At 39.7% G+C, this 72,089-nt stretch overlaps 1 protein-coding gene across 7 annotated transcripts; it reads right to left on the bottom strand.

Annotated features, from left to right (window-relative positions):
* Positions 1 to 9,732: 9,732 nt before the first annotated feature.
* LOC114263973 (AP2-like ethylene-responsive transcription factor CRL5) lies at positions 9,733 to 17,019 on the bottom strand. Of its 7 annotated transcripts, XM_082877648.1 has the most exons (10): positions 13,478 to 14,372; positions 13,183 to 13,377; positions 13,006 to 13,081; positions 11,803 to 12,151; positions 11,425 to 11,513; positions 11,267 to 11,340; positions 11,129 to 11,179; positions 10,898 to 10,974; positions 10,617 to 10,673; positions 9,733 to 10,024 (listed from the first exon to the last, which is right to left on the bottom strand). In XM_082877648.1, exons 5-10 carry the CDS (start codon positions 11,500 to 11,502, stop codon positions 9,999 to 10,001), a joined length of 363 nt encoding a protein of 120 aa, XP_082733774.1. In that variant the 5' UTR covers positions 11,503 to 11,513; positions 11,803 to 12,151; positions 13,006 to 13,081; positions 13,183 to 13,377; positions 13,478 to 14,372; the 3' UTR covers positions 9,733 to 9,998. The 7 variants fall into 7 exon arrangements, with proteins under 7 accessions (XP_082733774.1, XP_082733780.1, XP_082733779.1 ...); XM_082877654.1 differs by lacking the exons at positions 9,733 to 10,024; positions 10,617 to 10,673; positions 10,898 to 10,974; ... (1 more) ...; positions 11,267 to 11,340; positions 11,425 to 11,513 and adding exons at positions 14,389 to 14,515; positions 15,941 to 16,220; positions 16,559 to 17,014 and having other exon boundaries at positions 11,808 to 12,151; positions 13,183 to 13,336; positions 13,478 to 13,628; XM_082877653.1 differs by lacking the exons at positions 9,733 to 10,024; positions 10,617 to 10,673; positions 10,898 to 10,974; ... (2 more) ...; positions 11,425 to 11,513; positions 11,803 to 12,151 and adding exons at positions 15,941 to 15,987; positions 16,093 to 16,220; positions 16,559 to 17,019 and having other exon boundaries at positions 13,002 to 13,081; positions 13,183 to 13,336; positions 13,478 to 13,628.
* Positions 17,020 to 72,089: the final 55,070 nt, after the last annotated feature.

The following is a 72,089-nucleotide window of genomic DNA, read 5'->3' on the forward strand; positions in this document are numbered from 1 at the left end:
ACTCTATGATCGTTGACTATTAAGACATAAAACCAAAAAACATGAACAAAAGAATAGATGAAGGTGAATCTACTTCTTCTACAGAAACAGTTTGTGAAAGTTCAATTGTTCGAAATGAATTTCTAAATTCGTGAATTTATCAATGTCAAGTAAAATTTCATCCCTAATTTTTAGTTTTTTTTTGGTAATTATTTTGCTCCAAAAGTTGTATGAAGGCCTTGCACGATGCTTCCACTTCATGCCACTCAATTATTAATACAACCATCTCATCTGTGGTGTAATAATTCAACATTAACGTTATCTAAAATAATGTCAACTCACACATTGCTAATAATATCTTCGCATTAGCATCAATGATATATCATGAAATATAGCCATCTCTTACATAATACATAACGATGCACAAGTCTCGGACAACTTCACTCATAGATGCTAAGAGAATATGCAAAGCGAGTCTAATGTTTTTTCAAAAATAATCTACATAATGCAAAGAAAATCACCATACTATACTACCCAATGGTATTTCTTCAATTCCTTGCCCTGTTTTTGCCCACCAAAATAAATAAAAAAAATTCCTTGCCCTGTAAAAGGCTTTCCACATCTAGTGAACTAACAAAATTGATCAAAATGACCAAAAAACATTGGCCATCATCATCTTCTATACTTTCTCTTCCTGCTACTTGCGACAAAGTAATTCCAGTTTTAAGCATTTTTGAGAAAGAACAAGATGATAAACAACAATCAAGACAGGGATCCACTACTCAGGACTCAATTCGCAGCATGAAACAAGGGCACCACCCTTGCACGTGTAAGAATTCCAAAGGTACATTAGTGAGAGATTGCAATTGTGAGACCTGGTTAATATCATGAGAGTACAATCCTAGGGTGGTGCAGTTCGGTGTTTTACCATTTTAATAGTATGTGGAGATGAGATAATGTACTTCTAGCAAATAAAAAAAAAGAGAGAAAACTTAATTTCTATGGGATCTCAGATATGCATTTAACGCTAAAAGAAATACACCAAATATCTAACTTCAGAATTCTCAGACATAAAATATAAGGTAGATGTCGATCAAATTAGTCAAATTTAGGAGATCACTCTTTTGAAAAGAAATGTAAACTTGAAATAGAGATGAGCAAAGAGACTTATTATTATAAGTTTTTGAAGTGCTACCGAGTTCGTTGAACACACAAGTATTTTTGTGAGTAGTAATTGAACAGGTTGGTTTGGCAACATCCTTGTAGATGGATTTAATGATTTTAAAATTTTCTTGATGCATGTGCTTGGAAAATGAAGCAATAGGGATGATGATGACAAGTCAACTGAAATTTATTTAAGATGTGATAAAAAATTAGAAAACTTTGAGACAGTGTAAGCAAACTTTGAGAGAATAATTATACCTCCAGTCGAACTACTGAGAAAGGCTTTCGGCCTGTTCTATGATGTAATGTCTTCTTTTTCCGGATTTTTCTATTCTTCTTGCTTGATTTCTGTCAAATATGAAATTTATTTAAGATGTTATAAAAAATTATCATATATAAACATTTTTTCACATAAATAAAATTTTACCGATGCACTCTGAGTGCCCCAATAGTAGACCAAAGCCTGCCACTAATCCTCATGTACTCTATCTGGTCGATGAGCCAACCTTTCTGCATCATTCTTGAAGGGTTTGTATCCCATTGTTTTCACTCGACTTTTCCAATCTCTCCATTTCTTTCCAAATGAAGCCTTTATTGTTCTCTTTATGGATTCATCTGCATCCGTATGAGCCTGCATTATAATTATAGGCACTTGTAATATGCAATGTCAACTACACTTGTAATATGCATTTCATATGGAATACAATTGTAACTTATTTCATATTAAATATCCATATACACCTTTATCTCCCTTCATATGTTATCTTTGTTTTGTTTTGGAACATAATGCCAAGTCGTAAAAGTGAGTGGTGCAAGACTCCCATCTCATGCCAAAACGCCCAAATGTGAAGCAAGGGATCTGTGTCCTTCAACTACTTGATTCAACTTATTTGCAACAACTTTTAAAATGCCATCTTCACTAGTACCCCATTGACCATGCACATATGTGGGACCCCTTGTCTGCTTTTGTGTGGCTTGACTTGAGCTAGGACCTACAAAACAATAGTAGTAAGCTTCATATCAGTTTCTTTATGATGCAGTCAATTGGTCACTGAAAATGCAGTCAAGTGTAACAGTGAGCTATAGCATACCTTTTATACTAAACAAAAATCAAATAATATGCATTTCAAGCCCAATTTAACTGTGTTCTGAATTGCTGTTTTAATGCCTAACATAAGTAGCCAACATTGTTTCAAGTTTTTCAATTATTATGCCAAATTTCAACAAATTTCAATTGAATATCTGAAGTATGCTTTTAATTTCAACAAATTTCAACATATCATACCATGGGGTGTTAAACTTCTGTTATCCTTGCTTCTATACCACACATTATGCTTTTAATTATCCAAACTCAATTTTTTTAAAAATAACCATGCATTATGTATGATAGATAGGACTACAAATCTAACTCAAAAACACCATAAGAAAATATCAAGCAAAGTTGATACATATCAGCTGAAACAGAGCCATGTGATGTACTACCGCTACGTGATGTGGTAGGAAGACTGCCTGGTGGATGCCATGATGCCGGTGGATCTGGTATGACTTTCATCTTGAGTGTGGTCTGAGTCTCATCTGAACTAGAACTACTAGAGCTTGATTGCTCACTTTCACTAGAAGAATTGTTGAAGCTAGAACTCATGGATAATATCTATAAAAAAAACTACAAACATAAAGAGTAAGGACATGATAATAGCTACAATTTTAATCTCTTCTGACAACGCTACATTTTCAATAGCTAATAGCTCAGCAACCTATTTTTCAAAGAAAGTTATCAATATTAAACATCAATTAACAACTTCAAAAATATAGAAGCACATGGATTGCAAAAATATAGAAGACTTGTGCTTAACATGCACTTACAAGAGAATTGAACCATTTGGGAAACTCATCATTGTGACGACGATCCACATCATAATCTCTAAGACGACGATGTGACCGCTTAATAAATTCACGATGTTCCCTACACAATTAAACTACTTGTAAAATGCACGATGATTATAGTTGGTATAAATACATTCACAATGAGACAAAGGTTGCATCTATCTTACTCTCGATATGGGACAACTGTAGCAATGTTAAATAACATATACCGATGAGCCTGTACCCATGTTGTGTTATCAAGAACAAACCCTTTTCCTTTTCCTAAAGCCCGCCCTATTAATATCTCAGGATTGTCACTAACATCGCAATTCCTTAACGGTCGATGCAATTTCGACTCAACATCATGCAAGTACCTTGAGCAAAATGTCATACATTCTTCGACCAAGTATCCCTGTGCAATTGAACCTTCAGGATGACTTCGATTACGCATGTATGATTTAAGTGTCATAAGGTACCTATAAACAAAAAGATACATACATGACTTCCAAGTATAAACAATCAAATATATACAAAATGGACATTGGAGTAGAATTACACACCTTTCTATAAAGTGCATCCATCGATATTGCACTGGACCGGCAATTTTCGCTTCCTCTGCTAGGTGAATGGGTGAGTGCTCCATTATATCGAAAAATGATGGAGGAAAAATTCTCTCAAGATGGCAAAGTGTAAGAGCGATTTGGGACTGAAGACGATTTAAACCATCCACCTCTAGGGTTTTGAAACACAACTGCCTGAAGAAATTGCTTAACTCAATTAATGGTTCAACCACTTTCTTCGGTAACAAATTTCTCACTGCTATTGGAAGTATTTGTTGCATGAGTATATGGTTATCATGACTTTTCAGTCCAGATATGCTACGCTGTTTGAGGTTAACCCGATGAGAAATATTGGATACGTAACCATCTAGAACTTTGATATTCTTTAGAAGTGTGCAGAATAGACTTTTCTCTCTATTGTTCATGGTAAAACATGCAGGAGACAAATAATACTTGTTCCCAACCTTTTTTTGAGGATGTAGTGCCTTCCGAATTCCCATATCTTGCAAATCTCGACGAGTATTTAAATTGTCCTTTCCTTTCCCATCAACATTTAATATCGTCCACAATACATTATCACACATGTTCTTTTCAATGTGTATCACATCAAGATTGTGGCGAATCAAATTATGCTCCCAATATGATAGCTCAAAGAAAATACTCTTCTTCTTCCAATTATGACCCGAGTCCTCATTTTCCTCATTTTCTTTTCCCTTTCTATTCCGTTTGCTAGATTGTTGACGCTTAGAATTCAATTTGAACTTAGGGCCTAGTTGTTGTAGCACATTAGCCCCTGATAACCAAGTCGGACATGGATCGAATTCACGAGTGCCATCAAAAGACGCACTAGCTTTTCGAAATTTGTGACCCCCATTCAACCAGCAACGATGCCCCATGTAACATAATTTCCTTCCGTTCTTCAAATATCGAGAACGAGTATGTGTGTTACAACAAGGACAAGCTAAAGCGCCTTTCGTGCTCTATCCAGACAAAATTGCATAGGTAGGAAAATCATTTATAGTCCATAATAACATAGCATGCATTCGGAACATCTGATTAGTTTCTGCATCATACGTGTCAACACTGTTTTCCCACAGTTCTTTCAATTCATCCACTACAAGGTGTAAGTAGACGTCAATATTATTTCCAGGTGAAGAAGGACCATTGATGAGCAATGTCATCATCATATGAGGCTGCTTCATGCACAACCATAGTGGCAAATTGTATGGCATTATAATAACTAGCCAACTGCTATGAGAGACATTCATTGCCTTGAATGGATTGAATCCATCCACTGCTAAACCCAGTCTGACATTGCGAGGCTCACTCGCGAACTTGGGATACAAATTATCAAAAATTTTCCAAACTGGAGAGTTAGCAGGATGTCTCATTTTGCTGTCATCAATTCGGCCCTCTGCATGCCATCTCATTAAAGAAGATGTTTTGGATGACATAAACAATCTTTGAAGCCTTGGAATCAATGGAAAGTATCTAACAATCTTATACGGAATTCTTTGTTGCTTCTTCTTAACATCATTCTCCTCTCCCTCAAACTGTTTGTATCTAGGCATATGACACACTACGCAATCATCCATACCAGCTGTTTCCTTCCAATATAGTGAACAATCCCTTGGGCATGCATGTACCTTATGATAATCGAGGCCCAAGTTCCTAAGAAGTTTCCTAGTTGCATAAAATGACTTTGGCAAAGTTTCACCCTTTGGGAACGAATCCTTCAAAAGCTTGAGCAACATCGTGAAAGACTTGTCACTCTATCCACTAAGGCACTTGATGTGCAATAACTGAACAATAAATGAGAGCGTTGAAAACTTCTGACACTCAAGATACAACTCTCTTTCGGCCTCTTTCAATAAATTGAAGAATTTTTCGATTTTCTCATCTGGACCTTGTTTAATACCAGAACTTGCTGCCTCGTGAATAAAGCTTGGTGGAGGAAGTTCAAATCCTTCGTATAACATTTCATAAGTTTCATCACCATCGTTCGAATCAGTTTGCTCGACATTCACATTGTGCGGCACAGGCGATGACAAATTCTCCCCATGAAAAATCCAACTGGTGTAACTTGGAAGAAACCCGTTGATCATTAAATGTTCCCCTAACAGGCCTTTCTCCACCAATTTGACATTACGACACCGTTTACATGGGCATGTGACTTCATTCAACAACGGCTTATTTTCACATGCAAATTTAATAAATTCCTTAACCCCTTGTATGTATTCCAGGTGCAACCTATTCTGATTTATCCAACTTTTATCCATCTGACTTTGTCTTACACTACAAATGTCACTGCCAAATCAACAAAGTTTAAAATTACCATTCCATTTTAATTAATCTCAACCTCAATTAAGTACCTTATAATGCATGCGACATGACATCATTCACCTCTAACTGGTCTCTAATATGTTGGTTCATCCTACTTTCCCATTCAGGAATGCACGGTCTATATTGTAAAAAGCAATTCATACCGCTCTGTTCATCTCTAACGAAATTTCGGCAGCATCTTCCCATGGTTCTCCAAATACATGACATAGACTAGGTGTACTGCTACACCTTGTCTAGTATGCACTCGAAGAACACAAGGAGTTACTACACGAAATCTCTACGAGATGGACTATAAGCAATAGAACTACTAATTACAATACAGACTTGTGCTCCTGAACTGTCCAAACTGGACAATCCAAGAAGAGCTTCATCAAAGATGACTAGGTATCTCTAATGAAGATTCTTGGACGGGTCTAAGGCTATTTATGCATGCATGCACCATTAATGATTGCATCCCGATGGTGCAATCTAAATTAGTACTATCAAGCATACTAGAAGCATATCTAGTATGAAGCATATTAATGAAGAAACCAAACGTTTCTACAATGCTCTTGATAGATTATTATAGATTCAAGAAATACATTGCTCTCTTAAATCCATCAATAATAGAATAATTTTTGCAGGAACTCATGGATGTGGGAAGTTCAAACCCACTACCCAAACCAATAACTGTACCAAAGCTCGAATACTTCTGATGATGATTCAAAAAATACCAAAGAGTAGCCACCAAATGAGGAATCACATTCACAATCACAACCACAACCACAATCACAATCATATGATAGAACAAAATTATTTTTATCAACTAAAAGCACAGCATAAGATATGATAAGAAATTGCTTTGCTTCTAAATTAATGCTCATAAAAGGATACATAAACTGCCAAAGTCAGACTCTTTGGAACTCAAGAGAAAGTGAAAAATCTATAAACTCAGTCATAGTTTTGATGAACATCCAATGAGAAAGACAATCATAGTTTCTTGAAAAATTCAAAACCCAACATAAACATAAACGAACTACTAAAAAATAAAGCACAAAAAATAAATGAATTCTTTTCTGAGAGTAATTGAGACCAACTAAATCAACAATTCACAGACAAAATCACCCTATTATCATATTCAAGGGGGGCAATCCATGGCTAATATCACAATAATTGATCATTACAGAAAAAAGATTCATCAAGCACTATATATATACACATATATTTCACAAAAACAAAGATTATAGGAGAGTAAGAAAAAGGAATTAAGATCAAATAAATTAGTAACAATTAACAAAATCAAATACCCTGTGAAGAGACTGGCACACCTTTGTTGGCAACACATTGACAAAGAGAGGATTAAAAAGAAAAGAGGACAATAATGAAAGTGTTTTTTTATTGAACAAAATAAACCTATAATTTCTAACATCATAATGAAAAGTCTCATTTTAGTTCAAAAATCATAATGAAGAGTGAAGAAGGGCATTGTTACCTCACTTACTTATGACTTCAAACAAACAGGGCATCAATGAAAATGATAATGGGTACTCATTAAAGAATGAGCAACTGTTGTATTCAATGAGCACAGAGAGTCAGTTTGTTTTCTACTCCTAATCCTAGGAAGAGCCCAGAAGTCAAGCCTCCATACTGAACTAATAAATGAACAGTGCCTAACTTAATATTAATGAGTTTGAGAATTGGAGAGAATAATTATTAACAGACAGGACGCCAAATTTGGCCTAGATCAACTAGCCCAGAAACCCCCTCAACTGATGGAGCAAAAGAACAAACACTCAAAGTTTAATCATAATGTTGATAGCAAAACAACATTCCCACTGGTACACTCATGTGAGAAGATTGTCTAGCTCTCTGATTGTCTAGCTCTCTGTATTGTGCTATTTTACCTACTCTCTTTAGAATAGTGCTATGCTATCAAGATTTGTGATGGAACAATCAGGACAGGTTAGCCAACTGGCATGGCTAGACGGTGTTCGGGATTGGCAAATATTACTGACTCAACTGAGTAAACTATCCGAGGTTTATGCTTATTTTGGGGCGTTTGGTATCTTCAATGAGAATTCCTCAACCCATTGCACGTGTTTGCAGGGTTTTAAACCACTTTCAACCGAAGCAACGCTACTAGATGACTGGTCAGGTGGTTCCGTAAGGAAAATCCCTTTGCAGTTGGAAAGTAATGTTAGTAGGAAAAATGATGTGTTCGTAAAAATTTCAGATGTGAAATTTCCAGCAAGCTCAAAAGAATATATTGGTCCGAGCTCTCAATGGTGTGAATCAGCTCAAACAAAATGGTATGCATGTTTCATCCACTTATTTCAATGCAGATTCAAAGAAGTTACCAAACTGAATACTTATGCTCTGTTTGAGTAAGTGAAAAATATTAATCAGAGAGCTAGACAATCTTAAATGTTAATCCCGAATACAAAAGGAAAGCAAGTATTACCTCTCACAGTTCAGAAACAGAGAGGTATGCAATCTTCATTTTTCCCAAAGACCACAAATAGAGCAAGAGCGAGAGAGAGAGAGAGAGAGAGAGAGAGTACCGATTACAGTTCAGAAACAAAGTAGACTATTCAATGGAGGTTGAAATGTGAGTAATCGAGGGGTCAGAGTTCAGATTTGAATCTTCGAAATCGCTTCAATGGAGCTTCGAAATCGCAGGCGATGGTACTTCGAAATCGTAGGCGATGGAGCTTCGATTTGAATCTTCGATGAAGCTTAGATCTGAAACTTTGATGGAGCTTCGAAATCACTTCAATGGAGCTTCGATCTGAATCGATGTGAATCTTCGATGGATTAAGGGTTGAGAGAGAGAGAGAGAGATGTCCGTATGTATTAAGGGTTGAAAGAGAGAGAGATCTGTCCATATGTATTAAGGATTCAAAAAAATAAGGTTTCGGAGTCGCGTGTTCTTGTTCAAAAAAAAAAAAAGTGGCGCGTGTGGCCACCACATTCAGAGGCGTTTTTAAACGCCTCCCATTATAAAACGGTGTCATTTTGTTTAATAGAATACGCGACGTTTTATAAAACGCCGTTAAATACTAATAACAGTGACGTTTAAATAAACGTCGTTACAAAAACGCCACCAAATCCCCTTTTTCCTGTAGTGAATCTAACTATAAATTCATATTTATGTTTATAAAATTTCTCAGTTATCACTTCAATTCTTCAGTCGAGTATGTATTCATATATTGCTTAGTTGTATTTTGGATACAGATCAATTTACATATACAAGTCTTCATACTTTGTATACATATCATATACTAATATAAAAGATACATATAATTACAGTACTAATAGGTAATAAAAAATTATATATCACATATAACGGACGTGCCCAACAACTACTATGTTATAAAAATATGATAATTTATAGGGACAATTTTTACCATCTTATAAAAGAGTAGAACTAGGAGAGCAAGTTGGGGATAACATAAATCAACCACAGTTATCGGGAGGCAACACTGCTGGAAATTAGAGTTTTAGAGGCGTTTAAAAAACGCCGCTATAGCTCTTAAAAACGCCGTTAAATCCTTGTGCGGCGTTTTTCACCAAACGTCGAAGATGCGGCCGTCGCTATAACTCTATGGAGCTTTAGAAACGTCGCTATATTGCTATAACGCCGCTAAAAGTTCTTCTAACGGTTACATGACGTCACCATTCTATTTAGCGACGTTTTTAAAAACGCCGCCATATCTGTTTTTCAAAACTCCAACTGTTGGTATGCTATTTAGCGACGTTTTTAAAAACGCCGTGATAGCCCCTTTCTTTGTTTTTTAAATTGTGCTAATTTTACGTTATTGAACTAAAAAAATGCCTATAAAAAAACTAAAAAATAGCGTTAAATTTTTCGTAGTCAGCCATATTCAATATAAGCACAGGCCCATAAGAACCAAATTGTAGATGGAAACAACCAAAGTGTCCATTTGCCACTGGCTGACAATACCAAACCAGTGGCTCAAAACCCATCTTTAAGCAAGCATTAGTGTCTACAGGTCTATCTATGGTTCTATCCACTTCCACTACAAAAACATTAGAGACTGTATGCTCTTCTTGAACTCATAAAGAGTTGTAGTTCACAACTGAGACGAGTCAACTGCTCAAGATACATACTATTCCTGCAAAAACAGATCAAACCAATTTCAATTATAGAGATCATATGTAACATATCTAAAGCTGTTATAGAAAATAGATTTAACAAAAGTCAACCCTTCTTGATTCAACACAGTTCTTCATCCAACAAATTAAATTTAGTTGGTGAATGAAGCAACTTGTGATTCTACTATATTTTAGGTAAGCATCAAGATTTTTCTTTTAATATTTCTCGTAAAAAAAAATCCATTAATATACAGCAGCCTCTGGGCCTTGAGTTGAGGACAAATCAATGGTGACCACAGTTCAATTTTCATGTGGGATGATTGAAATCCTGTATTGTGGTTTGGGTTCTTGACCAATTTAATGGGTATGTTTGATGAGGGAAAGAGCCATTAGGCTGAAATACCCGGAATTTACAACCAATTTTAGAAAAAAACATCACAATAGATAAAAGAAATTGATTTTACAAGTTTCTATACTCACATCTTTTGACAAGAGACTATCCATGTTAAATTCCAACCTTAGATTCACAGAAGCTAACTTCATTGACAGAAACTACAAAATACAAAATGAATACACAATACCCATTAAGTCAAAGTTAGTGACAGCACTAACCCCGTGAAATTTTTATTGCTGCTACGTCATAGGCCTCAGCAGCTTCCTCTTGGGTGCCTGAAAATTGCAGTTAAATCAGAACCAGATCGAAATGAAATCAAAACCAGTACAAGAACAGAAAGCCACAGATTGCATTTAAATAGTTGCAATTTTTTAGCAAATTATGTAGCAAAACCACTAATGTCTTGGCAGAATTTGAAATGAGAAGATTTTTTAGCAATTAGATGTCTACGGGAAAAAGTTTTTGCCCAAATAAATTGAGAAGATGCAAAGGAACTCACTAAATGTCCCTAGATAAAGGTCCTTGTTTCCTGCAACTCTGTCTATCCGAGCTTGCCAGCGTCCATGTTGATGATGTCTGTTGAAGATTACATCAGAATTAGAGACCCATAAAGAAGGGCAGGGTCTGGGAACGACGAGATGTACATCAAATATACTTCTACTTATAATTAAAGGAAGCGTGCCAATAAAAATTATAGATTAACAGATGTATGTGCAAAAAATAGTAAGACCTTGTGACTCCTCTGTACATTGAAGCACCCCTTGAGAAGCCACTGCTTTTTCTGCAAAGATCAATATATTAGAGATAAAAACACATCAAACAAAGAAAACAAACATTGTTGTCTAATATACAAGGGGAGAGACTATACCTTCTTAAGTGAGCAACATATTCTTGTCTGGTCATGTTCTTCATATGTTCAAGTTCTTGTTGATAGTTTTCCAGCTAAATCATCAATATACAGAGTCCCATGTCAGTTACAAAACAATTGTTAGATGAAATAAGCTGATGAGAGGGTCAGAGAACCACCGGAAAATTGATATGGGTCGAAGGGCCCCAATACTTGAGTGCAGCTAAATCATAAGCTCTTGCAGCCTTTGCTTCCATATCATAACCCCCTGAAAATTAGTATTTGGCAATCATGAATTTGTGGATCGTTTTTGGGTAATTTATATAAATCTTGTATTTTTGTATATGCATGTGATTTATAATTCTTATGCATTTATTCTTTTCTGTTTTTCTGTGAGCCAATCCTGGTTAGGTGTGACTAATTCCTAACAGGATAATGAGTGATGTAGGAAGAAGGGTATGCATTTTGTATAATAAAATAAAAAGACAGACAGATGCAATAACAAAGAACATCTAGCATATTACAGAAAAGAGATGGAAGGAGATTAAAGAACTAACCTTGTGACACCTCTATATTGTGAAGTCCTCTGTCCAAATGTATCAATGGACTTCCTATGGACAACCTGCTTCTGATCAAGCTTCTCAGACCCTCTTTTCTTTCCCTCCATGGCTACACACTCAATAACAGTGGGTGAGATCTGCTGTGAACCAGTAACACAGCTTGATTGGGAGCCAGGGCTCATGGACAAGCTCAGTGACTGCAAATCCCTATACCCCAATGCACTCACAGACCCAGATTCAACCCCATTGTCCAATGCATGACTTGTAGGGTAATAATTCCTTGAAACCCAGTTCTTCATCACAGAGAAATCATCTTCTGCCATGTTTGGGAGCTGGAGATTGCAATCTGAAACCTGGACCTCCTTAGTCCCCTCCTTGAACGGTGTTTGGTACACCTCAGGGTAATAATTTCATTGTTTTCCTCAAAAAACTTTAAATGTCATTATTTCAATAACAATATATTCTATCATTTTCCATAGAACTCAGAGATTCCCTCTAAAACAATTAAAAACAGAGTCATTAACAAAACTAGACAGTTAATTTGAATGTTATTTTGGGGTGTGGTTTTCATTTGCAACCACCATACCTATACCTTCACCATGTGCCAAATTTTGTGGGTTTGTTGTGAATATTGTTTTGCTGTTCTGGTGACTGCATCTCCTAACTCGTCTTCTGGTTTTTGATGATACAAAAAATGCACAAATATGATAATGGCATCCAAAACCTTATTTCACATTTTTTATTCTCCTTTTACAAGTCCGCAAAAAGTGTTACACGAAGTTCTTGGTAATTCCTAGTTTCCTATCCTCTACACTACATGATTACAGTAAAACATACAGACAGACCCAAACTTTCAGACTAACATTTTTCAACATACAAAACCCAAAATTCATGAGAAAAGAGGCTTTAAACGTGCAGAGACAATGAAAACATACCAATTGTGAGCACAACACTTAAACATACAACACAAATCTGACTAATTGTAAGGTATATAGAGTTGACCAATTCAGATGAATTGAGACTAGCATTTAAAAAGTTCAGGCCAGCCTGGCCCAATAAGCCTAATTATCAATTCAAAGCCATTAAAAATGTGGGCTAGATTAGGCAGGCCACCAAAACAGTGCCACCCCTATGCAGGATGTGTATTTCTCTAGTAAATGCTGGAAAAGTTCCTATAGAGAGGAGTACATAGTTAATTACCAGCTAGTTGTCACAGTAGTAATGAAGAATTGTGATCCGTTGGTGTCTGCTCCTCCATTTGCCATGGATATTACTCCTGTAATAAGAAAGGGAAAAAAAAAATTAAATCAAAATTCTTGTGGCAAACTTGATAGCCTAGAGTTTAGATAAGGTACTTGCGAGGGGTTTTGTGCTCACCAGGGCCGGTGTGCTTCAGTTCAAAATTCTCATCGGCAAAGTTGTCACCATAGATTGATTCTCCACCCCGCCCATCACCAAGAGTAAAATCACCTCCCTGGATCATAAAACTGGGAATGATCCTATGGAATTTGCTCCCTTTGTAATGGAGAGGCTTCCCACAATATAACAAAATAAGATTGAGGAACAACAAATCTGTATTGATGCAATTCAAATTCTAGCTGTCAATCCATAATTAGTACTTTTCTACATCTGAATTGACAAACTCAGAACTAGATAAATGATAAATACATACCATTTGGTATATCCTTAAGCTGTGTGCCTTGACCCTGTTGTTTACCAGGACTTCACCCTGGTAAACCGACGTAGTAAAATTCAACATCTGGCAACTCATTTTAACTTCAATTGACGAATCAAATTATGCTATTTAGCTATGTAAAAGTTCCCTGTCAATTGAAGTTTTACATGGCTAAATATGAGAAATGTAAACTTCAGCATCTGGCAACTAATTTTAACTTCAAATGATGCAATGCTACCAGTCAGTTGTATTACCAAATATGAGAAATGTTATATCCAACACCAACCGGAACTGATCCTGGTGTCTCTCTCATTGTTATTCAATGTACTAAATTTCTAACTTCACTCTTGATTAAGTAAACAATTTTTTACAAAAAAAAAAAAGAAAAAAAGAAAGAGTTATTGGATAAGAAGTCTAGAAGGAGAAAGCCACCAGTCCTGCAGACAAAGGGTTAATTACACTTTTATCTCCCCTCAACTATCAATGAATATTGCTTTACCACATCAACTTCAATACTGCACATTGAGAACCATTAACTATGAAAAATGGTACAAATACCCTTCTTTTGGAAGGGTGGAATGTGCTCCACAGGAACTACTAAATAATGCCTATCTAGACAACAATTCAATGGGACCGATTAAAATTATGACGACAATGATGACAACAAAGCTATGAGGGTATATGTGAATATCCAATTTGTAAGATGACGACAGAATCATTTCCTATGCCATCAACAAATTTCACCAAAGTCTTCACAATTAGCAATTCTAACTGGTAACCAGAAGTCTACATAATAATAATTAGAAAAAACACAATATAGAAGAACAGGCAATCATAGTTGTGCTATGTCTAGAAACATAAAAGCCCAAAGCAAAACCAATGAATAGGTTCCCAATTTGGGAACTTACCAAGGGACTGAATAGATGTTAAATCATACATTTTAACCAAACTAAGCCAGGTCCAGGGTGTTCAGGTGGGGTTCCACCAGAATAAAATCTCACTCATACTTTGCCTTGGAGTACAGTGTTTAAAATCCTGAATGATGAACCAAGAAGAAAACTAGCCAAATCTGAAATTTTCTACACAATAATTTTTTTTGGATAATAGCACATTTCAAAGAATAGATTCCTCTATGGTATTGTTTCTTTTCTACAGATAAAGCAGAATATAGAAGTTAATCCATGCAATATCACAAACTGTTCATCAGTGGTTGTGTAATATCAACAAGAATTGTTCATGTAATGGTTATTTATTTGGTGATCCAAAAACGTATCACAAGCAACAAATGACAGTAAATAATCACATCCAATGAGGACTTTTCCTCCTCCTTGCTGGAAAATGATTTCTGCACAAGCATCCTGGCCATAACATGGTTTATTCATATCCATGAGTTTAACATAAGAGTAAAAATTTATGAGTTTGACAACATTGAAAAGAAATGAGAGATTATGATGAACAAACTTCTTTCTACCTCATTTGATTGAGATCTATCTACAACTCAATTTCTGTTTTCTCGAAATATATAAGATATTATTACAGCTTACACAGAGAATTACAGCCAGATAACAAAGTATCCACCTACACTCCTAAATACAAGACTAGATATTTCTTTCCTTACGCAAATCCTGGGCAAAAAATGAATATACCCTCCCTGACAGGTGCAGAAAAAGAAGAGGAAGAATAAACCAAAAATGGCTTCTATAAAATATGTTCATTAGATCTATTGAACACACTAGCCTCTGCTATAGAGAGGTAATATTTTGCCCAACACTCTTGACTAGCCATCTGCCATGAAGCATTAGGGTGGCTATATCTCACCCACCCAGCTCAGAATTAATCAAGACAGATACAAAAATTGTACCAAGTTGAAGACAATTAATGAGATAGGATGCTAACAAAGGTGAACAAGTGGGGGGTTTAGTTGAACGGCGATGGTGTTAATGTTTTAAAGGGGGAAAAAAGTCAGTTGAGGCCAATATAATAGGTAAGGAGCTGGTGGTTCAAGAATAACAATCTCCTACTAGAAGACGAAGATACAGCAGTTGAAAGTGAACTTGACTAAGTGTAACTCAAATGCTTGTCCCTTAAAAAGTGGGTGAAGGGATTGAGGCACAGCACAAGAATGGGTAATGAAGAGGTTTAAAGGACTTGGCAAATTCCTCGGACTCCCTTTGTGAGGTTTGAGAATGACGACAGAAACAAAGGGGTGGGAGTGGATAGAGGCAAGAATAGGAGCTTGAAACCCCCAAAATTTTAAACATATTGTCATCATGTTTTAAAATCTTCATCAAATTGAAACCCCCAAAATCTCAGATACAATATACAACCCCAATTCTGAAATGGGTCTCCAAATCTTCCCAACTGTCTATGCAATGAATATATATACTCAAACAGAAAACAAAACATTCAACAGTAACCAAAAACAGCTCTATTATAATAAATAAATAAATAATTTGAAACCTGAGTGCTGAAGGATTGATGTCTTGAAAAGCAACAGCCTTCTCATCCTGCACAATCTCAACTTGTATAAATCAGTAAAAATAAGATATTTACACAAACTTTCATATGTATGTATATATGGAGAGAGAGAGAGAGAGAGAGAGTGATCAAACTGAGTGGAGAAGAGTGGTAGAGCTGGCGATTTGACAGAAGGTGCAAGACGGTGATGCTCCACCCGCCATTTCCCCTCCCTTCTTCACCTCACAGATCATTCAGCTTTCCGATTACTTGCCAACATCAACTACACAAAAATACGTTTTGTAGTGTATAATCTTGAAATTACTATGATATCCCTGGCAGAGTAGTAAACCCTCGTTTCTTTATTTTTAAAAAAAAATAAAAGAAAGAAAGAATGAAGGAAGGCAGGAACGAACGATATGGCAGATGCAAAAACGTGAGCTTGATCTTGAGACGATCTACAGCTTTATTTTTCCACGAACACATGATGGTGTTAATTTTCCAAAACGACATTGATTGATGGATATGGATGCCCAAATGAATCAATGATTAAGTTGGGATCTGGTGTTGATCTTTCCGATTCCATCGTCGAAGTTCTGAGAATAAGTAACGGAGTCGTACCTGAAGGTTTGAGGGAGGTTATGACGAGGGCGGACTAGAAGCTTTCTGAGCTTGTAGAAGACGTGTCTCCAGCTACCCTTGCTGTGGCAGCCCAGAACAGCAGTCTCTTGTTTGTTCATCTCCAGATCTCTGGCGAAGGTGGGCTTTCTGCAGAGGATCCAACCGCATCCCCAATCCTACCATTTCCTGATCCAACCGCATCCCCAAACCTAGCAAATCTATATCAGAAAACCCTAACCTTGAGCCCTAGATCGATTTAGACCATAGGGATTCGAACAATCACGGAGAGATACGCTCAAATCACGAGTAGAACAAGATTTTTCGGATCAAACAACTGAAGAATTGATGGAGATCGAAGATCCGACGCCTCGAAGATCCGATGCCTCGATTTCTCTCTCTTTCTGAAGTCACGCCTCTGTTCAATCTGAATAGAAGAATGTCATAGGCGTGAGTTGAGCCACTGTTTAAAAGAAATAACGGGGCACAAAACGAGTGATGGTTTAGTTTTATTTTTTTGGAATTTGAAAAATCTGGATAATTTTACGACGTTTTTGAAAAACGTCATAAAAAAAACGTCACTGTATGTCCTTTTTCTTGTAGTGCAAATAAATACGCGAATTTATTGTCCAACATGGGGAGTGACATGGTCATGGTTATTTTTATTTTTATTTTTATTTTTTCCTTTTAATATAGTGCCATCCGATTTTTTCTAATCATCTAGCATTTGACCCTAGAGGAACTACTTGTAATGCAGTATTTAAAAAATAAAAAATAAAAAATAAAATAAATTATATTAAATTATCAGAATAACAAAATAGCCGTGGTTTCTAGAGCTTAATATCCATTTGGCTTCTTATGTTACTTTCATGCTACCTTGGAAAGAGTCAACCAAAATACTATACCCACATTAGTGTAACTCAATAATAGCATATTTAGGCTTCGTTTGAGAACAGGCTAATTTAGTAATTTTTTGGTTATTTGGCTAAAAAAGTAAGTAAAAAAAACTTATATGTTTGGGATGACTTTTTGACTAATTACGAAAAGATGTGCAAAAAGTAGAGAGAAAAGAGAATCTTTGACTTTTTGGTATGAATTGTTGGCTTTTTGGCTAAAAATGTAACTTTTTGAATTTTTAGCTAAAAAGATAAGTTCCCAAACGGGGCCTTAGATTCAAATTAATTAATTCTGAACACGCTGCATGAGGTCATGGACATGGGTTTTGTAACCTAGGCTTGCTTAATTTTCTAGAACTTAGTATATAATTTAGTTTAAGGGTCAAATAAAACTTTCGAAATAGGACACTGTCAAGCTTAGTTGCGCTAATCTACTTTGCCGCAAAGTATACTTAATTAAGTTTATATATATAGTGTGCAAGTGAAATCTTTGAACTTGTCATTTTAAAAAATAATATTTAAGAACTCCATGAGGGAACTTTTAAAAAATAATATTCGTGTAAAAAAAAATTTTAAAAAAAAAGATCACATGAAAATTTAAAATTCCCAAGATATTAATTTGTAATTATATTTCAATTTTAAACAATGAATAACAATTCTAATCAAACAATCAAAAAAAATTGACACAATAATTTAACGTGAAAAAAATTACAATTGAATCACCTCCAATTATGATAAAAAAAATCACAGTTCAAAGTCACAAAACAATTTACTCAGAAGACAAAAATGAATTGCACATGTACCTTCAATTACCCAGCGAATCTACGCTCGAATTGAACTGACCCCAATGTGCCTCTTCCACCACCATCTTCACCTCAGAATTGTCCTGCCCAACATTGAATCCACAACGCCGATATCGAATCCACGACGATAAGCCACTCTGAAATCCACTAAAACTTTAGGTCCAAGTTTCCCGGAATCCACCGAAAAACACCATTTTCTTAAAATGTAATTTTAAGAGAATTTAAGTGTTTTTGCATGTTTCTTAAAATCTTCTATTTTCATCTATTCATGCTTCAAGATAATCATGTCATATGTCGATTGCTTTTATATGCTCTTGTGGCACTAATAGTTGTTTTGCAGATCATGAGCTAAAGAAAAAAGTTAGTTTTTGTTGGTTGTAATGGGTTAGGGTGATTAGGATTTTATTTGTTAAGTATGTTTTGTCACGAAATTGTCAAATGGGAAGATTGTTAAGTTTTTGTTGCTGACAATTCCGTTTGACAAAACCCCTTTCAGTTGTAATTTTATTTGATCTTTTGTTTCAGTGAGACTATGAGTATTTAGATGTAAATCCAACCCAAATTGTGCCTATATAGAGGAGTTTGTGATCTTAATCCTGCCATGTTTGCCACTTCGCTGACTAAAAATTGCCTTCGAAGTTGTTTGACCGCTTGAGCGACTATTTATGCGCTCGAGTGAAGAAAATGATCATCCAGTATTTTTGCAGAGCACCTGAACATATGGGAAGAAAGTTTTACCGCTTGAGCGGTGAAAGTTGCATTCGAGCAGTCAGCCTATATGTTTTGCATCGCCTTTACTCACACTACTTGAGCAGTGAAATGTGTGCTTAAGTGGTCTGCGCGATCATGTTTTCTATAAAGTGCGTCATTCGTTGTTTTTAAGGCTCGAGCCGTCCAGATTTTTAGAAAGGAAGAAAAAATAAAGTGCTTTATATTATAGGCTATTTTATATGAGTTTCTTTGATGTATAGAAAGTGATCGACGGATCAACGAACTTCAAATCGTTGAACATCAAGGGTTGGTATTATTATTTCGTTTACTAAAGAAAGAGTTGTTCTTCGGTGGATTCCGAAAAACTTAAGCCTAAAGCTTTGGTGGATTGCAGAGTGACTCATCGTCGTGGATTCAACATTAGCATTGTGGATTCAACATTAGACAAGACAATTCCGATGTGAAGACGGTGGTGGAAGAGGCACATTAGAGTCGGTTCAATTTAGGCATGGATTTGGTAGGTAATTGAGAGTACACTTATATAATTTTTTTTTGTCTTCTTAGTGGATTGTTTTGTGGCTTTGGTTCGTGATTTTTTTTATCACAATTGGAGTGCCTCCAATTATGTTTTTTTCACGCTAAATCGATGTGTTGATTTGTTTTTTATTATTTGATTAAGATTGTTATTTACTGTTTAAAATTGATACATAATCACAAATTAATATTTCGGAGATTTTTAGATTTTTCAAAAACACACCTAACAAATAAAATCTTAATCACTCCAACCAATTACAACTAACCAAGATAGCTTTCTCAAGGTCAAGGGGATGAATTCGTATCTAAATACTCATAACCTCACTAAAACAAAAGAGCAAATAAAATTATAATTAAAATGAGTTTTGTCAAACGGGATTGTTAATTACAAAAACCTGACAAACTATTTATCAAAGAGGATTGATTTGAAGAAATAAAAGATTGACATATAGTTTAGATACAAAATGGTTAAAAATGGAGTTATGTTTACATCCTTTGGGCAGCAATCTCAGTAAGCAAGGCCCATGGGTTTGGAACCGGACTAGACTCTGGCCCGTGGCTTTTTGCTGAGCTGGCCCAAGTTTGTTTACTGTAGTCTGTAATTATTAAAGTCTGATTACGGTTCCTAATGTTATTTTTGTTTTGGACCATGTTATGTTCTCCACAACTACAAATATATATATATTTTAAAAAAAAAAAGATCAAGTTTCTCAAGTTTGATTGAAATTAGTTGGAGATCTCATTAGCTAAGCGAGCTAAATTTAAACACATTATGAAGTTTGTTGATAAACAACCCTACCCACAGTACAAGAGCATTAAGGCCTACCAAGGCAGCACCTCCAAAAGGCCGACCCAACTTCAAAGAGGTCATTGACATGAAGCCAATCCTGTAGAGTGTCAAATGTGATAGTCCCACTTAAGATGGCACTCATATCTAAATTAATCCATGACCCAAAAAGAAAAAACACTTGCATAAATCTAGAAATAAGTATTCTTAATTAATTATTAATACTATGTTGGGCACTCAGCCAGAGATCCATTTTAGGTTAAAAGGATATGTATTTGTTTAAAATGATACTTATCTATTCAAAATTTATCAGTCCGTTTATCTGTTTAAATGTCACCTATTTATTCAAATATTGCATATCATATATATGTGTCATCCATCTGTGCAATTATCTATTCAAATCTCATTTATCTACACGTGTCATCTATCTATTCATCTATTTGTTTAATGTCACCTATTTGTCTACCGCATCGCCACTAATTGCCGCTGCTGGCCACCACTATTGCTTCTGCCGACTTTTCAATGACTTTTATTTTTTAACGCGTGTTCTTATCACCAAAATAGATTAAATATTGAACCAAATAATATATGACCTTATAGAAATGGACTTTTCACCAATTAATCATATTATCTTCAACTCTTACATGATTAACTTTATATATGGATGGATACAAAAAATTGCATAGAGGATTGGTACTATGAAGATGGACCAGCCCAGGATTAAAGAAATGATGGGCCAACCTGGAGATAAGTTTTAAAAAGTTGCTTGCTAATTGAAACACATAATATTTTTTTTTTCTTTTTAATTTGACAAAGAAATTAATTTTTTTTTTTAATTTCACAATTGTGGTATTGTATCACGACATTTATAGTTTACTTCTAGTTTTATTTATTTTTATATGATTTGTATGCAAACTTTTCTTACACAATTAGTAAATGGAGAACAAAAGATTACACATTTACATAACGCTCCGATTATGACACTGATTAATGATGATTAATGACAATATTTTAATGAATAATGTTTGAGAGCCACAATTTGTGTGGCTCAAATGGCTCAAAACTGTCAAAACGACGTCGTTTTGACATATTTTGTACTCAAAACGACGCCGTTTTGACAGTTTTGAGCCATTTGAGCCACAAAAATTGTGGCCCTCTACCATTGCCCAAATATGATATCTTTGTTAAATAATGAGAGAGAGAGAAAGAGAGAGAGAGTATGAATCTTGTTGTAAACTTTCCTTTCATTGAGAAAACTAGCTCATGTCCAATCCACTCCAAAATAATAATAATAATAATAATAATAATAATAATAAATAGCTCTTGGAGAGAGAGAGAGAGAGAGAGAGTATGAATCTTGTTGTAAAGTTTCCTTTCATTGAGAAAACTAGCTCATGGTCCAATCCACTCCAAAATAATAATAATAAATAGCTCTTGGCCATGTGAACATATATATAAACACAAAACATCCAAATTTGTTCTCAAATTTCATCAAAAGAGGCTACATTATTAGTATTAGAATAATTTTGATTAACTAATGATAACAGTTAACACAACACGACCATGACATCTCCTGAAAACATGCGATTAGTCAAATGAAACGAGGAAATCAATTATAATATGGCTCCAAACCAAAGTTCCAAAATCACAAATTATATCTAAAGTAAAGCCGGCAATTGTGGTCTAATCCATGTCTCTATATGCATTCTGACGAATGCAATTAGATGCCATTTAGTTATTTAGTTACTTAATTATATGTAGAATGATATAATACATGTATCTCACATATATTGTATTACAACTATTTCGATATGATAATGATCAATATGAAAATACTATACGAAGTCTATGATTAGACTTGGGACATCACTTCTTTTTTCTTCTTCTTTTTTCCTTTTTCTTAAAAAAAATCTTTTTTTATTAATCATGTTCGGTAGACTAATTATCTAGAAATTAAAAAATTAGTGTACTTTTGACAGGTAAAAGTACTTCATGAAGGAAAGTTTGAAGTGCTTAAAATAGTGAAGAGAATTATCCTATATTAATTGGTGCCAATTCTTTTGTCTAACATGTATATGGTGATACATTTATATAAAATTTCTAAATCAAGTAGCAACATGAATTTTTACACAACTAATTATGATTAGAGTTGTAAATGAATTGTATCAAGTTGCGCAGAGTAGTATTCAAGCTCGGCTCGAATATAAAATAGAATGAGCTCAAGCTTTGCTCAAAATTCAAAGCAAAAGTGAAATTCACATTATTACATGCAAAATTTAGCACACTTTTATTATTTATGTATATATAATAATCGAGCAATTTTAGCTAGAATTTGGCTCATTTGTTAATCGGACTCATTTTAAGAATATGATCGAATAAGTTGTACGCGAAAATTGTTCATAAACAACTTTATTTGTTATATCCCTAATTGTGATATCTATTGGAGCAACAAAGTGATTATTTAAAAAAAAAAAAAAAAAAAAAAAAAAAGGTGACGTTGCATGTTCCAAAATTTGGAAAATTACTACACATATTATAGTAATTAAATATATATAGTAAGTTGAGAACGTTGATGAAGAAGCGGTGGAATTCCCTGCCACAGTACAGACCCGGGAGCAAATCCTGGCTGGTGCAATATGTTTTAATTATTGGAGAAATGTACAAAAACATCTCCCTGCATGCCACGTGTCAGCATCTTAGAAGACGGCTAGTAAAATGTTTTTTTGGGTATCGATTTTGTCATGAGATGTGAAAAAAAATTAATATCATAATTTTTATATAAATAATTAGACTTTTGTATGTAAATTACGAAAATAAAAATGAAAAAGATTGAAACTCACAATTGAACTTGTTTGGGAATTGATTTTTTTAAATATATTTACGAAAAGTTACATAAAAAAGTAAAGATAATCAATTGATAACTTGTAATGACTTTTTGACAAAAAAATCACTCTACCCAAACATGGCTCACAATTTTACCATAATGGCATGCACTTTATATGTCAATTTTTAAGTTATCACTAACTCCACTATGTAATTTCTAACCCCTTTGCTAGAATAGTAAACTTTGGCGAGTTTAACCAGAGCAACATGAACCTAATTCGAAATTTTTTAAGAATTAAGTAACATATATATATATATATATATGTATATATTTTAATTTGGTGAGGGCTTGAGTAACATGTGATTTTTTTTTTTTTTTTATAAATTGGATAAATCAAAAAGTAACCTGTGATTGAAAACACCATTTTACTTAATATAGATATAAATTAATATAGATTACATGAATATTAAGATATGTTTATTTTTGAAAGATTATCCAAAGTCGGTCAGGTCTATCATGGTCTAACTCTAACCCTAGACCTGACCAAGAAAAAATTAATTGTTGAATTAGAAGAAATATCTTATAATAATCAATTTAAAGCGACTCATATCTATTATATAACTATTAAAGTGTGTTTATATCTTAAAAAAAATTATCAAATGTTAGATCGGGTTAACTCATGGACTATGTTTTAGCATAAAAATGCAATAGGCCATAAAAATTTATCCTAAAAGTGAGTGTCTAATATAGGTTTAAAATTAGTGAGATGTGCATCGCACTTACAATAGATGTAGACTTTTTTTTTTTTTTTTTTGAATAATTTGTTTTGTAGATTTTATGAATTTGTTTGTTTTACCATAGAACTTATTCAAGTGAAGTTTTATGTCAATTTTTAAAAATATTTGTAATTATTAATTTGAAGGTTCTACTTGAAATTTTAAACTTTTTCATTTTTTGAATAAGATTATGACACGTGTACTTGAAATTTTTGAGCATTTGATAAATTATGATTTACAGCTAAAAAATAATTTAAAATTATACATGATTCAAATTTTCTTTGGACTTTCTTTTTAAATTTAAATTAAATATAGCTTAGACATAACTAAAAAAAATTACCATTTAACCAAAAAGATATAGTTAAAATTATTTTTTGACATTTTATATACATTTTTTTTTTTTTGAATTTGAAAATTAGATATGGTTAGATGAGTCAATAATCTTAAATTATATTTATTTTTTGGTTTCAAATATTAAAAAAAAATGAGTAATATTTTGGAAAAATATGTTTTTATAATTTTAAATTATATATTACTAAAATTAAATTTAGAATTCCTTTTAAGGATTTTTAAATATCAAATTAGATGTGGCTTGGATATCGTTAAATTTATTTATATGACTTTCTATATATTTTTAAAATTTAAAATTATATATACAATTAAATCTGTCGATAATTTTATGTCACACTACAAGAATTAACACTTTTGCTAACCAAAAATTGGTCACTAAAAGCCAATTTTTGGTCGGCAAAAGTTATCCGCGATTAATTTTTTTGGTCGCTACTTTGGTCGCCAATTAAAGGTCGGCAAAAGTAATTCGCGACCAAAATTTTGGTTGGTCGGGAAAAGTTGGATTTGCTGACTAAATTTTTGATTGCTAAATATATCATTACCGCGACTAATTAATTTAGTCGCTAAAACACTTTGGTCGCGAAAAGTAATATTTTCCCGACTAAATATGTTTGTCGCCAAAAGCAAAAAATCGGAGACCAACTGTTTTCGTCGCCAAAAGTTGAGGAATTGCCAACTAATAATTTAGTTGCCAAAAGGTAAGGAATTGCCGACTAATGATTTTAGTCACAAAAGTGCAAAATTTGACGACCAATTATTTAGTCGCCAAATGACATTAAACAATCAATGACTAATTAGTTAGTCGCCAAATCTCTGTAGACATCCCATTTTTGACCGACCTTAAGACTCAGACGTCACCGATTGAGCGCTTGGTGATGTTACATATTGTGCTCGTTCAGAAGTTTCAGAGTCTCGGCTGCGAGCCTAGCCTCCGGACTTCCGGACTCTTTCATGCTTTGCCTCGGTTTGCAAACCAGGCTCTGTTTTCTCTGTTTTCTCTTCCTGAAGGGAGGGAGAGGTCTCGTAGATCATCTCTCAGTGGCCGTAGGCTACGTTTCGTGGTCGTAGGCCATTTTTCCCGTTTGGAGTCCGGTTTTCAGTTTTTCGGAGCCGTTGGCCGTGTGCCTCGATTCGGGACCGCATAACCACCTCCGTTTGCTCCGGTTTTTGGCATGCATCTTATTTGCTCCCTGTTGAGGGACACTGTGGCTCGAAAAACCAACTTCGTGGTCGAACACCACTTCCGGTGCCTAACAGTCAGTTTTTGGGGCCTCGGGCTGCGCGTTTCGGCCCCCGAACCTCCTTTTGCATCGGCTTGAGTTCATTTTTGGCAGGGACCTCTGTTTTATTGTTAGAAAGGTCGTAGAAGGGTGGGAGGCAGTAATTGTTCTGACAACCAGTTTTATTCCTCCATCACCCTCCGTCGCCCGTTTTTCCCACTTGAAGGCCAATGTTGACCACCCTAAGGCCACTTTGTCTTGCCCCAAACCACATATTTATGTTGTACACACCTGGGAGGCACCAATATCATATGGTCGGCCAGTAATTGTGTGTGACCCTTTTGAACCCCTCCTAAAAGTGGCCTTTTCTCTCTCCTGGTTCACTTTCTCCAGTTTTTGACCACATGGTTGTGTTGTGCACACATGGGAGGCCACCAATCTGGGGTGGCCGGCCACTAAAACTTCTTGAGCCTTTTGACCCTTGGCCGGCCGGCCACGGGGAGAGCCGGCCGGCCACCTGCAACTTAAATACTAGGCCGGCCATGATCCTCTCCTCTGGTACATTACAAATCTGTATTTTGTTTCTCCCATATTGTGTATCCGGGGGGCTGCACTTTTGGGGAGAAGTTTGAATTCCTTTCCCCCCCCCATTTTTCTCCCCTTTTCCTCCATTCCTCCCTCTATATAACAGCACCTCTAGCTGCATTTCAAAAGGTTAGAAGGTTTGGTTTAAGCCTCTTGCATTCAATCTCTCACTCTCTATATTCCAACCATCAAAACCCCTCAAGTCCTACACCATTTCTACACCATCTCCAAGCCAACCAATCCACACTCCATTCCAGCAGCTTCAAGGCCATTTCCAGAGGTCAAGGGCTCCCAAACTTGGTCCAAGAAATGTTGAAGCATTGGTCTTCAAGGCAAATCAAGAATCAGTAGCCTTTCAAAGGCCTTGCACAGCATTCCAGCATCAATCGCAAACAGAGGCTAATTGGAGCATCACAATGGATTTCCGTGCCAAGCAAACCGAGCATGCATCATCCATCATTCGGAACAGAGTCGAGGCAGTCCCTAGCTTGCATGCTAGTTTACCGCTTTCCTAGTTAAATTTGTTATTTAATTTGGATTCTGTACATATTTGGACTGTATTATTTATTTGGACTATACTATTTATTTGGGACTGTATATTATTTTATTCGGACCCTCTGCGCGATGGCAATGTTGTAATAAGTGTGCGTGCGTGTGTGTGATGTATGTCTTCCAACCCCACGTCTTTCTCCATTTTATTTACCCGCTTATGATGGTTAGATTAGGGCATGTTTCAATTAGCATACAGTATGATAGCATGTTTGCATTCATTTATCTGTTTGCATGCACCGGGCTCAGCGCATCATACTAACTGCATCGTATTTTCAATTCCAAGTTGAATACATGCTAGCTGTAGAATTTCATATGCCATGTTTAGAATAGCCGAGCCTGCTATAGTTGCACTTTTGCATGTGTTGCATTAGGCATTTCTGTATAATTAGGATCATGCATGGATTTCTAATTAGCTTCTGTTTTGGCTTGGAGTACTCGGTAAGTTTTATGCTTTAGCATCCTTGCATGCGTGTGAGTGACTGCCATGAATAGCATACTTACCATGAGGCTATGTGCTTATATGATATAACTGCCTGAATACCTGTGGGTGAAGGTTAGGTTATTTGAATTGGAACAATTCATCGAATGTGTGTTTTAAGCCCACTAGATAGTGGCAAAATCATATTTTCTAAGCCCACCCGAGGGTGGGAAATCCATGTCTTAGCCTACTTGCGAGTAGCACCATCAAACCATTTTCAAACAAACAAACATGAAATGTTTTGTTCCAATTCAAGCGATCCAGTCTATACTTGTATGCTGTGCGCATCACATAGTAAATCTAGGATAATAATCGGAATAAGAACGCATAATGTTTTCAAAAATAGATATCATGGTTAGTAGAGGCCGATCTTTGATCGGGCGAGCGGGGGTGCTCACGAAGTGACCTTCCCCAATCGTACCCAAGTTCCCGAGCCGAGGCAACTTTGGTGATGACGGACACGTGGCCTTAGGCAAACGAGTCAGGGTTTCCTAAATTTTTCCAAAATAAAATATTTAGGTGGCGACTCTGTATCTGGCAAAGCAGTCCATGTTTGGCACTTCTTTCAAAATCTATTTTCTCAAAACGATTTGCCGGATTTGGACTCTTTGGTTCAGATTAAGAACCGTGACAATTTGAGAGTCGTGAACTGTAGTAAGCCCAATATCGAATGGAACGGGGGACTCGTTCCTCCCCCGGGGCGTTCGGGGGACGTCTACAGTTTCTGGCGACTCTGCTGGGGAGTTAGAGAACTTGACTCGAACTCATGATATCTGTTTTTGACTACACTTATGTGTTTCTTTGCATTGCATTTGCATTGGTGCGCCTAGGACACCGTGTTTGCCATCTGCTATTCCTGAACGGTTTGCCAGAGGCTTGTCTTGTCAAGGCATGACCATAAGGCTGACCGGTTATGGGCTCTGCCAGTATGGGAACAGAAACCCCGGTTTTACCGAGGCACCCTTTTGACCATTCGACCTAGTGCATATTCGGAATCCATAATGACCATTCCAAGCGAGGACAGGTTGCTTACCCGATTTAGGTTGTTTGAAACCGCTGCATGCGTAGTGAAACCCTAGCTCCTGACAAAATAGGACAAGGAAACCCTACCCCAACATAGGTGTGTTTTGGCTCTCACTTGTTTCTTAAGTGCTTTTAGAGTGCGTCTCTATACGAATGCATGTGTCAGTCCACAAGTTTGGACATCAGGCTTGCGGGCACCAGTTCAGTATTTTGGGATTCAGTTTAACTGAGGGTATCAGATTTGAGGCTGAATTTTGGAGGCAGAATTCAGTAGAGGGCACAGTCATCCTGCTACACTCGTATCTGTTTTGGTGAAGTTGAGCTGAGATGCTGCATGTTTTCTATTTTGCTAGGTAGTCTGGGAACCATAGCTTCAGAAGGCTCCGATATCCCCCGAGGTTCATCGAACTTGTGCTGATAGACTTTGTCAGGTCAGAGATTCAGTTCGAGGGCAATCAGTGTTCCTTTGCCAGAGGCAGGGTAAAAGGGCCAATCAGGCACAAATCACTAGTTCAACAGTTACCAGATCAGTGGCCCTTATCCACCCCACTAGTGAACAGTCAGGCTGAGGTCACAGTTTCTACTGCAGGGATAGATACCAGTCAGTTAGATGGATCAGCAGAACACATTAAGGATGGAGGTAATGATGCGCCAGATGCAAGAAAGTATAAAACTCATGCAGTAAGATGCTGTCCGCCAAGTAGAGTTCTCTAAACAGCAGGCCATAGTCATGGCCCAGCAGGCTGAGCTAATCACCAGGCTGCAACAGCAAAATGGAGCATCTGCTTCGTACCAAGCCCCTCCCCCACCAGGAGTTCCAGCATCCGAGGAGGCACCAAATGTCCAGGGAGATACGAACATTCTGACAGGACCGGCTCCGCCCCCAATCTTACCCCAGTTGTCTAAAGCACCGATCAACCTACCGGATTCACCATTTGAGTTCAAGTTAGACCCTACAGCGCTGAAGGTGAGCAAGCTAGAAAAGATGTTCAAGAAATCTCAGGGAGTAAAATCCATTCCGGACATTGAGGACGGGTACATCGACGCAGCTGTGACACTGCCGGACAGGTTCAAGATGCCTCACATCAATCGTTTTGACGGGTCAGGAGATCCCATGGTCCACCTGAGTTTATTTTCAGATGTTCTGTGCCCGATGGGCTTGACAAGATTACAGAAGCTTTCCCTTTTTGGCAAGACCCTGTCGGGTATTGCGGCCATCTGGTACGCCAAATTGGAGGATTCAGTGAAACGAAGCTGAGAGGAGATGGCCAAGGCCTTCGTCGCACAATATTCATACAATACGCAAATCGAGATTACGACCCGTGATCTTGAGACGACGAGGCAGGAGCCTAAAGAGAGCTTCTCAGAATTCGTGGCCCGCTGGAGGGCCAAGGCCTCAATGATGACCATTAGGCCAATGGATAAGGATCAAATACGGATGGTTGTGCGCAACCTCCAGCCCAAACTAATGCAGAAAATGATTGTGCTCCCCTTCCTTACCTTTTCAGATTTGCATGAGATGGGAGTACAGATCGAGGATGCTATGAAGCAGGGCCTCATTGACCAGGAGAAGGAGTAGCCCAGGAGGGCGTTTACCCGCAGTTCGAATGCGACCACCAGCGATGACGCAGCTGCAAGATCTTCCGAAGTGGGCATGGTCACCACCACCACACCAAGAGCAGCCACCCCCTTTGTTGGTGCATCCACTTCAAACCCCCGAACTTCAGACTATCTACCCCGAGGCAAGAGGGTTTTCACCCCACTCTATATGTCTTTGTCTAAAGCCCTGGGGGTCCTACTCTGGAAAGGACATCTGAAACCGTTAGAGCAACGGCCTCTACCCGATCCTCTCCCTCTAAAACATGACCCGACTAAGTACTGTGCTTTCCATCAACAAACTGGTCATGACACCGACAGTTGCGTCCGTCTCCGCCACGAGAAACAAAATTTGATTGACAATGGGGTCATCCCCGCACCAGGTCCTGCAAAGTCTATCGGCACTTGATCAGTGAACTTGTAGGGGATAATGTGATGTGATCGAGGGATGAACCACCTACGGGCGGCGTTCAGTTTATTTCAGATATGGTGTATGGCACGCACCGTTTTGAGCATTTGGCGAAAGCTACATTCTGACTTGGGTATTGAGTCAGTCTTGTTGTTTTGTTTTGAGTCTGTCCTTTTATTTTGAGTCAGTCTTTTCATACTGAGTCAGTTGAGGTCTGTCTTATCGTATCGAGTCAGTCCTGTTGCATACGGGTCGGGTGATCCCGAAGGGTGTTACCTCGGACATCACTGTTTTGTTTCGTGTTTGTCTTTTTGCTTTCTTTGAGTCTGTTTCTACCGAGGAGCCAGTTGTGCCAACAGATTTTTAATGAAACAGCAGTGATTTTCACGCTCTCGTATTTGCTTCTGCCTTGTGCCAGTTATGCCAGAAGTTCTGAATGAGATGGCAGTATTTGACTAAGAACTCTGCCTTTTCTGTGCCTTGAAGTCATCGTAATAACCTGAGTTTTTCAAAACTTTTTGAATGTTGCGATGAAAACAAAGAGGGAGGAATTCCTCGGGATTTGCAAAACTTTGATCAAATTGAGAGAAAGAGAGGCGTGCTAAGCCCTTAATGAATGAAATCATGCTTGTTAGTGTGAGTACTGAGAAGGACCCTAGCTTTGATCCAGAATGGTTCCACACTATCTTCGGCGCGAGCAATTTGTCGCTTTCTTAAAAGATTTCAAAAAAATGTCTTACGCGGTCCTGCGAAGACCTGTGTGGAATCGCTCTTGAGATTGTGCAGCTTAGGATCGCTCTCAGCCTCAAGACTCGACTCCTCATTTTCAAACCTTGGACTAGAACTCAGAAAGTTCAAAGGTCAACTACAATGTAAGGCCTGTGTGGCTGGATCCAGAGCAACCCGTGAATTAGTGGCAACAAAGTCAGATCAAGAAGCTTGCGAAGCTAGATCAGGAACACCCCTCGAACTAGGGCAAGAATTTCAAATGTGCTCGAAGAGTCCAAGATGAAGATCGGCAAGAATGCCAAACCCCAGAAGGGAGGAAAGAAGAAGACATTGTTGAAGGACAACCGAGTTCCTATCCACAAACACTAGGGGCAAATTCACCCTCCATTGGATGGACTCTTGCATCGTCAGCGAACAACTGCCATTCTCCTGGATTCAGATCACTTCGGGATCTCAAAACCATTTGACATGGACAAAGCTATACTTTTACCCTTGAGAGGCTCGCTGGGCCGAAAACCCGGAAGGGCGGCCAAGGCAAAAGTTAGAGCAAGAAAAGAATAAAAGAACAAAAAAGAAAGATGCAAAGAAAAAGAACAAAAAAAAAAAAAGAACACAAAAATTGAAAAGAAGAAAAACATAGCTCGCAAGGTTGAAAATCCGCAAAGGACGGCCCTGGCAAAAGTTAGAGCGCAAAAGAAGAGGTTAAATACCCGAGTGTACCTTAATCCCAAACTACGTAAGGCTTGATTCCCATCTTTGGGATACGTAGGCAACTTCATTCTGAAGTCCAGCCGTAAAACACTCCAAATTGATTGTGCCCATGTAATGGTTTTGACCATCTTCGCTTTCTCTGTATCCGAGAATTTGGTTGTGTTCGTCACTCTGAGGACTGACTACAATGCACTGCAGGACCATTCAGACAAGGGGCAACTTTCCGTTGCCATTCAATGCGCTGTGGTGCCATTCAGACAAGGGGCAACTTTCAGTTGCCATTCAAAACGCCGCAGTGTCATTTCAAACAAGGGGCAACTTTCCGTTGCCATGCAGTGTCCTTCAGACAAGGGGCAATTTTCCATTGCTATGGGTCCGAGGTTGTGCATCTCAAGAGTAGGTTCCGTGCTCATTGAACAGTGGTCGTTTGCAAAAATAGTTTTTGAGAATTTTTACTGAGGTTGACTAATCTTCTCAAAAAGTACCTCATTTTTCAAAACTGGACCATTTCTTGGACCCAAAAAAGGAAAATTTTCAGTGCTCATAACCTAACTTGCATGATTTTGAATCAGAAAATTGAACAAGCGCGTTAATCTAACTCTCATGTTGGTCAAAACTGTTTTAGTAGAAAGCCAAAAACAAAAAATGGTCAAAATGATGAACTAGGGGCACAGTTGAGTCAGGTGTTCTGTCTTTTCCCCTTTGTCAAAATACTTTCCAGAAAGGGCACTCTACTTGTCGGAAAGGGCACCGTATTCGCCAGAAAAGGGCACAACAAAGGCAGAAAGCTCTCATATCCTCCAAGAAACGAGGTATCAAGCCAAGTGCGAAGCACGAACTAGAATGGGGCAAGATATTCCACTCCATCATCTGGACAGATCTTATCACGTCCAAACTCCCCAGCAAAGCATCATCAACTGATGTTAGCTGCAGATTTGCTACACACCCAGTTGTAGCGCAACCTTTCCGTGGGAGGAATTCACTAGCTGTGAGCGGAAGAAAGAGAATCTAACAGAATACTAGGGGCACAAGCCCACAATTTACTGTTTATCCATCAACCACCCAGGGGAGGGATGAAAAATGAGAGATTGAAGAATAGAGAGATGTGCGCTGAGAGGAAAAGCGAGAAAAGGGTTTTGAGAGAAAAAACCGAGCTTGAGGGCCGAGTGATGTGAGAATCACAAATGAGAAAGGGTGGGAAATAATACCTGGACAAACTGGTTCCTCGTGTACGGAGAGGTCTCTCGTCTTTGTAACATGTCTGTGTGTCATGTCTCTTGTTTTGTTTGTCTCGATTCTTGCTCTGAGTCGTTCCGAGCGTGTCTCGATGTGTTTAGGTTGTTTTACCTTGTTTTTCCTTTGTTGAGTGGTGTTTAGGTTGTGTGCCTTTTATTTCCGTGTTGAGTTGTCTTGCTGTGATCAGTCGTAGGCTCAATACCTGGTCGAAAACTCATCTCTCAATTTCAAAAATAAAATAGTTTTGTGCTCAAAAGTGCTGTGCCATTCTTCACGTCTGTGCAAAACAAGATTCGTTTTTTTATAAAACCGCACGGTTCGACCCAGGTCATGTGAGAACAATAAAACCAGGACCTATCTGAAGCTATATGGGTTCCAGACTGCAAAACAAAAGAAAAGAGGGAAAATCGAAGCATCTGAGTGTGTTTCACCTTCAGCAAATTCCGTGATTATACTCCGGATGTACCTCCTCAGGCCTTGTCACTACTCTGAAGCATAAGTGTATCTCGGCCCCAAGCTTAAGCCTACTCCAAGTCAGAATGGCAATTGAGGCAGCAGCAGATGTTATCTCTCTCTGGTATGAACAGGGTGTGCCCCTTTTGAGCTAAGTGTGTTGCAAACCCCTCCGAAAGGTAAATCAGAGGTCACGTTTGAATTTGGTCTCGTTAAGGCTTGCATTCCCTTATTCAGCATTTTGTTTTAAATATGCGTTGTCACACACATTCCATTTGCATCGTGATGCATGTTCCAATTGCATTGTTATGCACCCACTTCACTTGCATCGTGATGCACGTTCCAATTGCATTGTTATGCACCCACTTCACTAGCATTGTTATACCTATTCATTGCATTGATTATGCACATCTATCTCGCATTATTATGCTCATTCATTGCATCGTTATGCACCAATTCACTTGCAATTATCATTCTTTCTCCTCGCGCGTGCGACGGCTTAGACCTCCTTTGGTTTAGAGCATTTGGAACACATTCCAATGCCCGCATCTTTTATTCTGAAACACCGGGATACGTCCCTACGTTTCTCTCCCTTTTCGAAATACCGGGATACGTCCCTACGTTTCTCTACCTTTCCGAAACACCAGGATAAGTCCCTACGTTTCCATTTCTCCCTTCTTTCGAAACATCGGGATACGTCCCTACGTTTCCCTTTCTCCTTCTTTTCCGAAACACTGGGATACGTCCCTATGTTTCTCCTACCTTTCCGAAGCACCGGGATACGTCCCTATGTTTCTTCCTTCCCTCCGAAACACTGGGATACGTCCCTAACCCTTGGGATACGTCCCTAATCCTTGGGATTCGTCCCTAACCCTTGGGATACATCCCTAATCCTTGGGATACGTCCCTAATTCTTAGGATACGTCCCTAACCCTTGGGATACGTCCCTAATCCTTGGGATACGTCCCTAATCCTTGGGATACGTCCCTAATCCTTGGGATACGTCCCTAACCTTTGGGATACGTCCCTAATCTTTGGGATACGTCCCTATGTTTCTCCCTCTTCGGTTAAAAGCGTTCGGAATACGTTCCAATGCTCACACCATTTCGAAACACCGGGATACGTCCCTATGTTTCTCCCTCTTCGGTTAAAAGCGCTCGGAATACGTTCCAATGCTCACACCATTCCGAAACATTGGGATAAGTCCCTATGTTTCTCTCTTTGTCCCCTTCCTCACACGATTTCAGCGTGTCTGGAATTTATCTTAGGATGCATGGAGCGCGCTCCTGATTAATTTTCTTTATTCTTCCTCCACTCACGAGTCCAACGTGGTTGGAGTATCTCACCATTTTGCATCTATTGTACTCTCTGTTGCATCGCATCTATCATCTATTACATCCATTGCACCATATCTATTTTATCGTCGGTCTAAGGAGACCTTAAATCCTGCATCATCATTCGCGTTGTTTTGCGTATCGCACTTGCATTTATTCGCACTGTCTTGTGCACTTTCCGGTCTAGGAGACCTTAAATCCTCTAAAGGTGTAATTCCTTTGGTGTTTGTCGTGCCTGAACGACTTCCCGTGGCCTGGTATAGCCACCTGCCTATGTTTGCGGTGAGTTCCTAGGAGACCAACTGAGACGGTGGAAACTAGAGTTCGAATGGCTCATGCCTAGAACACAAACGTTCGGGATTTCCGAGACTAAAGTCTGGTTTAAATACCCAGAGGTATATCCTCGGCTTGAAATCTATATGGCAGCCCCATAGATTGAGATAGCATGTGTATGCGCCTTAATTCGGGATACCGAATCAACCTAGTCTGTCACCCTGTTGGAGAATAGGGAAAGCTGCGACCATAGTCAGGGAGAAAAGTAGTACCTGCGGTTCAACCAAGGAGAAGCGAGAGATCCCCAGCAGCATGAGTCACGATATTGCATGTACGGTTCATTCAAGGCTGGTGTGACCAGACGAACCGCGCAGGTATTGTATTTTCTCCGTGTGAGACGCGACGAGAATTGAATAATTCTCTGCATTCCTAACTGCATGAAATGTAGTTATTGCTTTGCATTCTTGCTTAAAACTGTTGCATCTATTTGCGAATACTTGCCTCATTACAGCTTGTTGCATTTGCATGATCATGAGCTACCTTCGGCTTCTTGCATTGTCGGTTGCATTTTGCCCCTGCCTGCGGGCATGCCTGCGGGCACATCTCTGTTTGTCTTGCCTGTTTGTCTAAGTCTTCGGCCTTGTCAAAAATGGGTTGTCTCTGGGCTTTGACATTCACTCCCGTCACATGTGACTTTCGAGTTCTGTCAAAAAGGGGCAACTGTAGACACCCCATTTTTGACCGACCTTAAGATTCAGACGTCACCGATTGAGCGCTTGGTGATGTTGCATATTGTGCTCGTTTAGAAGTTTCAGAGTCTCGGCTGCGAGTCTAGCCTCCGGACTTTCGGACTCTTTCATGCTTTGCCTCGGTTTGCGAATCAGGCTCTGTTTTCTCTGTTTTCTCTTCCCGAAGGGAGGGAGAGGTCTCGTAGATCATCTCTCAGTGGCCGTAGGCTACGTTTCGTGGTCGTATGCCATTTTGCCCGTTTGGAGTCTGGTTTCCGATTTTTCGGAGCCGTTGGCCGTGTGCCTCAGTTCGGGACCGCTTAACCACCTCCGTTTGCTCCGATTTTTGGCATGTATCTTATTTGCTCCCTGTTGAGGGACACTGTGGCTCAAAAAACCAACTTCGTGGTCGAACACCACTTCCGGTGCCTAACAGTCAGTTTTCGGGGTCTCAGGCTGCGCATTTCGGCCCCCGAACTTCCTTTTTGCATCGGCTTGAGTTCATTTTGGCAGGGACCTCTGTTTCATTGTTAGAAAGGTCGTAGAAGGGTGGGAGGCCAATAATTGTTCTGACAACCAATTTTATTCCTCCATCGCCCTCCATCGCTCGTTTTTCCCACTTGAAGGCCAATGTTGACCACCCTAAGGCCACTTTTTCTTGCCCCAAACCACATATTTGTGTTGTACACACCTGGGAGGCCACCAATATCATATGGCCGGCCAGAAATTGTGTGTGACCCTTTTGAACCCCTCCTAAAAGTGGCCTTTTCTCTCTCCTGGTTCACTTTCTCCAGTTTTTTACCACATGGTTGTGTTGTGCACACATGGGAGGCCACCAATCTGGGGTGGCCGGCCACTAAAACTTCTTGAGCCTTTTGACCCTTGGCCAGCCGGCCATGGGGAGGGCCGGTCGGCCACCTGCAACTTAAATACCAGGCCGGCCATGATCCTCTCCTCTGGTACATTACAAATCTGTATTTTGTTTCCCCCCAGATTGTGTATCCGGGGGGCTGCACTTTTGGGGGGAAGTTTGAATTCCTTTCCCCCCCATTTTTCTCCCCTTTTCCTCCATTCCTCCCTCTATATAACAGCACCTCTAGCTGCATTTCAAAAGGTTAGAAGGTTTGGTTTAAGCCTCTTGCATTCAATCTCTCACTCTCTATATTCCAACCATCAAAACCCCTCAAGTCCTACACCATTTCTACACCATCTCCAAGCCAACCAATCCACACTCCATTCCAGCAGCTTCAAGGCCATTTCCAGAGGTCAAGGGCTCCCAAACTTGGTCCAAGAATTGTTGAAGCATTGGTCTTCAAGGCAAATCAAGAATCAGTAGCCTTTCAAAGGCCTTGCACAGCATTCCGGCATCAATCGCAAACAGAGGCTAATTGGGGCATCACAGTGGATTTTCGTGCCAAGCAACCCGAGCATGCATCATCCATCATTCGGAACAGAGTCGAGGCAGTCCCTAGCTTGCATGCTAGTTTACCGCTTTCCTAGTTAAATTTGTTATTTAATTTGGATTCTGTACATATTTGGACTGTATTATTTATTTGGACTGTACTATTTATTTGGGACTGTATATTATTTTATTCGGACCCTCTGCGCGAGGGCAATGTTATAATAAGTGTGTGTGTGTGTGATGTATGTCTTCCAACCCCACGTCTTTCTCCATTTTATTTACCCGCTTATGATGGTTAGATTAGGGCATGTTTCAATTAGCATACAGTATGATAGCATGTTTGCTTTCATTCATCTGTTTTGCATGCACCGGGCTCAGTGCATCATGCTAACTGCATCGTATTTTCAATTCCAAGTTGAATATATGCTAGCTGTAGGATTTCATATGCCATGTTTAGAATAGCCGAGCCTGCTATAGTTGCATTTTTGCATGTGTTGCATTAGGCATTTCTGTATAATTAGGATCATGCATGGATTTCTAATTAGCTTCTGTTTTGGCTTGGAGTACGCGGTAAGTTTTATGCTTTAGCATCCTTTCATGCGTGTGAGTGACTGCCATGAATAGCATGCTTACCATGAGGCTATGTGCTTATATAATAAACTGCCTGAATGCCTGTGGGTGAAGGTTGGGTTATTTGAATTGGAACAATTCATCAAATGTGTGTTTTAAGCCCACTAGATAGTGGTAAAATCATATTTTCTAAGCCCACCCGAGGGTGGCAAATCCATGTCTTAGCCTACTTGCGAGTAGCACCATCAAACCATTTTCAAACAAACAAACATGAAATGTTTTGTTCCAATTCAGGCGATCCAGTCTATACTTGTATGCTGTGCGCATCACATAGTAAATCTAGGCTAATAACCGGAATAAGAACGCATAATGCTTTCAAAAATAAATATCATGGTTAGTAGAGTCCGATCTTTGATCGGGCGAGCGGGGGTGCTCACGAAGTGACCTTCCCCAATCGTACCCAAGTTCCCGAACCGAGGCAACTTTGGTGATGTCGGACACGTGGCCTTAGGCAAACGAGTCAGGGTTTCCTAAATTTTTCCAAAATAAAATATTTAGGTGGCGACTCTGTATCTGGCAAAGCAGTCCATGTTTGGCACTTCTTTCAAAATCTGTTTTCTCAAAACGATTTGCCGGATTTGGACTCTTTGGTTCAGATTAAGAATCGTGACAATTTGAGAGTCCTGAACTGTAGTGAGCCCAATATCAAACGGAACGGGGGACTCGTTCCTCCCCCGGGACGTTCGGGGAACGTCTACAATCTCTCTTTTTTTTTTTTTTAACAATCAATTTTTGTTTATAAACATTCAATCCAATATTGAACAAAATTCATTCAACCCAACCCAAATATAACATTAAAATTCATCATATTTTCCTGCTGAATCCCAAACTTTACAATCATTCCATTCAAAACATTAATTGAGACAAGTTTTAAACATCCATCCATTGAAAACCAATAAGTAATTGAACAAAAATTAAAAGGAAAATCAATGAAAGAATCCAAAAAAAATTCTAAACTAGCATAGCCAAGCTGCACCTTTGCTAAAATTCTAAAAATTCTAAAATTAAAAAATTCTAATCAATGAAAGAATCCTGGAGCTCAATATGCTAGCATAGCCAAGCTGCACCTTTGAGCTTTAAACACCTGTAAACAACAGAACTCAGCAGAAAATGAAGAAAGGCTGGACTGATACCAAATTTGGCTGGACTGATATAAGTTGACCACAGAACTCAGCAGCAGATACACAATTTCTCTATTCTAATCTCTCTAATACCCTTACTGCTGGATTACCAGCAGCTGCTAAGTCGCCACACTCCATGCACAATAGCATACCCACAGATAAACTCAATGCCACACTCCATATCTTCACAGCAAACAAATTAGTAGCCCAAGCAAATCCGACCTCCAATGCCATGCAACACCAACAGACCTCCAAGCTGGAACAAGCTCTTGGCAAAACAAAACAATCCCAACAATCCCATATCTGAGTCATCATCACAGCAGCACAGCATAGCCCATAACCCATACCAGACATCATCACAGCAGACATAATCAAGACATCCAAATCCATCACAACAGCACAACAGATGCTAGCAGCTGAGTCATAAAACCAGTAGAAAACCACTTAGTAGCCTCAAACTCAGAAGTAGCCTCATACCATCTATGCATCCACGAAGTCTATGTAGCCTCAAACTCAACTAGTAGAAAACCAGAAGTAGAAAGCCAGTAGCCCATACCATATTTGCATCCACCATACCATTCTGCTCGTAGCTGAACCAGTCAACAAAGCAGCAACAAGCATAACAGAGCAGACAGCAGAGCAAACAACTAATACACTGCAGCTAAGACACCAGAGCAGACAGTAGCTTTTTCTGATGCAGAACAAAACACCCATAACAGATACACACTCAACCACCACTCCTCAGGCAGAACTTGACCTACTGCAAGTTGTACACCAGATCATTTACAGAAGCTGCCACCTGTAGTGGCGATGCCTTAGTCCACAAAGCTACTCGAACTTTCACAATGTCGCATAGAGCTTCAAAATCTGGTTATAGTCCATTGAAAACACACTCGTTTCTATGCCTCCAGATAGACCAAAGAGCTGCCATAGGAATGACCATCCGGATTTTCTTCTCCAATTTTGACATACGACACCCATACCACCACTGCAGCAATCCATCTACAGAACCTGGCATGACCCATTGAAAACCCCACCATCGCACAATGTTTGACCAAAGCCTCCAAACAAAAGGACATGCAAGAAGAATATGCTCTACGGTTTCAATATCATTATGACAGAACACACATTCAAGATTGACACTATTCAGGGGTTTCATATTTCTTAATCACGCATTTTGGGTCGAACAGATGCATGTTGCTTGTGCTAATAGTTGTGGTGAGTTTAAATTTCTTTAGCAAGCCCTCTTGCTTTGCCATGATCAAGTTCTCCTCGGGCATAATAACTTCAAAGTGTATAGTGGTGTCATCGTTGTGCTCTCTGTAATCCTGCAACCATTAAAATCTATCGTGAGACTCCAAACACCTCAGAGAGAGAGAGGTAAGCCATAGAGCTGATTGCTTCCACAATGACTGTGAATAGTATAAATAATTTTAGTTAGCTTAAATACAGAGAGAGAGAGAGAGAGAGAGAGAGAGGGGTAAGCCATACTAGAAGATTCAGCCCCTCTGCTAGTATCAGCACACATTCCATAATCCCATAAAAGCTCATGATTATTACCAAAGTTGAGCCACACGAGCTGGAAGAAACTTGACATGGATAAGTTTTTAAAATGAATACATTCCACAAATTAATTGAATAAGGATCCCTTAATACGTGTATTACCTCACCATCGATGGTAATATTGGGAGCCTTAGTGGACGGGGCCTAATCCATCGAGGACCTAATCTGTCCATTAATACCAAAGTAAATTGTGATTTTTTATGCTTTCTCATGATGATCCTGCATACAAATAAACAAAAGGCATGTAAAACAGAAACTAAAATTTAATCAAAATTTTGAAAGTTGAGTTTCAAAATTTCAAAAGGAAAGCCATTCAAACCCCAATGCTCTTAATCACTGAAATTAAACTGCAATACATAAACATGCCACAAGTCTGCTGTCCATTAGTTCAGAATATTTAAGTTGGTTTGATTTCAAGCTTCAGACCATAATTAATCAACATCCTATTTCAATGAACTCACACTCCAAGTAAAGGGCCAACAGGGAAATTAACTGTTTTTTAACAAAATCAAACCAACTACAAAATGACAAGTGCATAAACTATTTTTGATGAGTTCATTTCCAAACCATACAATTTGTAAAACAATTCACAATAATCTTCAAACAAAAAAAATTAAACTCTTTTATACTTTAGGAATTTACGCCAAAATAGTCAAAATCCCAAATTTGAATCCAAACCAAAAAATTGATAATCCAATTCATAGATATACCTAATATAGCCATATAAAAAAACCCAAGAAAATAAGGAAATCTTGCATCTGCCTACCTGTTAGCATTGGCCACCAATTATTGTACAAAGCACAAGCCTGTGGCATTACAAAAGTAGAAGTAAGCAACTAATAATGATTTTGTTAGAAGGGATGTGCAACATAATTGCATATAGTGAACCCAGAGCAATGAACATGAAAGAATGCAACTAACCAAAACTTGCAAGACAATTCCTCCAGCGACCAAAATTGCCAAGAAAACAAGTTTCCCAGTTTGCAAGCAGGCTCCCACATAACCTGGTATGTCTGCCATAATTGAACTTGCCTCAACTCATGGAAAGGAAGTCTAGAATGAAGATAGATACCAGTGTGTTACATATATATATTTTTAATTACAAAGAAAAAAATGGTTCTCCAAGAATGGGAAGAATTAAAAAACACTAATAAAAGAATGACTCAGGCAGAATAGATCACACATCACCATGATTTCTGATGATTTCCAGTATAGTAAATTTTTTATATCAAACTACCAGTGTACTTTTTTTAGCAATATAGGAACTCCACCTTCCCTATGTATAAGGTCTGTATTATTGTAGATGTCCCCGAACGTCCCGGGAGGAATGAGGTCCCGTCCCCCGTTCTGTTCATATTGGGGTCACCACAGTTCAGGACTCTCTAATTGTCACGGTTCTAAATCTGAACCAAAGAGTCCAAATTCGGCAAATCGTTTTGAGAAAATAGATTTTGAAAGAAGTGTCAAACATGGACTGCTTTGCCAGATACAGAGTCGCCACCTAAATGTTTTATTTTGGGGAAATTTAGGAAACCCTAACTCGTTTGCCTAAGGCCACGTGTTTGTCATCACCAAAGTTGCCTCGACTCGGGAACTTGGGTACGATTAGGGAAGGTCACTTCGTGAGCACCCCCGCTCGCCCAATCAAAGATCGGCCTCTACTAACCATGATATCTAATTTTGAAAACATTATGCATTCTTATTCCGGTTATTAGCCTAGATTTACTATGTGATGCGCACAGCATACAAGTATAGACTGGATCGTCTGAATTTGAACAAAACATTTCATATTTATTTTTTGAAAGTGATTTGATAGTGCTACCCGCAAGTACGCTACGACGTATATTTGCCACCCTCGGGTGGGCTTTAGAAAATATGATTTTGCCACTATCTAGTGGGCTTAAAACTCACAGTGAATGAATTGTTCCAATCCAAATAACCCAACATTCACCCATAGGCATTCAGGCAGTTATATCACATAAGCACATAGCCTCATGGTAAGCATGCTATCATGGCAGTCACTCACACGCATACAAGGATGCTAAAGCACAAAAACTTACCGAGTACACCAAGCCAAAACAGAAGCTAATTAGAAATCCATGCATGATCCTAATTATACAGAAATGCCTAATGCAACACATGCAAAAATGCAACTATAGCAGGCTCGGCTATTCTAAACATGACATATGAAATGTTGCAGCTAACATGTATTAAACTTGGAATTGAAAATACAATGCAGTTAGTATGATGCGCCGAGCCCGGTGCATGCTAAACAGATGAATGAACGCAAACATGTTGTCATACTGTATGCTAATTGAAACATGCCCTAATCTAACCATCATAAGCTGGTAAATAAAAGAGAGAAAGACGTGGAGTTGGAAGACATACATCACACACACGCACACTTATTACAACATTGCCCTCGCGCAGAGGGTCCGAATAAATAATATGCAGTCCCAAATGAATAATTACAGTCCAAATATGTACAAAACCCTAATTAATTAACAAATTAAATTAAGAAATCAATAAATTGGCGTGCACGCCAGGGACTGCCTCAAATTTGCTCCGGATGATGAATGATGCATGCTCAGGTTGCCTTGTGCGGAGAATCCCTCGTGATGCCCCGGCTTGCCTCTGTTTGCAATTGTTCTTGGAATGCGTGTCAAGCTCCGGAAGGCTGTCGATTTCTGATTTGCTGCAACAGAGAGCAACAAAGGGGCATGGCAAAGTATTTTCACATATGTATGCATGACTACTCTTCAGGGAGTGTAGTCATCGATCCTCGTGCCACCAATCACGCATATCGATGCATGACGGCCGAGGAGTCGAATTGCACAACTCAATATGAAATGAATGGACATATAAACACAACAAGACCTAAACTCCATCATGGATAATTCGGAGTGTCGGTGATTGGGAATTGAAACACGTTCCGTCACTCGAAGTACGAAACGTCCCTCGTTTCCCGTGCTCGGGCTAACTCCTATCCCAAACACAATGCAATATGCATGAAATGCATGGATGCAATTCTAACATGCAACCTAGCATACACAATGCTATGAAATGGCATACACGATGCACGAGGTAACATGGCATACACAATGCGCTAACATACAACCTAGCATACACAATGCTATGGAATAAAATGGCATACACAATGCACAATGGACTTACACCAACATGAGTGGACCTCAGCCACACTCACATCAGTAGCCATTAGATGAAAAATGAGACTCTTGAAATACGTGCACGCATGCACGCAAACCGAGGACCGAACCTAAGGCAACAAATGCCACTCTACCAAAGCATGGCAAGGCATGGAATATGGTATGAAAACATGCAAATTTCAGCGCTGAAATGTGATACAAAACAGCCCCGAAACATGGAAACATGGCACCCGATGCATGGAATGAACCCCGAAGCTCGAAACTAGGCACATGGAATGACTTACAGCTATACAAGGTATGCATTATTTGATCATGAAGCATGAATACAGATGCAAGAAAGTCCCAAAACATGCATATTTCCAGTTTATAACAAGCCTCAAAAATGAACACAAATAGGGCTAATCTATCATGCAAAAATGGCCCTAAAAGAGAGATTAAACACAAAGGGATAGCAGCTGGCCCCAAATGGCAGAGAGCCCTCCAAAAAAGTTGAAGAGGGACTCAAAACAAGGCACTTTACAGTTTACATCATGCCACGAAAATAATCACAAATAAGGCCAAACTATCATGCAAGAAAAAGGTCTAAAGGAGGGATAAAGAAGCAAGTGATGGCTGCTGGCCTCAAACAGAGGAGAGCCCTTCAACAAAGTTAAAGAGGGGCTCAAAACAAGATATTTATCAGTTTATGGAAAAGTCCAAAACAGCTCACCAATAGGCCTAAAATACTATGCAAAAATAGGCCTAAAAGAGAGGTAAAGAGGCAAGTGGCAGCTGATGGCCTCAAACAGAGGAGAGCCCTTCAACAATGTTGAAGAGGGGCTCAAAAAAAGTTATTTTATAGTTTATGGAAAAGTCCAAAACAGCTCAAAAATAGGCTTAAAATACTATGAAAAAATTGGCCTAAAAGAGAGTTTAAACACAAAGGGTGAGGAGGGGACCTCAAACAGAGAAAGACCCTTAATCAAACATGGAGATGAGCACAAAATATGACTATTTACAGTTTAAGTCGGAGCCCAAAAATGCTAGAAACTATGGCTTAGATACAAAGCAAGATAAGGCAAGAAAGAGGGAAAATGGGACTCACCCTTGTAGACCAATGGACCAGCAGCTCTTGGACCAATTTTGGGAGCTCTTCACCTCTGGCAAGTAGCCTCAAGTTGCTGGAATGAGGGATGGAGGCCTTGTGCTATGAGGTGTTGGGTAAATGGTGTAGGACTAATGGTGTTTTGAGGGTTGGAATAGAGAAAGAGAGAGATTGAATGCAAAAGCTCAAAACCAATTTTTGTAACCTTCTAAAATACTGCTGGGGGTGCTGGTTATATAGGAAAAGGAATGGAGAAAAGGGGGGAAAAATCAAATTCAAATTTTCCTCCCAAAAGACCCCCCTCGGATACAGGATCTGGGGGGAAACAGAGGGTGCAGCTGTAAGTAACCAGGTGAGAGGGTCATGGCCGACCAGGTTCAGAAGGTTCAGGGGGCCGGCCGACCACCTCCCATGGCCGGCCGACCAAGGGTCAAAAAGGTCAAGCACAATTACTGGTCGGCCACCTCAAAAAGGTGGTCTCCCATGTGTGCACAACACAATTATGTGGTTGAAACCCAGAAAAAGTGAACTAGGAGAGAGAAAAGACCATTTTTTAGAGGGGGTCAAAAGGGTCAGGCACAATTACTGGTCGGCCACCAAATATTGGTGGCCTCCCAGGTGTGTACAACACAAATATGGGGTTTAGGGTTCAAGAAAGGGGCCCCGGGGTGGTCAACATTGGCTTTCAAGTGAGGAAAACGGGCGTCGGAGAGCGATGAAGAAATAAAGCTGGATTTTCAGAACAATTGCTGGCCTCCCACCCTCCTACAAGCTTCCTAACTATTAAAATAAGGTCTCCACCAAAAATGAACCAAAACGGATGCAAAACGGAGGTTCGGGGACCGAAACGCGTGGCCCGAAGCCCCGAAAATGGGCTGTTTAAGCACCGGAGGTGGTGTTCGACCACGAAGTTGGTCTCTCGGACCCCAGTGTCTCTCAAAAGGGAGTAAATAAGGTGTGTGCCAAAAATCGGGGCAAACAGAGGTGGTTAGGCGGTCCCGAACCGAGGCACACGACTGATGGCTCCGAAAATCAGAAACCGAGCTCCAAACGGAAAAACTGGCCTACGGCCGCAAAACATAGCCTACGGCCACTGAGAGATGGTCTACGAGACCTCTCCCTCCCTTTGGGAAGAGAAGACAGAGAAAATAGAGCCTGGTTCGCAAATCGAGGTAAGGCATGAAAGAGTCCGGAAGTCCGGAGGCAAGGCTTGCAGCCGGGACTCTGAAACTTTTGAACGAGCACAATATGCAATATCACCGAGCGCTCAATCAGTGACGTCTGAGTCTTAAGGTCGGTCAAAAATGGAGTGTCTACAGTTGCCCCTCTTTGACAGAACTCGAAAGTCATAAGTGACGGGAGTGAATGTCAAAGCCCAGAGACGACCCATTTTTGACAAGGCCGAAGACTTAGACGAACAGGCGAGATAAACAGAGATGCGCCCGCAGGCGTGCCCACAGGCAAGGGGGCAAGATGCGAAATGATATGCACAAAGCCGGACGTAACTCATGATCATGCAAAGCAGCAAACTGTAATGAAGCAAATATTCAAAATAGATGCAACAGTTTTAAGCAGGTGAATGCAAAACAAACTATATTACATACAGAAAGGATGTAAGAGAATTATCCAATTCTCGCTACGTCTCACGCGGAGTACATACAATACCTACCTGGTTCGTCTGGTCGCGCTAGCTTCAAACGAACCGTACATACAATACCGTGCCTCATGTTGCCGGGGACCTTCCCCTTCTTCTCGGTTGAACTGCAGGTACTACTTTTCTCCCTGACTATGGTTGCAGCTTTCCCTATTCTCCAACAGGGTGACAGACTAGGTTGGTTCAGTATCCAGAATTGAGGTACATACACATGTTATCTCAATCTATGGGGCTGCCATACAGATTTCAAGCCGAGGATATACCCTTGGATATTTAAACCAGACTTTCGTCTCGGAAATCCCAAACCTTTGCGTTATAGGCGTGAGCCATTCGAACTCTAGTTTCCACCGTCTCAGTTGGTCTCATAGGAACTCACCGTAAACACAGGCAGGTGGCTATACCAGACCGCCGAAAGTCGTTCAGGCACGACAAACACCAAAGGAATTACACCTTTAGAGGATTTAAGGTCTCCTAGACCAGAGGATTTAAGATCTCCTAGACCAGAAAGTGCACAAGACAGTGCGAATGATACAAAAATACAATGTGCACAAGACAGTGCGATGCAGAGCGAATGCACAAAACAGTGCTAAACAGATGTACAAAATAGTGCGATGCTAAAGGTGTACAAACCAGTACGAGCAGGGTGAATGCACAAAACAGTGCAATACAGATAAGGTACGCAAGATAGCGCGATGCTATGCACTAACAAGTGCAGGTAAGGTGCATAAGATAGCGCGATATGATACGCAAAGCACAAGACAGTACGATGCGCGAAATAGCGCGATGAATGCAATGCACAAAACAGTGCGAATGAGGTGCGCAAGATAGCGCGATAAAATGCATGCACAACGCAAGACTTGGCACACGGCTTACGACATAACATTCCATTCATTTGGCACATGGCTCACAACACAACACTTTGTTTGTTTGGCACGCGGCTCACAACACAATATTCTGTTCATTTGGCACGCAGCTAAAAACATAGCACTCTGTTTATCTGGGCACACAGCTATTTTGGACACACAGCTCATTCGGGCACACAACTCATTTCGGGCACACAGCTCATTTTCGGGCACACAGCTCCTTTTTCGGGCACACAGCTCCTTTTCGGGCACACAGCTCATAACACTGCTCAATCTGAACACTCAGTCCGTAACGCAGCATTTGGTTTGCATTTTGAACACACAACTCAAGCACTTGAATTTCTGAACACGTAGCTCAAACTTTTGGCGTGAACACGTAGCCTACATTTTTGAAACCTGAACACACAGCTCAAACTTTTGTCGTGAACACGCAGCCCACATTTTCTTGAAATCTGAACACACAGCTCAAACTTGTTGTCGTGAACACACAGCTTACAGTTTTTGAAAGTTGAACACGCAGCTCAAACTTTTGAATTTATGAACACACGACCCATCTTTTATTGTGAACATGCAGCACACACTTGTTGAAAGTTGAACATGCAGCTCAAGCTTTTGAACTTCTGAACACACAGCCCATTTTTTTATTGTGAACATGCGGCGCACACTTGTTGAAAGTCGAACACGCAGCCCAAACTTTTGAATTTCTGAACACGCAGCCCATATTTTGAATGTAAACGCGCAGCACACTCTTGTTGAAAGTTGAACGCGCAGCTCAAACTTTTGAACTTCTGAACACGCAGCCCATATTTTGAATGTGAACACGCAGCACACTCTTGTTGAAAGTTGAACACGCAGCTCAAACTTTTGAACTTCTGAACACGCAGCCCATTTTTGAAAGTTGAACACGCAGTCCGAACTCTTGATGGTGAACACACAGCCCACAGTTTTTAAAAGTTGAACACACAGCTCATTCATTTCATTTGCACGCAGCTTATACATCCCACTTTGAACACACAGCTCACACATTTCACTTGTGAACACGCAGCCCACACAATTCTCTTCTGAACACGCAGCTCATTCATTTCATTTGCACGCAGCTTATACTGAACACATAGTTCATATACTTCACTTCTGAACACACAGCTCATTCACTTCAGTTTGAACACGCAGCTCACATATTTCAATTCTGAACGCGTAGCTCATTCATTTTCATTTGCACGCAGCTCATAAATTTTCACTTCTGAACTCACAGCTCATTCACTTCATGTTGAACACGCAGCTCACATACTTCAATTCTGAACACACAGCTCATATACTTCAATTCTGAACACACAGCTCATATACTTTATGTTGAACACGCAGCTCACATACTTCAATTCTGAACACACAGCTCATATACTTCAATTCTGAACACACAGCTCATATACTTTAGTTGAACACACAGCTCATATACTTCAATTTTTTTATTTTTTATTTTTTATTTTTTTTTTGAACACGCAGCTCATAACATAACACTGCTTAATTTGAACACACGGCTCATAACTCAGTAGTCTTTTAATTTTGAACACACAGCTCATTCTAAACATACAGGATGCGATGACGGAACTTGCAGAAGTTGAAATAACTCATATGTCCGACATCTTCCTCTTTTCCTTTTGCTTCGAAGTTTGGAACCTATATAGCTTCAGATGGGTTCTGGCTTTACTGTTCCCACATGAATCGGGTTGAACCCTGCGGTTTTTTGAAAGAACAAAATCTTTTTTTGCACAAATGTGGAGAACGACCCGGCACTCTGAGCACAAGACAATTTTTTGAAATTAAGAAATATGTTCTTAACTGGGTATTGAGCCTACGACTGAACACAGCGAAAAAGACTCAACAATGGAAAACAAAAGCTAAACAACCTGAACACAATGAGACATGCTCGGAAAGACTCAAGGCAAGAATCGAGACAAACAAAACAAAAGACACGACACACAGACGTGTTACAAAGACGAGAGACCTCTCAGTACGCGAGGAGCCAGTTTCTTCGGGTATTGTTTCCAACCCTTTCTCATTTGTGATTCTCACATCACTCGGCCCTCAGGCTCTGTTTTTGCTGAAAAAGCCCTTTTCCTCACTTTTTCTCTCAACGCACATCTCTCTATTCTTTAATCTCTCATTTTTTATCCCTCCCTTGGGTGGTTGATGGATGAACAGGAAGTTGCGGGCTCACGCCCAACATAATCAGCTCGCGGCTATTTCCCCCGGTGACATTTGTCGATGCGCTGGATGAGGGAATGGAGTGTCTTGATCCATTCCAATTCGTGCTTCGCACTCGGCTTGATACCTCGCTGCTTGGAGGATGAGAGAGCTTTCAGCCCTTTGTTGTTAACTTCAGTTATGCCCTTTTCTGGTGGGTAGAGTGTCCTTTCTGGCAAGTAGAGTGCCCTTTTCTGGTAAGTATGTTGACAACGGAGAAAAGACAGAGCACCTGACTTAACTTTGCCCTTAGTTCATTATTTTGACCATTTTTTGTTTTTGACGTTCTGTTAAAACAATTTTGACCAACATGAGAGTTAGATTAACATGCTTGTTCAATTTTCTGATTTAAAATCATGCAAGTTAGGTTATGAGCACTGAAAATTTTCCTTTTTGGGTCCAAGAAATGGTCCAGTTTTGAAAAAATGGAATATTTTTTCGAGAAAATTAGTCAACTTCATTAAAAAATTCTCAAAACTGTTTTTACAAACGACCGCTGCTCAACGAGCACGGAACCTACTCTTGAGATGCACAACCTCAGATCCGAAGAAAAATTTCCCCTTGCTTAGAGGACATTGCATGGCAACGAAAAGTTGCCCTTTGTTTGAACGGCACCACGGCGCATTGAATGGCAACGGAAAGTTGCCCCTTGTTTGAATGGCACCGCAGCGCATTGTAGTCAATCCTCAGAGTGACGATCACAACCGAACTCTCGGATACAAAAAAGACAAAGATGACCAGAACCATCACATGGACATAGTTGAGTTTGAAGTGTTTTACAGCTGGACTTTAGAATGAAGTTGCTTATGTATCCCAAAGATGGGAATCAAGCCTTACGTAGTCCGGGGTTAAGGTACACTCGGGTATTTAACCTCTCCTTTTGCGCTCTAACTTTTGCCAAGGCCGCCCTTCCGGGTTTTCAACCTTGCGAGCTATGTTCTTCTTTTCTTTTCAATTCTTTTCATTTCTTTTCTACTTTGTTCATTTTTTTTCCAGAATTTTTCATTTCTTTTTCTTCATTTCTTTTTTTTTTTGTTCTTTGCATTTTTCTTCTTTTTTTTTTTTATTCTTTTTCTTGCTCTAACTTTTGCCTGGGTCGCCATTCCGGGTTTTCGGCCCAGCGAGCCTCTCAAGGGTAAAAGTGTAGCTTGGTCCATGTCAAATGATTCTGAGATCTCGAATCCGTCTGAATCCAAGAGAGTGGCTGTTGTTCGCTGACGATGCAGGAGTCCATCTCGTGGAGGCTGAATTTGCCCCTAGTGTTGTAGATCGGAACTCAGTTTTTTTTCAGCAATACTTTCTTCTTTCTTCCCCTTTGGGATTTGGCATTCTTTCCGATCTTTGTTAGCTTGAGAAACATCCCAATTTTTTGACTCTTCGAGCACATCTGATAGTTTTGCCCCTAGTTTAAGGGCTTTTGATCTAGCTTCGCAAGCTTCCTTTAAAAACACTTGATCTTCTTGATCTGACTTTTCTTGCCCCTAGTTCGAGGGCTGCTTCGAATCTGGCCACATAGGCCTCACATTATGGTTAACCTTTGAACTTTCTGAGTCCGAGTTCGAGGTTTGAAAGCAAGGGGTCGAGTCTCGAGGCTGAGAGCGATCCTAGGCTACACAATCTCAAGAGCGATTCCACACAGGTCTTCGCAGGACCGCGCAAAACATTTTTTGAAATCTTTTAAGAAAGCGACTAGTCGCTTGCGCTGAAGACAATGTAGAACCAATCTGGATCAAGCCAGGATCCTTCTCAGTACTCACATTAACAAGCATGATCTCATTCATTAAGGGCTTAGCACGCCTCTCTTTCTCTCAGTTGATCAAAGTTTGCAAAACCCGAGGAATTCCTTCCTCTTTGTTTTCACCACAGTGTTAGAAAAAGTTTTAAGAACTTAGGTCAATGCAATGAGTTCAAGGCATAGAAAAGACACAGTTCTGGTTAAATACTGTTATCTCAATCAGAACTTCTGGCACAACTAGCACACGGCAGAAGCAAATACAAGAGCGTGAAAATTACCACTGTTCCATTCAAATTTGTTGGTGTAACTAGCTCCAAGCAGGAACAGACTCAAAGCAAAACGAAAAGACAAACACAAAATAAAATGGTGATGCCCGAGGTAACACCCCCGGAATCACCCGACCTTTGTACAACAGGACTGACTCGATACAACAAGACAGACCCTTAATAAAAAAGACTGACTCGAGACAATGAGACAGACTCAAAACAAAACTTACAGAATTGATTCAATACCCAAGTCAGAAATTACAAAACTGGCATTCACAAATGCTCAAAAAAATGCGTGCCATACGCCACATCTGAGGTAAACCGAGCACCGCCCGCAGGTGGTCCAACCCCTGATCACATACTCATACTATCCTCGAAGTTTACTGACCCAGTGATGGTAGACTTCGCCGAGCTTGACGGGGGAACAACCCCGTTGTCAAACAGATCTTGTACTTCGTGGCGAAGACGGAAGCAGTTGTCGGTGCTGTGACCAGTTTGCTGGTGGTACGCGCAGTACTGGGTACCATCATGCTTAGTTGGAAGGGGACTCGGGAGAGGCCGAGGCTCGAGGGGTTTGAGATGCCCTTTTTCGACGAGGATTTGAAGGGCCTTAGACAAAGGCGTGTAGAGGGCATGGAAGACCCTGCGACCCCGGGGCGGCTATTTCGAAGTCTGCGAGTTTTTGCTGGACGCACTCGAAAAAGGATCCGCAGGTGCTACCTTGGCTCTTTGATCTTTTCCAGGTGTAGGGCTAGAATTGGAAGGAACTGTTCTGGTACGACGATCCCCATCTCGATTTTCCCCCTGGCTTGAATTGCTCTCGTCTTTAGTGGGGAAGATGTCATCCACAGTCTTAGCCACAACTGCGAGTACTTGTTGCTTATTCAACCTTCTGGCTTTCAGAGCCTCAACAGCTTGCTGGAGTTGTTCATAGGGATCAGTGTCCATCTTCATCTTGTTCTTTCCACTAGCCTCAGCTTGGTGGAAGGTTTGGGTTGCTTGACCAGTACGAAGTCCGGCTGTTGTTGACATATCATTGCCAAAGCTTGAGACAGCTTCAGGTTGGCTGAGCTCAATTACAATTCGCCCCAGTAATGGGGGCTCCTGTGGTATGAAATTCCCAGCATATGATGCATTTGGTGGCGGAACTGACATTCCGCAGGCTAGATCCGCCACAAATCTTTGAAGGTCACCAATCATTCCTATCAACTCGAATGTGGTGGGATCATGGGTTTAAAATAACTGGGGTTTCCAGATCGGATGTACGGCAGGTGACCTGGGTGGGTGTGGCACTTCAACATCGGTATCACCCTGCAATGTGATTCCTTGGTCTGATGCGGCTGCCATAACCATAATTTCTTCCGAATTTTGCGTCATCACGAATTTTGTTGAACTGAACAGAGGTGATGTGGCTGGTAACTGACGGATCAGATGGATTGGACTGGTGACTGATGGATCTGATGGACCGGACAGGTGATTGACGGATCTGATGGACTGGTGGGCCTCGACTGGCCTCTTTCTGCCCTACCTCAGCGAAGGAGAACACTGGTTGCTCTGAACTGAATCTCTGATCCCCCCCTAAAGAGAAAACAGGCAGCATCTCAGCCTAATTTTACCGGAACAGATGTAAACAAAGCTGAATAACTGTATTCGGCCACTGATCATTATTCTCAAATCACTGCCCAAAACTGAATCTGATACCCGTAGATAACTGATTCCGAAAATGCTGAACTGGTGCCCGCAGGCCCTTGATACCCAAAAACACTGAATTGGTGCCCGCAGGCCTGATACCCAAACTTGCAAACTGATACATGCATTCGTATAGAGACGCACTCTAAAAGCACATAACAAACAAGTGAGACCCAAAACACCCCTATGTTGGGGTAAGATTTCCCTGTCCTATTTTGTCAGGAGCTAGGGTTTCACTACGCACGCAGCGGTTTCAAACAACTTATAAACGGGTAAGCAACCTGTCCTAGTTTGGAGTGGACACTATGGATTCCGAATATGCACTAGGTCGAATGGTCAAAAAGGGTGCCCCGGTAAAACCGGGGTTTGTGCTCCCATACTGGCAGAGCCCGTAACCGGTCAGCCTTATGGCATGCTTCTCGAAGCAAGCCTCCGGCAAACCGTTCAGGAATAGCAGATGGCAAACACGGTGTCCTAGGCACACCAATGCAAATGTAATGCAAAGAAACACATAAGTGTAGTCAAAACAAGATATCATGAGTTCGAGTCAAGTTCTCTAAATCCCCAGCAGAGTCGCCAGAAACTGTAGACGTCCCCGAACATCCCGGGAGGAATGAGGTCCCGTCCCCCGTTCTGTTCATATTGGGGTCACCACAGTTTAGGACTCTCTAATTGTCACGGTTTTAAATCTGAACCAAAGAGTCCAAATCCGGCAAATCGCTTTGAGAAAATAGATTTTGAAAGAAGTGCCAAACATGGACTGCTTTGCCAGATACAGAGTCGCCACCTAAATGTTTTCAAAATAAAACATTTAGGAAACCCTGACTCGTTTGCCTAAGGCCACGTGTCTGTCATCACCAAAGTTGCCTCGGCTCGGGAACTTGGGTACGATTGGGGAAGGTCACTACGTGTGCACCCCCGCTCGCCCAATCAAAGATCGGCCTCTACTAACCATGATATCTAATTTTGAAAACATTATGCGTTCTTATTCCGGTTATTAGCCTAGATTTACTATGTGATGCGCACAGCATACAAGTATAGACTGGATCGTCTGAATTTGACCAAAACATTTCATGTTTATTTTTTGAAAGTGATTTGATGGTCCTACCCGCAAGTAGGCTAAGACGTGGATTTGCCACCCTCGGGTGGGCTTTAGAAAATATGATTTTGCCACTATCTAGTGGGCTTAAAACTAACAGTGAATGAATTGTTCCAACCCAAATAACCTAACCTTCACCCACAGGCATTCAGGCAGTTATATCATATAAGCACATAGCCTCATGGTAAGCATGCTATCATGGCAGTCACTCACACGCATGCAAGGATGCTAAAGCACAAAAACTTACCGAGTACTCCAAGCCAAAACAGAAGCTAATTAGAAATCCATGCATGATCCTAATTATACAGAAATGCCTAATGCAACACATGCAAAAATGCAACTATAGCAGGCTCGGCTATTCTAAACATGACATATGAAATGCTACAGCTAACATGTATTAAACTTGGAATTGAAAATACAATGCAGTTAGTATGATGCGCCGAGCCCGGTGCATGCTAAACAGATGAATGAAAGCAAACATGCTGTCATACTGTATGCTAATTGAAACATGCCCTAATCTAACCATCACAAGCTGGTAAATAAAAGAGAGAAAGACGTGGAGTTGGAAGACATACATCACACACACGCACACTTATTACAACATTGCCCTCGCGCAGAGGGTCCGAATAAATAATATACAGTCCCAAATGAATAATTACAGTCCAAATATGTACAAAACCCTAATTAATTAGTAAATTAAATTAAGAAAGTAATAAATTGGCGTGCAAGCCAGGGACTGCCTCAAATCTGCTCCGGATGATGAATGATGCATGCTCGGGTTGCCTTGTGCGGAGAATCCCTCGCGATGCCCCAGTTTGCCTATGTTTGCAATTGTTCTTGGAATGCGTGTCAAGCTCTGGAAGGCTGCCGATTTCTGATTTGCTGCAACAGAGAGCAACAAAGGGGCATGGCAAAGTATTTTCACATATGTATGCATGACTACTCTTCAGGGAGTGTAGTCCTCGATCCTCGTGCCACCAATCACGGATATCGATGCATGATGGCCGATGAGTCGAATTGCACGACTCAATATGAAATGAATGGACATATAAAAACAACAAGACCTAAACTCCATCATGGATAATCCGAAGTGTCGGTGATTGGGAATTGAGACACGTTCTGTCACTCAAAGTATGAAACGTCCCTCGTTTCCCGTGCTCGGGCTAAATCCTATCCCAAACACAATGCAATATGCATGACATGCATGGATGCAATTCTAACATGCAACCTAGCATACACAATGCTATGAAATGGCATACACGATACACGAGGTAACATGGCATACACAATGCGCTAACATACAACCTAGCATACACAATGCTATGGAATGAAATGGCATACACAATGCATAATGGACTTACACCAACATGAGTGGACCTCAGCCACACTCACATCAGTAGCCATTAGATGAAAAATGAGACTCTTGAAATACGTGCACGCATGCACGCAAACCGAGGACCGAACCTAAGGCAACAAATGCCACTCTACCAAAGCATGGAAAAGCATGGAATATGGTATGAAAATATGAAAATTTCAGCCCCGAAACATGGAAACATGGCACCCGATGCATGGAATGAACCCCGAAACTCGAAACTAGGCACATGGAATGACTTACAGCTATATAAGGCATGCATTATTTGATCATGAAGCATGAAGACAGATGCAAGATAGTCCCAAAAAATACATATTTCTAGTTTATAACAAGCCTCAAAAATGAACACAAATAGGGCTAATCGATCATGCAAAAATGGCCCTAAAAGAGAGATTAAACACAAAGGGACAGCAGCTGGCCCCAAATGGAAAAGATCCTTTCAACAAAGTTGAAGAGGGGCTCAAAAAAAGGCACTTTACAGTTTACATCATGCCACGAAAATAATCACAAATAAGTCCAAACTATCATGCAAGAAAAAGGCCTAAATGAGGGATAAAGAAGCAAGTGATGGCTTCTGGCCTCAAACAGAGGAGAGCCCTTCAACAAAGTTGAATAGGGGCTCAAAACAAGATATTTCTCAGTTTATGGAAAAGTCCAAAATAGCTCACAAATAGGCCTAAAATACTATGCAAAAATAGGCCTAAAAGAGAGGTAAAGAGGCAAGTGACAGCTGCTGGCCTCAAACAGAGGAGATCCTTTCAAAAATGTTGAAGAGGGGCTCAAAAAAATTTATTTTACAGTTTATGAAAAAGTCCAAAACAACTTAAAAATAGGCTTAAAATACTATGTAAAAATTGGCCTAAAAGAGAGTTTAAACACAAAGGGTAAGGAGGGGACCTCAAACAGAGAAAGACCCTTAATCAAACGTGGATATGAGCACAAAATATGACTATTTATAGTTTGGGTCGGAGCTGTAGATGGCGCCCGCGTGGGCCTCGTGCTACAGTTCGGACTCGATTTGTGTCGCGGTTCTTAATCTGAACCAAAGAGTCCAAATCTGGCAAATCGTTTTGAGAAACAGATTTTTGAAAAAGTAGTGCCAAACATGGACTGCTTTTCCAGATACAGAGTCGCCACCTAAATATTTTAAAATGGGAGAATTTAGGAAACCCTGACTCGGTGCCGAAGGCCACGTGTCCGTCATCACCGGAGTTGTCTCGGCTCGGGAGCTTGGGTACGATCGGGGAAGGTCAGCTATGAGCACCCCCTTTCGCCCGGTCCGAAGACCGGCCTCTACTAACCGTGATATCCATTTTTGAAAACTTTATGTGTTCTTATTCCATTTATTAGTCTAGAATTACTATGTTATGCGCACAGCAAACAAGTATAGACTAGATTGCCTAATTTGGAAAGAAACATTGCATATCCGTTCATTTTGAAAATGCTTTGGGATTTGCTACTCGCAAGTAGGCTAAAATGCGGATTTCAACGAGCCTTTCCAACTCAAACAATCCAGCCTTCACCCACAGGCATTCAAAACAGTTTAACACATAAGCATCTAGCCACATGTTAAGCATGCTGTCATGGCAATATTCACACTCATGTGATATGCTAAAGCGGAAATACTTACATCGTACTCCGTGCCAAAACAGAGAACTTGTTAGCAAACATGCATGATCCAAGTCCATGTTAAGTGCCTAATGCATCGCATACAAAGTGTTGCTAAGATAGGCTCGGCTAACCTAGACATGTCATGTGAAAATGCACAATTAACACATATTTAGTTTGGAATTTGAAAATACATATGCAGTTAGCATGATGTACCGAGCCTAATGCATGCAATACAAATGCATGGATGCACACATGCATAGCATAAGGTATGCTAAATTAAACGTGCCCTAATCTACCATCATAAGCAGGTAAATAAAAGGGAAGAAAGACGTGAGGTTGGAAGACATACACACACTCACGCACACTTATTACAGGTTTGCCCTCGCTCGGAGGGACTGAATAAATATTACAAATTAATTAACTACACCAGCTAATTAATATTACAAATTAACTAATTTAATTAACAAATTGAATAAATTAAATAAAGCGGGAAAACACCTCGGGAAGCGCGCCACCATGCGCAAGCTGCCTCTGTTTTCCTTCCTTTCCTCCTCTGGAGGCTGTCAAAGCCTCAGGACTGCATCCTTGGACAGAGGGGATCACCACCGGCTGAATGAAACTTCCACCGGCAGTGTAGCATGGCCATCGGCACAAAATAGGGTCTGTCGGCAGAGAAAATGGTGCCGGTCGGCAGATTACACTGCCGGTCGGCAGAGTATTCCTGCAGAACCTGCAACTCACAGCAACAGAGGGCAAAACAAGGCATGGCAGCACAACTCAAGGCATGTATGCACTAACCATGTCTCTTATCATTGCGATGACTCAAAGGGACATGTGCCTCGGTTCTCGGACCATCAATCACGCATTTCCATGCATGATGGCCCAAGGAACCAAGTATGCAACTTTGATTTCAAATGCATGCAAACCAATCAAACAAATTAGGCCTAATTCCTATCACCATTTCAAGGAACAAGGCATGCATGCAAGATGCAATGCAACCTAGGCATACAAACTAAGGATGCAACATGGCATGGCAATTAACTTATGCAAGCATACAAGCATGCATATGGCAATACAAATGGGTGCAAAGATGGACTTAAACATGAATTAGGCGACTCTAAAATAGGCCTAAAACAGTAGCCAAAGTGCTAAAAAGTGAGGGCTAAATGGCATGCACACACATATGCGCATAAGAACCAACACTTAAGCATAAATCAAGCAACATTCAAACACACTTGAAAGGGATAAACAAGAGCAATTAGCATGCATTATAAGCTCTAAAATCATGCTAATACATGGTGCCAAACCAAGCAACAAATCAAGCCAAGCATGCACCAAATGGCCTAAGTGTTCAAAGCAAATCAATGAGGCATTGAACTACACTTAACAAGACCAAACAAGGCATGCAAAGTGGGACCAAAATCAGAGGTTTAGCATGTTAAAACAAAGCTAAAGGACTACTTAGATGGCATCTAAATGGCCCAAATACAAAGGCATACACCATGCCCAAAACATGGAGCATTGCAACACATGCTTTCAAAGCATTAAAGAGACATGCAAGGCAATCGAACGAGCATGGAAATGGGACTGAAATGGCATGTAGGATGATTCCAAATCATCAAAACAATGCGAAGATGGCATGCTACACATGCATATATTCAAGGCCAACAAGCCTAAATACAAAGGAGCTATATAATGCATGCAATGATCAACCCAAACGATTATGGACAGAGCTAAAACATGGCAAAATAAGCACATAATCTTCACAAATGCAAGCCTAAAACATGCTCCAACAAAGGCTAACAACCTAGAACATGTTAAGGCACAAATAAGGCATTACATGGCAACTATGCTAAACATGCATGGAGTTCCAAAACCAACTTGAAATCATGTTATATTATGGATATATAAGCATGAAAAACAAACCAAACATGCTCAACACACACTCAAGCATAGGCTTCCTTAAGAGGCCAAAATGTGCCCTTTTCAAGGACAACAAGGAGAGGGGGTGGCCCTCTCCTTCTTGGGACTTCAAAGCATCATCTTCACCACTGAAATCCCTCAAGATTTCAGTGGTGAAGAGACCTCAACACCAAAATCCCGGAGCTAGCACAAAATGGCTCAAAATGAGGCCTTTTGAGGCCTAAGGGTGGTCAACAACCCTCAAACAACAAAACACTCTTAATAAACAATAAAGAGGGCCTAAAAACAGAACTTTTTTATGTTATACAATAATCACAAAAACAGCTCTAAGACTAGTAGAAAATCAATACAAAAATGGGGGGAAAAGGGACTAGAATCTCACCCTTGAAGACCCCTTCACAAATGGTGCTCCAATGGCCTCCTTGAGCTTGAATCCAACACCAAAACTTCGAAACACACTCTTTAGAACCTCAGCTCCAAGAGGAAGGTGAAACACTAGGTGTTTGTGTGCAATAGTGAGACACAAAACACCTAGTATGCAAAATGAGAGGGAAAGAGAGATAGGTTGTGTATGTCTAACCCTAACCCTAGAAAACCAGAGCTCTCCTCTGTATTTTTCCTCTCTCCAAAAATGTCTAAAGCCCTCTCCTTTGCCTTAGAGAGAGTTCCTCTCTATATCCCTCTTGTAAAGCTTACAAGACAAGCCTTGCAAGAGGGAGATCCCTCCATACACGTGTATGGAGGGGAGCAAAAGCAATACAGCTGTCTAAAAATATCTACAAAAGCAGATGAACAGCAATCGGCCGGCCAAAAATGTCATCTTGGCCAAAAAGAGTGCCGACCGGCACAAAAGAGTGCCGACCGGCAACAAAGAGTGCCAGCCGGCAAACTATATTGCCGGTGGAAGCAAAAACTAGCCGGTGGCCTCTAGCCAATGCCGGTGGTGGGTGGGGATGGTCTACAAGCCCCACCCTGCCTCTCAAGGGCAAGATGCAAGTGTTTGGTGCAAAACCAGACACTAAACGGTCGAGTTTGGAGATCCTGAGGCAAGACACGCGAGCCGAGGCCTCTGGGAACTCCAAACGAACACAAACATGGAAGATCACCGTGTGTTCAAACGGTGACGTCCAAGTCTTGAGGACGGTCAAAAATGGGGTGTCGACAGGAGCCCAAAAATGCTAGAAAGTATGGCTTAGATACAAAGCGAGATAAGGCAAGAAAGAGGAAAAATGGGACTCACACTTGTAGACCAATGGACCAGCAGCTCTTGGACCAATTTTGGGAGCTCTTCACCTCTAGAAAGCAGCCTCAAGTTGCTGGAATGAGGGATGGAGGCCTTGTGCTATGAGGTGTAGGGTAAATGGTGTAGGACTAAGGGTGTTTTGAGGGTTGGAATAGAGAGAGAGTGAGAGAGAGAGAGATTGAATGCAAAAGCTCAAAACTAATTTTTGTAACCTTCTAAAATGCAGCTGGGGGAGCTGGTTATATAGGCAAAGGAATGGAGGAAAGGGGGGGGGAAAATCAAATTCAAATTTTTCCCCCAAAAGACCCCCCACCGGGTACAGAATCTGGGGGGAAACAGAGGGTGCAGCTGTAAGTAACCAGGTGAGAGGGTCATGGCCGGCCAGGTTCAGAAGGTTCAGGGGGCCGACCGACCACCTCCTATGGCCAGCCGACCAAGGGTCAAAAAGGTCAAGCACAATTACTGGTCGGCCACCTCAAAAAGGTGGTCTCCCATGTGTGCACAACACAATTATGTGGTTGAAACCCAGAAAAAGTGAACTAGGAGAGAGAAAAGACCATTTTTTAGAGGGGGTCAAAAGGGTCAGGCACAATTACTGGTCGGCCACCAAATATTGGTGGCCTCCCAGGTGTGTACAACACAAATATGGGGTTTAGGGTTCAAGAAAGTGGCCCCGGGGTGGTCAACATTGGCTTTCAAATGAGGAAAACGGGCGTCGGAGAGCGATGAAGAAATAAAGCTGGCTTTTCAGAACAATTGCTGGCCTCCCACCCTCCTACAAGCTTCCTAACTATGAAAATAAGGTCTCCACCAAAAATGAACCAAAACGGATGCAAAACGGAGGTTCGAGGACCCAAACGCGCGGCCCGGAGCCCCGAAAATGGGCTGTTTAAGCACCGAAGGTGGTGTTCGACCACGAAGTTGGTCTCTCGGACCCCAGTGTCCCTCAAAAGGGAGTAAATAAGGTGTGTGTCAAAAATCGGGGCAAACGGAGGTGGTTAGGCGGTCCCGAACCGAGGCACACGGCCGACAGCTCCGAAAATCGAAAACCAGGCTCCAAACGGAAAAACTGGCCTACGGCCGCGAAACGTAGCCTACGGCCACTGAGAGATGGTCTACGAGACCTCTTGTAGACGTCCCCAAACACCCCGGGAGGATGAGTCCCGTTCTGTTCATATTGGGCTCACTACAGTTCAGGACTCTCAAATTGTTACGGTTCTTAATCTGAACCAAAGAGTCCAAATCCGGCAAATCGTTTTGAGAAAACATATTTTTTTGAAAGAAGTGCCAAACATGGACTGCTTTGCTAGATACAGAGTCGCCACCTAAATGTTTTATTTTGGGGAAATTTAGGAAACCCTGACTCGTTTGCCTAAGGCCACGTGTTCGTCATCACCAAAGTTGCCTCGGCTCGGGAACTTGGGTACGATTGGGGAAGGTCACTTCGTGAGCACCCCCGCTCGCCCGATCAAAGATCGGCCTCTACTAACCATGATATCTATTTTTGAAAACATTATGTGTTCTTATTCCGGTTATTAGCCTAGATTACTATGTGATGCGCACAGCATACAAGTATAGACTGGATCGCCTGATTTGGAACAAAACATTTCATGTTTGTTTATTTGAAAATGGTTTGATGGTGCTACCCGCAAGTAGGCTAAGACGTGAATTTGCCACCCTCAGGTGGGCTTAGAAAACATGATTTTGCCACGATCTAGTGGGCTTAAAAAAAAAACTCACAATCAACAAATTGTTCCAATCCAAATAACCCAACCTTCACCCACAAGCATTCAGGCAGATATATCACATAAGCAATTAGCCTCATGGCAAGCATGCTATCATGGTAGTCACTCACACGCATGCAAGGATGCTAAAGCATAAAACTTACCGAGTACTCCAAGCCAAAACAGAAGCTAATTAGAAATCCATGCATGATCCTAATTATACAGAAATGCCTAATGCAACACATGCAAAAGTGCAACTATAGCAGGCTCGGATATTCTAGACATGGCATATGAAATGCTACAGCTAACATGTATTCAACTTGGAATTGAAAATACAATGCAGTTAGTATGATGCGCCGAGCCCGGTGCATGCAAAACAGATGAATGAATGCAAACATGCTATCATACTGTATGCTAATTGAAACATGCCCTAATCTAACCATCATAAGCGGGTAAATAAAAGGGTGAAAGACGTGGGGTTGGAAGACATATATCACACACACGCACACTTATTACAACATTGCCCTCTCTCAGAGGGTCCGAATAAATAATATACAGTCCCAAATAATTACAATCCAAATATGTACAAAACCCTAATTAATTAACAAATTAAATTAGGAAAGCAATAAATTGGCATGCGAGCCAGGGACTGCCTCAAATCTGCTCCGGATGACGAATAATGCATGCTCGGGTTGCCTTTGTCGGAAAATCCCTCATGATGCCCCGGTTTGCCTCTGTTTACAATTATTCTTGGGATGCATGCCAGGCTCTGGAAGGTTGCTAATTTCTAATTTGCTGCAACAGAGAGCAACAAAGGGGCATGGCAAAGTATTTTCACATATGTATGCATGACTACTCTTCAGGGAGTGTAGTCCTCGATCCTCGTGCCACCAATCACGCATATCGATGCATGATGGCCGATGAGTCGAATTGCACGACTCAATATGAAATGGATGCACATATAAACGCAACAAGGTCTAGATTCCATCATGGATAATCCGGAGTGTCGGCGACTGGGAATTGAGACACGTTCCGTCACTCGAAGTACGAAACGTCCCTCGTTTCCCGTGCTCGGGCTAACTCCTATCCCAAGCACAATGCAATATACATGGCATGCATGAATGCAACTAATATACAACCTAGCATGCACAATGCTATGAGATGGCATACACAATGCACGATGTAACAAGGCATACACATTGCTCTAACATACAACCTAGCATACGCAATGCTATGAAATGAAATGGCATACACAATGCACAATGGACTTACACCAACATGAGTGGACCTCAGCCACACTCACATCAGTAGCCATGAGATGAAAATTGAGACTCTTGAAATGCGTGCACACATGCACGCAAACCGAGGACCAAGCCTAAGGCATCAAATGCCACTCTACCCAAAGCATGGCAAGGCATGGAACATGATATGCAAACATGCGAATTTCAGCGTTGAAATATGATACGAAACAGCCCCGAAACATGGAAACATAGCACCCGATGCATGGAATGAACCCCGAAACTCGAAACTAGGCACATGGAATGACTTACAGCTATACAAAGCATGCATTATTTGATCATGAAGAATGAAGACAGATGCAAGAAAGTCCCAAAACATGCATATTTCCAGTTTATAACAAGTCTAAAAAATGAACACAAATAGGGCTAATCTATCATGCAAAAATGGCCCTAAAAGAGAGATTAAACACAAAGGGATAGAAGCTGGCCCCAAATGGCAAAGAGCCCTTCAACAAAGTTGAAGAGGGGCTCAAAACAGGGCACTTTACAGTTTACATCAAGCCACTAAAATAATCACAAACAAGGCCAAACTATCATGCAAGAAAATGCCTAAAAGAGGGGTAAAGAGACAAGTGGCAGCTGCTGTTCTCAAACAGAGGAGAGCCCTTCAACAATGTTGAAGAGGGGCTCAAAAAATATTTTTCACAGTTTATGGAAAGGTCCAAAACAGCTCAAAAATAGGCCTAAAATACTATGCAAAAATTGGCCTAAAAGAGAGATAAAGAAGAAAGTGATAGCAGGAGGTCTCAAACAGAGGATATCTCTTCAACAATGTTGAAGAGGGGCTCAAAAAAAGTTATTTTATAGTTTATAGAAAAGTCCAAAACAACCCAGAAATAGGCCTAAAATACTATGCAAAAATACGGCCTAAAAGAGAGTTAAAGAGGCAAGTAATAGCTGGAGGTCTCAAACAGAGAAAGACCCTTAATCAAACATGAAAAGGGGCTCAAAATATGACTATTTACAGTTAGGGTCAGAGCCCAAAAATGCAAGCAACTAAGGCTTAGATACAAAGCAAAATAAGGCACAAAAAAGGAAAAATGGGACTCACCCTTGTAGACCAATGCTTCAACAACTTTTGGGCCAAGTTTGGGAGTTCTTCACCTCTAGAAAGTAGCCTCAAATTGCTGGAATGGAGGATGGAGGCCTTGTGCTATGAGTTGATGTAGAAATGGTGTAGGAGCAAGGTGGTTTTGAAGGTTGGAATAGAGAGAGAGGGGGATTGAATGCAAGAGCCTTAAAACAATTCTTGTAACCCTTTAAAATGCAGCTATGGGTGCTGGTTATATAGGCAAAGGAATGGAGGAAAAGGGGGGAAAATGGGGGGGGGAAACCAATTCAAATTTCCCCCCAAAAGGAAAGACCCTCGAGTATAGGGTCTGGAGGAAAACAAATTGCACACCTGGAACACACTTGGGGAGGGGATCATGGTCGACCAGCTCAAAAGGGCCAAAATGGTCATCCAACCAGGTAGGTGGCCGGCCTGCCACCTTTTCTGGTCGGCCTGCTACTTTTCAGGACAAAAAATGGGTCTACCGGAAAGAAAGGTCGTCGCCAGTGATTGGGAAGTCCAATGGTGGCCGGCCAGGTGTCCAAATTGAATCCCCAGAAGTTAGCTTTCCAATAACGTAAACCTTGCATTAAAATTACTCCTGTGGAAAAAGTTATGCCTGTTTTGGTGAAGCCGCGCAGATTCGGTCCAACCGGAGTGATGCCCTACTTCAATCAACCATATCTCCCCCGTCCGGAATTGGCTTTAGGAGATTCTTGAGTGAAAAATGAAGCTCCGGAAGTCTTCTTTCCAACGGTGCTGGCCTTATAGCTTGATTCCAAGTATGCAAATGAATAGGCCCGATTCGGCGAGGGCTGCTTGCCTTTTTCTTAACGGTTTATGCCCATTTTCTTCCCCAACTGGATTTCTTCCCTCTTCTCCTCTTTTCTTCAACTCTAAGGTGTTTTGAAAGATTTTTCAAAGATTTCATCTCTCTTTCGTTCATTTCCACTTTGTCCTTGCTCGGTTTACCGAAACGCGCAACATTTGACAAAATGCGAGCCTCGGAACATCATAAAAACTTTATTTCAAAAACGTTTTGAAAGAGAGGGTTTTAAGACTAAAATCTTTTGATCAAGATCATTTTGGTCCAAAAAAAAAGGTATGAAGTTGAGATTCGACTCTCTCTCATTGCCGAAGAAATTAAACCTTTGCACTGCCCAACTTCCAAAACCATCAGTCGCGTCCAAGTCTTGAAGGTGGTCAAAAATGGGGTGTCTACACCTCTCCCTCCCTTTGGGAAGAGAAGACAGAGAAAACAGAGCCTGGTTCGCAAACCGAGGCAAGGCATGAAAGAGTCCGGAAGTCCGGAGGCAAGGCTTGCAGCCGGGACTCTGAAACTTTTGAACGAGCACAATATGCAATATCACCGAGCGCTCAATCAGTGACGTCTGAGTCTTAAGGTTTGTCAAAAATGGGGTGTCTACAATTATACATACACAGTTGGGTCCCATCTCCAAAGAAGTAGATGACTCTTTTAGGCACTCAACCAACATACAAATTTAGCAGAACCTTCATCAACTTAATTCAGAAAATGTTCGGTCACATGTTGGGCATAAAATGAAAGATTATATAGAGCCAGATACAAAGGGAGAGAGCTCCGGATGAATTTATCTATGCAATCACTAATTAGTAAGGGGAACACTACGTATTCCCAAACGCCCAATATTTGTGTGGAATAGCAATGATCCAAACTACCATATGGTATAAACTGCCATAAAAAAAATAAAAAAAAAAATCAACTAAATTTCATAATTTTGAAGGCACTTCAATTCAGATCAAAAGTTACAGACCCAATTCCAAATCCAAAGACGAAATCAAAACCCAGTTAACCGAATTACCCAATATCACCAAAAAAACCCAACTAACAAGCTAAAAACCAGCAAGATCGCAGCTAATTCAACAGTCCCCCAAAAAAAAAAAAAAAACCCTAAAATCAAATTATCCCATTTCAATTAGCCATCATCCACATCACTAAAAAAACACACAACTTAACTCAAACTTACTGAGATTTGAACCGAACAGAGGATTAAACCACGGCCCAGATTGCGAGAAACACATATTCAAAATCAAAATCATACCGCAAAATCGTGACAAACCTCTTCAAAATCATCAATCAGGGCTCAAATCCCTCTCTCCATACGGATGATCACCGCATTATATATATATATATATATAGAAAGAGAGAGAGAGAGAGAGACAAAGAGAGACAGACAGACAGACAGACAGACAGAGAGAGACCGAGGGCAAAGGCTAGAGAGGGAGAGAGCGAGAAACAGAGAGAGATAGACAGACAAACAGGCCGAGAGTGAGAGAGAACCTGTGAGGATGCGGCGGCGGCGGTGGCTGTAGCGCTAGCAGTGGCGTGCGACGTTGGTCAGCGATGAGGTGAGATTAGGTGAGGATCCCCCAGAAATGAGGAGTCCATTAGACAGAAGGCGATAGCGATGTCGATGGTGATGTGCAACGGATGTGAACAATGGTGGTAAGGGACTTCGGTGAGCTAGAGAGAGTGGGCACCGATTGAGAGAGGGAACACAGAGAGAGGGAGAGGGCGGATGAACATACTACACAGAGAGCGAGTTGGAGACAGAGAGGAGATTAGGGCCTTTTTTAAATTTTTTTTTTCTGTTTTCCAAGTACAAAACGATGCCGTTTTTTGATTGGCGACCAAATTTTTTTTGTCGCCAAAAAATTTCATTTCCCCCCTCCATGTTTAAAATTTCCCTCTCAAACTGTAACAACCCTCGTCACTGTTTACCGATTAACCACTGATTACTGCTAAACAGATACTGATTATGATTGGTAACTGAATTAATTGAAGTACTGAACTGACTGACTGACTGAAAGCTGGAACTGAATTGATTAAATATATTTGTTTAATTGTATGTCTATCTGTTGACTATTTGATTATCTGTTCATGCCTTTGTGTTTAAATTGTGAATTGAAGGCCTTATCGGCGGCCGAATCTGAAATTGATTGATGATTTGTGTTCATTGGAATTTATATGATTTTATGGTGTATTTATCTAAAATGTGATTTGGTATGATTAAATTGGATTAAAATGAGTTAAATTGCAATAGTTGGCTTAATTACCAACATGCCACTTAGTGGACCACTTAGGTAACATATTTGAGCTTTATTATACATTCAACACAACATTTCATCAGCCTCTTTCCTTGTTATTGCCGACCAAGAGACGAGAGTGAGAGGTTTGGAATGAATTCAACTTGATTTTGTGTATTGGCTTGAAAAATTGGAATATAGGTTGCAAGTTAAGCTTCCTTACCTTGTATTGGAGACCTAGGTAAGGGAATTCAACCTCTCATTGTTGTGTTTAAGCTTGTTCTTGCATGGTTTTGAGCAAAGTTGAAGTCTAGAGCCAATTTATGGCTCAAATTGTTGAATTGGAGCTTAAGTGTTGCATGCATGTATATATATTGAAGTTTTGAGGTTGTAGTCCATAATTCCTCACATGCATGTCCATGTTTTGAGTGTAGACCATGATTTCATCTTGTCTTTGAAGATATTGACTCGTTAGAGCATGAAATTGAAGCTTTGAAATGGTTTAAATTCATGCATGTTATGTTTGAATTATGTTCATGAAAATTGGTTTCAAATTAAGTTGAATTGATCTTCCTTTTGGGCCTTGATTTTACAAATTGAGTTTTGAATCATGTTATTCTATGTATTTACAAATTTTTTCCAGGAAAAGGGCCCAAAGGAATTGGTTTTAATGCATTTCAACTTGGTTTGAGCTTGTAAGTTCAAATCTGGAAATTTCAGATTTTGAACTCCCGCTCGAGCGGGAGAAGTGGCACTCGAGCGGGAAATTCGTGCTCCCAGTACTTTGCACTGTTTTGATGTCCGCTCGAGCGGAATAATTGACGCTCAAGCGGGACCTTGTGTCTCACGCTCGAGCGGCTATCGAGCGTGATTTTCATACATCCAGTACTTTTGCCCTGTTTTGCAGAACGCTCGAGCGTGAAAGTCAACGCTCGAGCGGGTAAACCTACGCTCGAGCGAGACCTCTGTTTTCTGAAAATTCTAAAAATATTTTCTGAATGCATCTTTGCATCCCCATCCCATCCTAGGCATTCTTAGGCCTAGTTTAAGACATCTTAATGAGGATATAGATGTAGAACACACCGAGGCAAATTAGAGATTAAGTTATTATCTTTCCCAACTGTGTAGCTTAGTGTGTGTTCAATCTGTAACTATGTAGGGTTGGCGACTGTGGACGTGCTCTAGCTTTACTGTAGCCCAGAACTCTGTGAGTAACAACTGTGTAAAGATATGTTCAAAATGATTATCTTCTGAACAATTGAACTGTACTGCTTTCTGAACTGATACTGTTAATTGAATGAATGTATGTCCTATATTCTGAACTATATTGTGGCATCCTTAGCAACTACTGTTTACTGTTACTGTTACAGAGATCTCTGTCGGTTCCCTTGTTGGAACTACTATTGTTACTGATTAATGGCCATCATTTACTCTTCAGTCATTTAAGACCTACTATTTACTGTGCTGTTATGCTAATGGATATACCACATATGACTGAATGACTGATATACTAAATTAACAAACTGTTTTCATTACTGTAAGGACATTCATTCTTAACCTCTTTACGCATTACGTTGTTCACTGGGCTTTAGCTCACTGCTTATATATATATGTAAGTGTACAGGCATCAGACCGTGGCAAGAAGCGTTGGGGTAACTCCAGTTTTGTCAAGCCAACCATTGTGCCTCACTACGAGGTTCCGAGCCTGTCAAGTTATGGCTTAGGGGTGTTTTAATTTCCTCGTCTGTCTCTGTATCTGTTTTATATAACTGTATAGACTGTTACTGTACTGTTTAATAGGGATTAGGTCCCTAAACTGAATGATTGTATATATGTACATACTGTTCTGTACTGTTCATGTATATGTGTATGAAAAATCTTTTTGCATACAGACTCACAGCTTATTGGACATTGTTTACTTTCTGTATTGGCTTCCGCCAGCCCCTGTACTCTGTATTACTGTTCTACTGTTAAGCAGGCCTTCGGTAATCTCGAATTACTAGCCAGTTACGGTACTAAACCCATAGGGGTGGGTTTGAGTCGTGACACAAACTTTTGGCGACCAAAACACCATATTAGTCGCAGAAAAAGTACCTTCGCCAACAAACTTTTTTAGTCGCCAAATCTCAATCAACAGCGACTAAAATATTAGTCGCTAAAAGTACTAATTTGGCGACTAATTTTTTTTGGTCTCCAAAATGTAACTTTCCGCGACTAAATTTGTAGTTGGTCGCCAAAAGCATACCAATTTCTGCGACTAACTCATTTTTGGTCGCCAAAATGTGACCTTCTACGACCAACTCATATTTGGTCGCCAAAAATATTGATCATTCGCGACTAATTAATATTTGGTCGCCAAATGTCATTTTTTTGCGACCAAAATTTTTTTGGTCGACAAATGTGTAAATTCTTGTAGTGCCACTTGTATTTCTTAATTTTTAAAATTAAAAATTTTATATTAATGCATTGAAATTCCTAGAGCCACTTGGATCAAAAGTTTCTTTTGCTTGGAAACACATTAATTTTATGTCACGTGTATACTCTACACCTAAGAAACACATTAATTGATAAATTAAATAGTTACTGAATAGAATTGAAACTAAAAATTATGAAAAATATAATTATTGATTTTTAAGGACTACATAAAATCAGTAAATGATACAAAATATTTTTGTTTAATTTATAATCTATTTGATAGACCTATAATCAATCACAATTCTAATTTTTTAATAATATATGACACATTGACATATTACATGTCTTAGAAATAACAAACATGCAAAAAATCTCTCACTTAATCTTAGCATTGAGACCAACAACTATTTATTAGCTACCTTAGAATTTGAAGGAGGTATCTATGGTCATTTTTACATATTGGTCTGGTCTACTATTGTTCTGTTGTTACCAGAGGCCGAACGAACATAGAGATTAAGCTTAAATAAAAGGCAAAAATAAAATAAAATAAAATAAAAATTTAAACACCAAATGAAATTTTAATAATCTCCATTTGAGAGAGAGAGAGAGGTGTAAAGAATATTTATTATTGTAGAGATGAAGCAATTGAGAAGATTTTACGTGAAAGCAGTGAAATATAAGGTTTTTTTTGTTTTTTAGTAATTCCTACTAAAAGAAAGATTAATGGGTAAAATATAGTATATTTTTATTATGGAAAGAAATTCCTTAAATTATGTGTATTTTGTTAGGTATAAAATTTTGAAATTTAAATCCCCTAAATCATAGGTGAATTCAATAAATTCTTTTATGACTATAATTTAAAATTTTAAAATTTAACTTTCAAGCCAATGATATTTTTCTCTTCTAAAAAAAAAACAAAAAAATCAAAATAATTGGATTGGAGTTTTGAAGCTTCTAGAGCTCTCATTTTCTTATATAATATATAGATTAGTGGTAAATCTATGCTATGCACGAAACTGATTTAATAACGTGTAAATTTCTTAATAATGCATTAAGTTCTAATGTAAGTCATAAAATTATAATAACAATGCATATAGATCATCTTCTCAAATTTCATAATTAAGGACAATAATACTTCAAAACAAATATTCACAAAATGTTATGATCATCCAACTGATATATTTTTCTTGAAATAATAAACTTCATTTATAATTAATGAAATTAACAATAAATAAGATGTTTCTCAATGAACCTAATGTTTAAAACATATATATTCTTAAAAACAAAATTAAAAAAAACTAATAATAAACTGAATATCATAAATCAAATATATCTATATTTGATAAATTAAAACTCAATAAATATTGTTCATCATGTCCAAATACCCCAAAAAGTACATGGTAAAAATAAATAATAAAAAAAAGAAGAAGAAGAAGAAAAAAAAGTGTTATAATTTTTTACATACAAATAAACTTTAAACAAAAAAAAAAAGAAGAAGATATATTACCTTATGAGGAGTGTTGATTTAATTGTTCTTATTTTTATATTATTGCTTCACTTCATTCTCTTCACAACTATTGTTTTGTTGTTCCACCTTATTATTTTCATTGCCAATGAGTTTCATCCAATGCTTGTAAACAAAACTTATAATTTTCAATTTTCTCCGACATAATCAATGCTCTCATGTCTAGAAAGTCTTTTTAATTTTTTTTATGGATATCTTGTATAGGCCATGAGGTTGGAAATGTGTTAACTATAGTATAAACTAATATTATAATGTAAGGCTGAAAACCTTTTTTTCTAAGCTTATAATCTTTATATAACATATGCTCTTGTAAGGTTAAATTTACCGTCATCCGCTCATACTCAAGTTCAAGTTCAATCCATAGAGGATGGACTTCACGTTTCTCCTCCATTAAGCATCCATTAAGTCTGAGACATCTTTAATTTCATGCTTTTGAAAAATTGTTCCCTATATCTTATTGCAGCTCGATGGTAGAAGGTCTAATATTGTTTTCATCAAAAAAATTTCACTTATTTTTTTCCCCTAATTTTTTGCATTGCTCGACATATTTTGATTTTCCAATCAACAATATTTTCTACCGGTAAACCCTCTTTATGTGGTACAGTTTGAAATTCATTTATAGCATTTTACATGGCCAAACAATGGATACGACGCAAATTTAGAGGAGGCTGCATATTTATCTACATAATAAATTTAACACATTTGACATACAATTACATTAAGATAAACAAGCTCGATGATACTTAGAATACAAAAGATAAAGAGTAAAAAATCTCAATAAGT

This window comes from Camellia sinensis, chromosome 7 (assembly GCF_055761805.1).
Source record: "Camellia sinensis isolate YWXY chromosome 7, ASM5576180v1, whole genome shotgun sequence".
Lineage (NCBI taxonomy): Eukaryota > Viridiplantae > Streptophyta > Magnoliopsida > Ericales > Theaceae > Camellia > Camellia sinensis.

Coding starts and splice junctions, on each gene's coding strand:
- LOC114263973 (XM_082877648.1), bottom strand. CDS start 11,502: ATGGAAGCAAAGGCTGCAAGAGCTTATGATTTAGCTGCACTCAAGTAT. Junction 11,180..11,266: donor TATGTTGCTCACTTAAGAAG/GTATAGTCTCTC, acceptor TGATCTTTGCAG/AAAAAGCAGTGGCTTCTCAA. Junction 10,025..10,616: donor AGCAATAAAAATTTCACGGG/GTTAGTGCTGTC, acceptor CTGTTTTTGCAG/GAATAGTATGTATCTTGAGC.